Source organism: Sus scrofa, chromosome 16, assembly GCF_054392235.1.
Source record: "Sus scrofa isolate SSC_HxYL_T2T_F1_AM1 chromosome 16, Sscrofa_HxYL_maternal_Yorkshire_Landrace_v2.0, whole genome shotgun sequence".
Lineage (NCBI taxonomy): Eukaryota > Metazoa > Chordata > Mammalia > Artiodactyla > Suidae > Sus > Sus scrofa.
In genome coordinates this window covers 89899505-89971593 of record NC_139398.1, presented here as the reverse complement: position 1 = coordinate 89971593, position 72089 = coordinate 89899505, and the positions used below count along the sequence as shown (strand labels likewise).

Sequence of the window (72089 nt, the reverse complement as noted above, 5' to 3'; positions counted from 1 at the left end):
ACAAAGTAGGGTTGAGGTCAGACTGCAGAAGTGTTCAGAGGCATCTGGAGGAAACCCACCTCTATCCCAATTGGCGAGCACATGTTTCCATAGAACTTCTCACAGAGGTACAGCTTTAACCTAAACAAACTGGATCAATAGGAACAAGTGCTGAAGTACATCTAAGCATCTCTAAAGCAGAGCATGTGCCAAAAATGGTGGAACTTATGAGATGTTTTTTAAGGCTGACACATCCATGAAGCTACAAGGTAAACCCAGGCTATTTTCACTTTGAGATGGTAACTCAGCTTACTCATGGGTGAGTTATATTGCATCTTTAGTATCTGACTGAACTGTCATCTGCCCTTTGTCCCACAAACACCGTACAACTCTAAATGACTCCTGGGTCCAGGGTTTCAGGTCAAGTTAGCTCAGGGGTCCCCTATCTGTGCACAGGAAATGTTCGAATCACTTAATGAGTGGCTCTTTAGGCGGCTAGTTCCTTGACCCCTCAGAGTCCTCTCAGGGCATGGGGAAGAATATAAAGCCCAAGCACCTGGTTCTCAACAGGAGAGGACACAGAGCAGGAGCAGTTTGGTTTGGTTGCCAAGGCTACTGCCAGGAACCTGGAACCCAAAGTCCATGAGGACAAGTAGCACAGGTGGCTTTTCATGCCAGCCTAATTTTGCCTGTAGGACCCAAGGCCTTTGAATGCCACTCATAGGATATTTCTATGCCTTCTGGCACTTTCTCAAGTAATGGTAGCGGACTGGATGTCATTTCTTCCTACACAGACTATGCAAATGGGACCCAGGACCCAGATGTGTAGGCATCTGATTCCAGTGTTTATATTCTTGCTATTACATCAGAGCTGTCCATGTATTTCACCTACATATATGTTGGGACCCAGGATGCACATTTTATTCCAGTGCTTCATTCTACTTCAGTATCAGTTGACCAGGCATGGGAGATGTGCTGTGGGTTACCAGGGAGCAGGACCACGATGGGTCAGTATTATGGGGATACCTCCAAGTTCATGCTCTCCTGGGGCTCTGCACTTCTCATAGCAAGAAAAGGATTTGCTACTCATATGATGAACTCACAGATCAGCTCAGGATGATAAGTGCCTTGATGGACATAAGGACATTAAATACTGGATAGTCAAACTCTCAGCAGGGAACCTCAGGTTCACTCCATTTATTGCTTTGAGACTCTAGGCAAAGCTATTTAAGTTTTCTGTGCCTTGGTTCCCTCAGATGTAAATGGGAGTAATAATAGCACCCAGCTCAAGTTTGGTGTGAGTCTTAGTGCCAGGAACAAAATGAGTTCCTGTAAACATTACCTTGTGTCATGTCCTGCTGTTGATGACATAGAACATGTGAAAAAAAATGAAACAGGCTGTGTCATCATAGATGGGGGACAGGTAAAAAAGGAATCAGGAGAGCAATATAAGAGAAAGTAGTTCACTTAAAAAAATAAAATGTCTATCATGCAGACCCATTACATATTAATGAATAAGGGAAGAAGACAAGGCTGGTTTGATCCCAGGACAGCTTCTGAGGAGAGTCAAGCTGAGGAAGATCTTGAAGAATGGGAGGAGGGGTTCTCAGAAAGAAAAGAAACATTTCTTTTGAAAGCCAAGGCCATTTGATCCAAACTCCCAGATGGAAAACTGCCCTGTTAGAGGACAGGTGTCTGAAGCCAAAGATTTAATATGTGAATATTCTAAAAGATAGGTAAGTCTGTATTTTTTATCAATGATTGGTCTTCGTCCTGTGCACAAAGAGGAAGTGTTAGAGCAAGTGAGAACTATGACAAATGCCATAGGAAGAGGTCAGGTTAGCATCGTGTTTTACACAAACACCTTAGTTTAGCATGTGTGGAACTCCAGAGCCTAAAGAAGAATAAGAAGGCAGGTAGGAGAAAGTGAGATCGGGGCCAGGGACCACGTGAGAGGGGGTAAGACCTGAAATTGGGTAGCAGCAGTGGGAATAGAAAAGGAGGATTATTGCAATGACTGTGACAATAATGATAATGACATGGCAAAATCAAAGGACCACCCTGTGCAGGAATCATACAGCATACACCTCCCTCGCGTAATTGCATCCGATTCCAGCGTTTCTATTCTTGCTGTTACATCAGAGCTGCCCATGCCCCTCCCCTGCATGTATTACCTTCACGTCTCCTTCCCATAGCCCAGCATGCATGGCATTACTTCCACACTGTGTAATTGTCCACTTTTTGCAAAGAGTCTCTTAATAAAGTAAATAAATGGTTACGGAAATTCTGCAAAATTTAAAATTACTATCATTTACTCTAACCAATCGGCCACTGTGTGACATGATCTTTCCTTAGTGTTTCTCATCCCGGAACTCTGATGACAAACCTGATTCTCACATCCCACATCCAGAGATTCTGAGGTAGTAAGTCCGGCCTCTGACTCTGCATTTTCACAAGTTCTCAGGTTATTTTTATGCAGATTGAGGACCCCGATAAATGGCTCTGAACTTGACCTTCTGCGTCTTCTCTCTTGTCAGCAGCTCATTATGAGCACAGAGTAAAAGAACAGAAACAAATTGAGATAAAAAGGCAAATGAGCCTTTCTAATGCTTTGTTATTTGGGGCCTAGTCAGACACCTATTCATCCCTTCCATGTACTTTGAGGACCAACTCCCTGCATTTAAGGATGCTTCTCCAGCCATCTCTCCACCTTTGCATCTCTACAGAACAGAGGTTCGAGACACCTTTCTGTTCCCATAGGTCTCTGTGACCACCTCTGGACGTCCCTGGAATTTTGACTGCTTCATTTGAGTGTCATTGCTTTAAACACGAGATTGGCCAGCGTCTCATTTCACGATGCTGCAGAACGTGGGCTGATTTCCTTGGGTTAGCTGAGTGCGGCAGCCTGATTCAGCCATTGTGCATTTCTTTATTTTGCTGTCTTATGGAGGGCTCACCTGCTCCTGGGCCCATGGGCACTTCAGGATCTGCTCACCTGCAGGCTGGAGCACTGGAGGCCCATGTGACTCTAAATCATGCCTCACCTCCCTGCCTCTGGTGTGCAGGGGGCTTCTCAGATGCAGATGCCATGGCAAGGCTTCCCTGGGGTTGGGAACCGGCTCCAAGGGGAGACAGCAAAGGGAGGACCTTAGAAAGGAAGTGGAGTCCTTTGAAAACTGCAAGGGTCAGTTCAATAATTACCCAACTGAAGTGAGCCGTGGCCTGGGCCCCTGGGTTACCAAACCCATCACAGGCTCTTGAGTAATGACTTGGGGCTGCTGGCTGTTTCCCTAACACCTATGGCCACAGTCCCCGAGCCCTGCAATATGCCTGCCAATCCTGCAGGTTTATTAATAGGGACGAATCAATAAAGATAGACATGGGGCTTTAGTGCAGCCGGCAAGGTCAGCCAACTGCAAGGCAATCCCCAGCCTCTCGCTAAGCCCCTGATCTTTAATTGATGTCCCCTGCTCCAAAGGCGCAGCCTCTAAAGAGGTGACAAAGGCAGAGGGCAGCCCTGCAGTAAATCCTGCTGTTCTCCTGAGTTTATGGTAGAGGCCCAAAGAAGAGTCTTGGGAAGGAGGTAGGGCCGTTCTGGGAGGCCACTGAGCATCCGCCTTCTGGGACAGGTGGATTTCCTGGGGGGAGGGTGCCCTTGCTCTGACGATGTCATAGTTTTCCCATGCTTGTTCAGTTTCATCTACGGGGTCCCTGTCTCTCCCCTCCCTTCAGATACAGCTTAAAAGGGTCACAATGTGTATTTTTTTACAGTGAATTTAAAATGTGGTAATATGTATTCAATCATAAAATTATAATTGACATTCCTTCTTAACCTTTGTAATGCACACATCTCTCAAGCACATTTAAAACCGCAGTTGTTATGGAAGCCCCTACTTTTCTCTGATACAGGCTCCTGCACTTAAGTTTCTCTGTCCTGCACACTTGGATAGAGGCATTTTTCACTCTCACACCCAAGACCAAGACCGTGACTTCAACCAGGACGGCCAACTGCACCCCTGAGTCTTGTCTTAAGAAATGTCCCTTCAGTGAACTTGCAGGCTGAAACTGTGGACAAGCTAAAACGCTTGCTACATGCTGTCGAAATGCTCTAGGAAAATGTGTGCCTGATCGAAAATCCTGCAGAAACTCTGAGAGATGGCCCAGGGCATCCTGGACGGGACTCAGCGCCTCCAGCTGGATCTAGATGGACCAGGCAAAACTTGAATTTGCATTTTATCTGGGTGAAATAATGTTGGAGAATCATTTGCCAAAAAAAAAAAAAAATGGATTTGGACAAAAGATGGGTCTTTTTCTTCATATAGGCTGTTTTAACGGCAAAAACTTCCATTGCAATGGCGATTTCCAATGCGAAATATGCTTGAAATATCTCATTTCTCGTATCAGAAAAAGAAAACAAAGGTCATTTTGTAATTTCTTAATATACTTGAAGAATATTTTTCAAAGGGTGTAATTTGAGTTTCTGCCCTTTCTTTCCAAGTACTCACTTGGGGAGGTTATTTTCCGAATGTTGCCTCCCTCCTCATCCTGCTCATTGCAGTTTGGGCCACAGAGCAAGTACCAAACCAGAGGGTCAGCCTCAGGGAGCCTGTGCTATTTTCCTGACGGCCAGCTATGGGGCAAGTCCTGGTCAGTGACTCCTGTTGTGAGTGACAAGGTCCCCTCATCACTCTTTCTTAAAATTTTTTATTTTCCTTTTCTTTAGGGCCACACCGTGGCGTTTGGAAGTTCCCAGGCAGGGACCGAATCAGAGCTACAGCTGCCGGCCTACACCACAGCCACGGCAACGCCAGATCCGAGCCGGGTCTTTGACACCACAGCTCACGGCAACGCCGGATCCTTAACCCACTGAATGAGCCCCAGGATCAAGCCCACATCTTCACGGATACTAGTTGGGTTCCTATGCCAATGAGCCACGGTGGTAACTCACTCTTCTTTTAACCATTCTCTTGTTGACATGTGTTCTGTGCAGCTGACCTTTAGAACTTTCTGTGTCAAGATGAAAAGCCTTGGCTGGGACCGGCCTTAAATCTGGGCATGAGCGAGTGGGCGGCTCGTGTTTCTGCGACGCCTCCTCCGCTAAGAACCAGAGCAAGTGAGTTATAAGGCTCTTTGCACTTTTACTCGCTCCAGTGCTGCTGTCACCAGCTTCCAGAAGAGAAGCCGAGACAGAGCGTTTGGGCGATTTGCCTGGGTTTCACGATGTGCAGAGGCCGAGCTGACCTGAGGCTGGACAGTAAGAGGACACACCCCGGCCAGTCCCCCGAGCCACCATCAGCAAAGACTGATCCTCGCCTGGCCAGGTCTCTTCTGCCAGCAATGTTTTCCCACGGAACTCACACGTTTGAAGTGAGGGTACTTCTGAGTAGATTATATTTTTAAAACTTCAATAAATTATTTATAATTTCTCCCATGAAGTTCTCGGTCATATTTTCATGGATTTATTCCTAGAGATTTTGTTGTTGTTGCAAAAGGCGTATCTTCAAGTGTTTGCGTGTGTGGGTGTGGGTGTGCGTATAGGAAGTAAATACGGCTTTTTGATTTTATTGTCATTATACTGCTTTTAATCCTGAAATCCTGGTGAATTGTTTTACGGTGCACAAGAGTTTGTCGATTTTCTGGAATTTTCAGCAGAGAGAATCATGTTTTCTACAAACAAGTAAAAAGCGTCTCGTCCTTCCCAAGGCCTATTCATCAGAGTTCTTTTTTATATAATGTCTTTGCTGGAGACGGTAAAAAGGTTAGCTAGAGAGGGTGATAACAGGCAACCTTGACTTCCCCCTGATTTAATAAGACATTTTCAAAGCTGCCACGACTAAGAAAGAAGCGGCCTTTACTGGGTGACTTTGTCACAGTAATGTCTTCCTGGTTCTTTAAGACTTTTTCTTGAAAGAGTATTGAATTTTGTTTTTTCCTACCTCTAATGAAATTATGATTTTTTTCTCTTTTAATATATTAATTTGGGTCAATCAAAGGACAAAAAAAAGACAAAAAAATGATCTATTTAAAGCAAAACTAATAACAATGTCTCAAGGACTTACAACATGTATAGAAATAAAATATATGACAACAAATGGAAAAGCAGTGGTGTAAAATTGAGTTAAATTGCTCAGACGTTTAATGTCAAATCATCGTCACATTCAAAAGATAAACACTGCTTATTAATGACATACTATTTTTTACAATGTTCTTTGTAATAATTAAATATTAGATTATTTCATTTAATCTTCTCTATTAGATTTTTTTGTTTTATGTTTATTATCACTTTAAGTAATCAACACAAAAAAAATTTTAATGTATACTAATCACCACTCCCTTAAGTACTTTTATATATCCTAAACAGTGAAACATCTGAGCAATTTAACTCAATTTACACCACTGTTTTTCCACTTTTGTCATATATTTTATTTCTATACATGTTGTAAGCCCTTGAGACATTGTTATTAGTTTTGTTTCAAACAGATTTATTTTTGCCTTTTTTTTTTTTGTCTTTTTAGGGCCACCTGTGCCATATGGAGGTTCCCAGGCTAGGGGTCTAATCGGAGCTCTGGCCGCCAGCCTACACCACAGCCCACAGGAAATCGGGATTCGAACCGCGTTTGTGACCTACACCACAGCTCACGACAACACCTAATCCTTAACCCACTGAGTGAGGCCAGGGATCAAACCCATAACCTCATGGTTCCCAGTTGGATTTGTTAACCATTGAGCCATGACAGGAACTCCCAAGATAATATATTTTTTAAATTATAATTTTATTTTTCAATGATTCCCCCCCCCCCCAGTTGTCTGCTTTTTCCAGAATCATTTTCTTTGCTCCTGAAGAAAGTCTTTTCATATTTTCAATAGTGTGAAATCTGACGGAAACAAATACTCTCAGGTTTTCTTTGTCTAAAATGCTTTTATTTTCCTTTGATTTTGGAGGGATATTTTCACCAACAACAGAATTTCAGAGCTTCTGAGTTCCCGTCGTGGCTCAGCAGTTAACAAACCTGATTAACATCCATGAGGATACAGGTTCAATCCCTGACCTTGCTCAGTGGGTTAAGGATCCTGCATTGCCATGAGCTGTGATGTAGGTCGCAGACATGGCTCGGATCCTGCGTTGCTGTGGCTGCAGTGTAAGCCAGCAGCTATGGCTCCGATTGGACCCCTAGCCTGGGAACCTCCATATGCCACAGGTGCGGCCCTAAAAAGACAAAAAAAAAAAATTATTCAGAGTTTCAGGTGGTGGCCCTGCTCTTCCCCTGAAGCTAATGGATGACCACCCATGCTGTCAGTATTTACCATTTAGCTTTGATTGTAAACAGTCAGACAGCGATGTGATTAATTGTAGTTTTCTCTTCACTGTGCTTTGAGTTTTCTGAGTGTTTGTGAACTGTGAGGTGATGTCTCTCATCATCTAGAAAGTTCTGGGTAATTTTTCCCCACTATTGTGTCTGTTCATTCTCTCATTCACATTTTCACTCATATTTCTCTTCTCTTTGTTTTGTTGTTTCTACTCCCAAGCACAATGTTCCAAGTTCTTTTCAAGTTTACAAAGACTGCCTTCTGTATTAGCTTTAAAATTAACTCAACATACATTTTTTTAAAAAATTAGATATTGTAATTTGTAGTTCGAGAATGTTTATTTGATTCCATTTGCCTTGCTTTTGTTTGTCCATTTGTCCGTATTAGATACAGCTATTTTGATGTCTTTACCCACTAATAACAATATTTGATTTATCTCTGATCTGTTTGTACTGAATGTTTTATCTCTTGAGTCTTTGTCATATATGTATATACTTAAACATGTATGGGACTTAGTGGGTTATATTCTCTTCCTCTAAAGAGTGCTGAATTTTTCTTCTGGCTCTTTCCACTAAACTTGATTCTCTATCATTGTTATGTATATCCGTACATGCATGGTCATGGCACCACTGCAATGTACTCTTTAACTTGTGAATTGGAAATGGGTTGTTTGATGTTTGAATGGGTCAGGGTGGAGGCGTTTGTAGTTGGTAGCTTTTCATTTCATTCCACGCCTGTCATTATCCAAAGGAGGAAGCAGGCAGGCAGCAGCATCTGGTCTGTCTTTTTAAACACTCCTCCTTCTTCAAGGAGGTCCCTTCCCAGATGGCTGGCTTCTACTCATCTCCATGTCCTAACATCCTTTTCTTAAAAGGACATCAATGATACTGGATTACACCCACCCATATGACCTCATTTCACCTTAATTTATCTTTCTAAAGCTCCTGTCTCCAAATACGGTCATATCTGAGGTATCAGAATTTTGACTTCAATGTTTGTGTTTTGGGAAACATAGTTCAGTCCAGAATATAAACCAGTGGACAATTCTCTGATCTCAGCGTACCCGAGCTCTTAATAATACTTGATACATGTGATCAACTTCTCTTTTAAAAACATCTCCTTTGCTGGCTCTTGAAAATGACTCCTAACTCTTCTGCCTTACTGGATGTTTCTTTTACTTGTACTCCTTCGGTGATAACCCTTATCTGTCCTTTAAAAACTCCATCTATATGGAGATGATTCACAGGTTATAACAACAATCCAGACCTCTCTCCTGAGTGACAGTCCTGTAACTCCAGCTCCCTTCTCAGTATTTCCACTTAGATGTTCAAGAAGCATCTCCACCTTTAGGTCTTAAAAGTTCATTTTAAGCCCTGATGAAATCAAATTGTCTTTTCCCACCATTTTCCCCTTCCTGATAAATCATAACTATATTCTTCAGTTTGCTTTAACTAAGACCTCAGAGTCATAACTAAGATCTGTGTAACTCAAGAAAAAAATCCTGTCATTTCCACTCTTAAAACATATTCAGATTCCAGAGTTCCTGTTGTGGCTCAGTGGGTTAAGACACCAAAATAGTGTCCATGAGGATGTGGGTTTGATCCCTGGCCTCACTCAGTGGGTTAAGGATCAGGCATTCCTGCAAGCTGCCAATAGGTTGCAAATGCAGCTTGGATCCCGCATTGCTGTGGCTGTGGCATAGGCTGGCACCTGCAGCTCCAATTCAACTCCTAGCCCGGGAGCTTCCCTATGCTGCAGGTGTAGCCCTAAATAAATAAATAAATAAATAAAATATGTCCAGATTCCAACTACACCACATGATCCCATGGATAGGACTTCCCATCTCCCTGAGCAGGGAAGGCCACCCCCTCTTCCTCTCTGGCCTTATCACTGTTACCAGCCCTCACTCTGCTCCCTCAACGCCACCTCCTCCTCGTCCCTGAACTTCAGAGGATTCAAATAAGTGTACCTGCTCTCTGTCCACCTGGAGTTCTCCCTTAGCTGAAGCTGACGTGGTCCACGTGGTCCAGGCCACTACTCACCATCACCTTTCCTGTGGAGTCCTGCTTCTACCTCACCCAGCTTTTCCTCCATCATACACGCCCTATCCCCGGGGGGAACTGGGGACTGTGTGTGTGTGTGTGTATGTGTGTGTGTGTGTGTGTGTGTGCGCCCATCTCTCTCCACTGGAGTATGACCCCAGGAGGGCAGACATTTGTCTCAGCGACCTCTGTGTCTTCAGACTCTGGAGGAGAACTGACAATCATTCGTGCCAATAAACATCTTCCAAAGGCAGCAGGATGTGCGCTGTCGGGACCCTCGTGTCTTTGTTAGTTAATAAGTTGGAACAGTTTCCTCTTGAGTGGGTGACCTGCTTGTGTTCACGTCCTTCTTGGCCTCTTGATCTTTTTCTTTCACCCATGGCATATGGAAGCTCCCAAGGCCAGGGATTGACTTCGAGCCACAGCTGTGACCGAAGCTGCAGCTGCAGTAACACTGGATTCTTTGACACTTTGGCAGCCTGGGGATCCAACTCATTCCTCTACAGTGACCCAGGCTGCTGCAGTCGGATCCTTAACCCACTACACCACAGTGGGAACTCCTTTTTCTAATTTCAGGGCATCACTGTCAGCACTCTCACTTCACTCCATCCCACAAGAGTTAGGGTCTCCCGGCGGGTCCCCTGCTTCTGACAAGTGAGTCCAATGTGAAGCGGGGCAGGGCTGACGTCACACCAGAAGCAGTCTTATCCACACCCCTCTGTTGGCAGTTTCTTGGGCACAGAAAAATCGGCGTCAGCATTGAATCTGAGAAGCCTGCTAAATACCATGCCCTTTCGGTCAAGAGCAGAGGTGTCATAGCCGAGCCCCTAGTCCGGGAGCTGGGGTCACCCTGGGTGTGCTGTCTGTTTAGCAGCAGCAGATGCTAATAAAGCAACTCTTTCGGGGGGGGGGGTTGCACCTCAGCCCCCCCAGTGAGGTGTTTATGATTTGTTCCTGGGCATTAGCGAATCGTGCTCAGATGTGCACTGGACCATACGTGGGCACAGTTCATGAATAATTCAGAGTGGAAGCCAGACAGCTCACATGCAGGGATGTGCGTACGATTCTCATGCTAAAGACAATCACCCAGGTCTTGGGACTTCATCGGGAGCACAGGATGGTCCAACAGCAGCTCGTCCACGCTGGAAGCTGCCAGGAGATTTCAACTTACCTTTTAAAAAGATGATTTGGGAGTTCCTGCTGTGGCTCAGTGGTTAGTGAATCTGACTAGGAACTATGAGGTTTCGGGTTCAATCCCCAGCCTTGCTCAGTGGGTTAGGGATTCATGGTTGCCATGAGCTGTGGTGTGGGTTGCAGACACGGCTCTGATTAGACCCCTAGCTTGGGAACCTCCATATGCCGCAGGAGTGGCCCTAGAAAAGGCAAAAAGACAGAAACAAAATAGAATAAAATAAATTTTTTAAAAAAGGTGATTCGTCATTGTAAATCAACTCTATTTTAATACAAATTTACAAAAATAAAAAGGTGATTCATGAGGTCTATGTCCTTTAAGGCAGTGGATTTTAAGAAAAAGAAAAACCTTTACCACAGCCAATGACACTTTCACATGGTTTACACAAACCCCGAACACATCCTAACATTCCAGCATTTTCCATGTCCATTATCTGTTTTTACTTCTAAAGGCTACTGTGTTTCCCATTTGGATATTTACATGGAGAAATCCATTTTTTAAAGTGATCACTTTGACGGCTCGGCCAGGAAACACCTGGAAGCAGGGGTTGTGTCGTCCTGAGGACGTGGTTTCCCAGGAACCCGGCCCTAAATGTTTGTGGAGAAATTGTGAAGAGTGTGGCCCCTCTGGGCAAAACCTGTCCCCAGCCTCGGGGCCTTCCCAGTGGGCAGGTCTGCCCTCTCCGCTCCCCCAGGCCCCGCCCAGCAGCACCCCCTCCCGGCCGAGCCAGTCTCTGCCCCTGTTGTCATTCTCAACCTGACTCCTCCGTACAGCCTGCCTCTCACACCTTCCGTGTCCCCCTGCACCCCAAGAAGAGCCACCGTCCTGATGTGGTCTGGCGGGTCTGGTCTCGCCCACCTCCCTCGCTGGTGGCTCCCGGCCGGCCCGACTCCCTGGCTGCAAACACAGCCTGTCTGTGGCCCCCGACCTGCTCTCCCTCCATCTGGAACATTCCTGCTCAGAGGCCCTGGCTGTCCCCATCCTGTCCCCTGGCCTCCACCCAAAGCCACTGGCAGCAAGGCCTTCTCACCATCCTTGTTAAAGTGGCAGCGCCCCCACCCCTAAGTCGTGCCCCGACCTTGATCAGCCTCAGACCCACGGAGGCAGAGGCCACTGAGTTACGATCTGCCCCCAGGCACCTGGGTTGGCTCCAGGGGAGGAGGGTTTTCTTCTTTTTCTTCTTCTTTTTTTTTTTTAAGTTTATTTCATTATAACTCAGTTTTATATTAACTATATAGACATGTTGATTTAAAATCCTACACAAAAGAAAAAATAGTCATTCAAAATTAAACCTTTTGAGGGAGTTCCCATCATGGTGCAGCGGAAACGAATCGACTAGGAATCATGAGGTTGTGGGTTTGATCCCTGGCCTCGCTCAGTGGGTTCAGGATCCGCATTGCTGTGAGCCGTGGTGTAGGTTGCAGACACAGCTCAGATCTAATGTTGCTGTGGCCGTGGTGTAGGCCAGCAGCTGCAGCTCCGATTCAACCCCTAGCCTGGGAACCTTCATAGGCTGCAGTGTGGCCCTGAAAAGTCAAAAAGAGAAAAAAAAAATTTTGATTTCTAGAGATCTCATTAAACTTTTTTAACTATATCGTATTTTTTCACGAAGCATTAACAGTCTGTTAGGCCTTCCAGGAGAAAAACAAGAGCGCTGTCATCTGAATGTTTTTTAAAAGGTTTCTCCTGGAGTTCCCGTCGTGGCTCAGTGGTTAACGAATCCGACTAGGAACCATGAGATTTCAGGTTCAATCCCTGGCCTTGCTCAATAGGTTAAGGATCTGGGTTCAATCCCTGGCCTTGCTCAGTAGGTTAAGGATCCAGCGTTGCCGTGAGCTGTGGTGTAGGTTGCAGACGCGGCTCCGATCCCCAGTTGCTGTGGCTCTGGTGTAGGCCGGTGGCTACAGCTTCGATTCAACCCCTAGCCTGGGAACCTCCATATGCCGCGGGATCAGCCCTAGAAAAGGTAAAAAGACAAAAATAAATACTCAATTAATTAAATAAAAGGTTTTCCTACAGGAAGTAACACATGACGTAGAGGTGTCATACTAGTTTTGCCTTGATTTACGCTGGAAACCCGCCCCGGGGAGGCACGGTGCTGGTCAGCTGACCAGCTCCTCGAGCATAGATTTTGTTTTGTTTTCCTTTGTTTTTTTCCATTTAGGGTGCCGTCAACTTTATTTGGTGGTCGCAACTTTACCTGGGGATTCGATTATGATAATCGCAGGTTCTACTTAATTTAGGACTAAAGGATCCCAGAACTTTCTTTTTCTCTCTTTCTTTTTTTAGGAAAAATCTTTATTTTTTTTATCTTTTTCATTAATTAATTAATTAATTTAGTCTTTTTAGGGCCGCACCCATGGCAGATGGAGGTACCCAGGCTAGAGGTGGAATCCGAGCTGTAGCTGCAGGCCTACACCACAGCCAAGGCAACGCGGGATCCTTAACCCACCGAGCAGAGCCAAGGACAGTAGCCCAAGTTGGTGTTAGCCCTTCTGCTGATTCTTCTCTCAAACTTGCATCCCACTTTATCAGAAGAACTTCTTAGTGATGGCACCTGCTGCTCCGTGGCCTCAGCTCACCATCAGCGCAGCTTAAACCAGATCCCGGAGTTCCTTCTCCGCCCCAGATGCCCACACGCTGCGGGGGCAGAAAGGGAGGGCACGTGGCCTGGCCTGAGCCTGAGCTTCCTGACGGGCAGGTCTCAGGACAAGGGACCCCAGCGGAGCCCTCCTGGTGCTTTCCAGGCAAAATAGGCCCTGCCGAGCGTCCACTCCCAGGGGGGTGCCCTGCCAAGGACAAGGACCACAAGGCTGACTGTGCACCGTGAGCAGAGTCACCTCCTTAGCACCAGGATAGGGAAACTTCTAGAACAGTTTAGAGGTCTGCTTAAAAAAGAGTCACAGTGGATCCAGGGTGGACACCTGCCCTCTATCCTCAAAACACACTGTCATAAAGTGGCTGGAGTGTCAGCTACACGCTCTCAGGAGGCATGAACAGGGACGGCTAAAGGTGATAGGAAATGTCAAACCCTCCCAGCAATGAGTGGGGAGGCTGTTTGGCGCCAGGCATCTGACCAGCTGGCCTGTGGTCCACCTCTGATTGCTAAGGTTGGGGTGGCCAGAAGTCCTCGTGGGCAAAGTGACGTCGTGTGGGCTCTGGTGACTCTGCTTCATGAAATGCTTTCCCCTGAGCATCTGAGTGACTGACACGCAGCTGCCACAGGGCTGCAGCAAGGGCCTGTGGGGGCACCCAGGACCTCCCACCTACAAAAGCCCACCCAAGACTCAGGCCGGACAGAGATGGACACATACAGAGACTCCAGTTCCCTAAAACAAAACTACCCTTGATCTGTATTCTGAACATCGGACACACCAGCCTCTTCAAGGTTCCCAGAGAAACCAAAGCCCCTTCTTCTCAGAGGACAGCACTTCTGGAAGGAGGCCAGTGGAGGGATGACGGGAAGGATGGCCAGGTGGAGGAGGTGGAGGAGGAGCTGGGAGGAGGGCAGCTGAGCAAACGCCTGCTCCCTGAACACAGGGAGGAGCTGGTTCGGGAACCCAGTGATTGCCTGGAATTTCTCTAGGGTCTCCAAAAGTCTCAGGGAATCAGGAGAGTATCATTGAGGAGAAACTGAGATGCCGGAGATGTTGGCAACAGATGCAGGAGGTGGGGTCAGGGATGCAGGAGGTGGGGTGGGGGGATGCAGGAGGTGGGGTGGGGTAATGCCGGAGGTGGGGTGGGGTGATGCAGGAGGTGGGGTGGGGGGATGCAGGAGGTGGGGTGGGGGGATGCAGGAGGTGGGGTGGGGGGATGCAGGAGGTGGGGTGGAGGGGTGCAGGAGGTGGGGTGGAGGGGTGAAGGTGATGGGGTGGGGGGATGCAGGAGGTGGGGTGGGGGGATGCAGGAGGTGGGGTGGGGGGATGCAGGAGGTGGGGTGGGGGGATGCAGGAGGTGGGGTGGGGGGATGAAGGAGGTGGGGTGGGGGACGCAGGAGGTGGGGTGGAGGGGTGAAGGTGATGGGGTGGGGGATGCAGGAGGTGGGGTGGGGGGATGCAGGAGGTGGGGTGGGGGGATGCAGGAGGTGGGGTGGGGGGATGCAGGAGGTGGGGTGGGGGACGAAGGAGGTGGGGTGGGGGATGCAGGAGGTGGGTTGGAGGGTTGAAGGTGATGGGGTGGGGGATGCAGGAGGTGGGGTGGGGGGATGCAGGAGGTGGGGTGGGGGATGCAGGAGGTGGGGTGGGGGGATGCAGGAGGTGGGGTGGGGGATGCAAGAGGTGGGGTGGGGGATGCAGGAGGTGGGGTGGAGGGGTGAAGGTGATGGGGTGGGGGATGCAGGAGGTGGGGTGGGGGGATGAAGGTGATGGGGTGGGGGGATGCAGGAGGTGGGGTGGGGGGATGCAGGAGGTGGGGTGGGGGATGCAGGAGGTGGGGTGGGGGGGTGAAGGTGATAGGGTGGGGGGATGCAGGAGGTGGGGTGGGGGGATGAAGGTGATGGGGTGGGGGATGCAGGAGGTGGGGTGGGGGGATGAAGGTGATGGGGTGGGGGATGCAGGAGGTGGGGTGGGGGATGCAGGAGGTGGGGTGGGGGATGCAGGAGGTGGGGTGGGGGATGCAGGAGGTGGGGTGGGGGATGCAGGAGGTGGGGTGGGGGGATGCAGGAGGTGGGGTGGGGGGATGCAGGAGGTGGGGTGGGGGACGAAGGAGGTGGGGTGGGGGATGCAGGAGGTGGGTTGGAGGGTTGAAGGTGATGGGGTGGGGGATGCAGGAGGTGGGGTGGGGGGATGCAGGAGGTGGGGTGGGGGATGCAGGAGGTGGGGTGGGGGATGCAGGAGGTGGGGTGGGGGATGCAAGAGGTGGGGTGGGGGATGCAGGAGGTGGGGTGGGGGATGCAGGAGGTGGGGTGGGGGATGCAAGAGGTGGGGTGGGGGATGCAGGAGGTGGGGTGGGGGATGCAGGAGGTGGGGTGGAGGGGTGCAGGAGGTGGGGTGGAGGGGTGAAGGTGATGGGGTGGGGGATGCAGGAGGTGGGGTGGGGAGAGCCAGGATGAGGGCCATGGCTGCCGCCAGCCTCTCCTTGACGTCTGCATCTCCTCAGGAACCCAGCAGGGTCGGCCTTTGGCCAGAGCAATGGGAGGGGTTAGGCAGAGGGCAGTTGATGGGCTGGCACAGGGGGTGGTGCAGACAGCCCGGCCCGGGGCTGTGTGAGCTGCAGAGGAAAGAAGACATGTGTTTCCAGATTGCTCCAGCAGCTCCACCACCAGCTCTCCAGGGGCCCTTTAAGGCAGCAAGTGGTTGAAAACAACTCAGGATTTCTCGGGCAAGGATCTGGGGCTGGGCCAGGGGCCAGCCTGGTGCGCAGGAGAACCCTGCCATGCAGAGAGCCAGGCAAGCCCACCACGTGCTCAGAACAGCAGACAGATAAGGTGGCTTCTGGCCTCTTCTGCATGAAAGAGCCCCGCTCCTGGGCACACGGCTTAGCCGCCGGTTCTCTGCCACCACCGGCAGAGTGACCCCCAGCGAGTGGGGACCTGAGAATCACCTGTGCTGTTTGGGAAGTTAAGAAATGTGACCCGCAGGTGGGCTGAAAAGTGTGAAGTGATGTGAGGCCAAGTTTGTCCCCAGGTGGTTTCAGGGGCGCCCCTGCTGGTGAGGCCACGCAGCCTCTTTCACCCCCACCACTGAAGGTGTCACAGCTCCGTTAACCCCGCTGCCCACACCCCCCGCGGTTTGTCCCCGAGGCCGACCCAGCTGCAGCTATCGGGGGACAAACCAGCCTGAGGTCCTGCAGAACAGCGCCACAGCGTCCCCAAAGGGACTGTGCGGCGTGCAGGTGTTCTTTGTGCATAAGTGATTCAGGGGGGCGGCGGAGCGAGGGGAAGAAGAGGGAACTGAACGCCAGAAAAAAGGAAGAGGGGGACGGGGCTTGTTCCTGCAGGAGATTCAATATTTCCTTCTTCCCGTTTTAATAGTAAATAGAGCCAGCCTTCCTGACAGTTGTTCCTTTTAAAATGAAATTATTAGACTGCGAATTGCAGAGGCTGGAGAGCAAATCAAACAAACAAACAAAAGATTATTTCTATTTTCTTGCTCGACGGTCTGTCTAAACCAATGAATGCAATTTAAAGGCAGGGCCTGGGAAAGAAGAGTCCACATAATACACGCTGAGGCCCATTCCGCGCCGGTACAAAAGACTAAAAATAAGAGCGGAAGAGGGAAAATCTATAGAAAAGAGAGGATAATCTCGGCCCTGCGAGCACAGGGGAATTGCCTTTCCTGCAACGACCGGAGAAAATGGAGAAACAGCATCTTCGGGCGACACGGCGCAGGCAGAGGTGTCAAGAGCAATATCTCTGGGGTCCAGGCTGACGAGGCGCGGCCGGGCTCCCGGGCCCCCGCCGCCCGCGCCTCTCCCGCCGAGACCTTCCCGGGCCGGCCGCGCCTCTGCACCGCGTCTCCTTCCCTTCCGCTACCTGCCCGGCCTGTAATATGTTTGTTCTCAGCGTTGACTCTGTAACGATCCCTGTCTCCTACAAAGGCCACAGTGTAAATGAGATATGACACCGCTGCAGCGAGGCGGTGTTTAAATTGAAATATTATAGGAAGGGCAGCGCTCTGCGGACCTTTGATGTAACGGCCCCGTCTCGGAGGGGAGCTGTGGACACAGAAGCCATTGTCGGCTGCGCAGGGTTCATCGTCATTGCCAAGAGGGAGAGGAGGGGGCAGACAGAGTCAATAAAAATAATTCCACTTGGGTCGGCAGAGGGGGGGCTGCGAGCGCGCCCTGACGGCGCCTGGCTCCAGAAAATAACGCCGAGGGGCATCACTCCGCTCAGTAAAGTGGCTGAAAATCCGTTTCTGCGGGGTGGTCTCTTTGTTGTGGTTGTTAGAAAAGCCAGCACATAAACCCAAACCAGGGATACAATAAACCAGTAAATTAAACCAAAAAAAAAAAAATGTTGACAAGGACCTGCTACCATAAATGTGGGGGTGGAGGGGGGTCTCCAAGATGGTGAGTAATCTCCCCCACCAGATCCCACACGTGGTGGTTCTGTGTCCTTTGACTTTTTTTTCTTTTTTCTTTTTTTTTTTGGTCCCACTCATGGAATCCAGAAGTTCTGGGGCTGGGAACTGAACCGGTGCCACAGCTGAATCAAGAGCCAGAGCAGTGATAAGGCTGGATCCTTAACCCACTGAATGCTTTTACTTATTTTTCATCATATGCTGGAGGTGACTTTTGATAAATAACTGTAATTGTGCATAGTAACAGTCTTGCCCACAGATGACATGATTTTACATGGAGCAAACCCCAAAGATTCCACAAAAAGAAACGATCAGAACCAATAAATGAATCCAGTGAAGTTGCAGAATATAAAATCAACACACAAAATCAGCTGCAGTTCTATACACTGACGCCGAACAATCCAAAAGGGAAATGTTTTAAAATTCCATTTACAATAGTATCCAAGCAAATCAAATACTTAGGAATAAACCTAAAGGAGCAGACAAAAGATGTACATTGAAAACTACCAATCACTGCTGAAAGAAATTAAAGGCATGCTTTTTCATGGCTTAAAAGACTTACTATTAAGGTGTTAGTACTACTCAAAATGAGCTGCAGTTTCAGTACAATCCTGTCAAGATCTTAGCAGAATGAAAAAAAAAAACCTATTCTTAAATTTCAAACAGAATTTCAAGGGACCCTCAGCAGCCAAAACAATCTTGAAAAACAAGAACAAAATTGGATGTCTCACACATTCGGATTTCAAAAATTATTACAAAGCTATAGTAATCAAAACAGTGTGGCATCAACACAGGCATATAGATCAACATAACAGAATAGAGAGCCCAGAAATAAGCCCTCGTGTATAAAGTCAAATGATTTTCAACAAGGATGTCAAAGTATTCAATTAGAAAGTAACCGTATTTTCAAGGAATGGTGTTGGGAAAACTGGATATCCACATGCAGAGGATGAATGAAATTAGAACTTTATCTTACACCAGACACAAAAATTAACTCATAGCAAATCAGAGACTGCAATGCAAGGCAACAACTATAACATTCTTAAGAGAAAAGTTAGGGGAAAAGTTTCATAATATTAGACTTGGCAGTGATTTCTTGGGTATGACACCAGAAGTACAAGTAACAGAAGAAAAAAATAAATAAATTAGACTTCTCTCGGTGTTGCAACAAGTTACCCCCAACTTAGTGCCTTAACTTAACAACATGAATTTATTATCTTGCAGTTCAGCAGGTTTGAAATCAAGCACAGGTCTCAGCGGGTATGATGCAAGGCACCGGTAGGACTGTACTCTCCCCTAGAAGATCTGGGGAAAAATCCATCTCCTCGTCTTGCCTTTTTCAGCTCAAGTATCATCCACATTCCTTGGCTCCCGGCCTCTTCTTCTGTGGTCTAAGCCAGCAATGGCCAGCCAAGGCCTCCCATGATGTCACTCTAACTTGCTTGTCAGCACATCTTTTTTCTGCCTTCTCTTCCACTTTGAAGGACTCCTGTGATTATGTTGGACCCACCTGGATAATTCAGAATAATCCCCACCTCAGGGTCATCTGATGAACAAAACCTTCATTCCATCTGCAGGCTTTACTCTCCTTTACCATGTACCAAATATATTTGTGGGTCCCAATATTAGGATGTACCCCTTTTCCGGTGGGCCATACTTCTTACCACAGTCTTGGCAGCATGTGCAAAACTTACTGGGTAGGTGAGTTTGAAGTTGAGGAAAGTCAGAGAGAATCCATAGGTTTCATCAAATTTTCAAAGGAGTTAGTGGCTCAAAGCCAAGGTTAGAACCACTGTTTGAACAACTGTCCACACACCGGCAGCATCAGAGTCTCTACAACTTTTTGTATTCATCATCAAACACTTATCATCCATCAAATATCACTTGCCAATGTGGATCAGTGTCTGACTTTTTCCCATCTTCCAGTGGCACAGACAAGGCTTCATTTTTTCCCAGATGAAGGATCATTGTCATTGTACCACCTACCTCATGTTTTTTTAGAACTTTCAGTAATTACTAAGATTAAAAACAAAATAAAACAAACACACAAAAACCCACTATACATATCGGGTTTTACTTGGCTTTGAAACCAGAAACTTGTTGACTGAGGAGCAATCCTTGCCCTGTTTTTACATCGTCACTGTGTGCTTGTCATGAGCTGTCCATACACCCTAGACTTATTTATAAAATGCAGAATGCTTGCCTCGAGACAGCCATGGGGAGTAATTGGGAATGGAACATGCTAGTTTTGACGATTCTCTGGGTAAATCCTGCAGTGGGCAGAAACAATAGAATGCTATTTTTCACCTCACCGTCAATCTTCCATCAACATCTTATCGACTCAAAGATAAGACAAATCGCATAAAAGTTGAATGCATTAAGAATTTCTTGACTAAAAGGCTATTGTATTATCTACATCAGGTGACCTGCACAAAGCCTATTTAATGGAGAAGTTACGGATAGAAGTGGCATTGTATTGGGCAGATGCGAAATTTTGCCCAAAATACTACTCAGTGCCAAAACCCTCACTCACAGACTCAGACTAGTGGAAACAGGAGGAAGTTTAGAGATGAACAAAGTGGGTGCCCTCACAGTTTATGACTGTGCAGGTTGAGCCACAGAGAGCCCAACAATTGTCCCAGACTCAAAGGAAATGACACGTCTTGGTCCTTTCAGGTCGACAGTCTTGGCGTTTAGCTTCGTCTACGTCCCTGTCGTGAGGATTTTATCAGTAACTTCCTTTCAGCATCTCGACTTATCTGGTTTTGTTGTTAGCCACATATGCCACATTCAAGTCAATGGAGGTGGGGGAAGTCAGAAAAAAATGGCCCCATTGAAGATGTACTTTGGGGGAGCCTGGATCTTAGAGTCTCATTCATGACATTGGTGCATAACCTCGTTCTTCATTCCCATTGATAACTCAGGTTAAGGGAAGGAAAGGGAATCAGCGCCCCCCCCCCCCCCCCCGCCACGAGGCAGGATACAAATATCCAACCGTGATGGGACCCATGAGCCCTGCAATTGGGAAAACAAAGCCGTCGTTGGTCATTATAGCCAAAGATGATGAGCAAGAAGGCTATTGTTGGGCTTTTGAAGTTTTAGGGGGAACGTTTACGTGCTTAAGATAATCAGCCTCTGCCTCTGCAGCCCTTGGTGGTTCTCCTCCCGCCATCAAAGGAGACCCCCGGGACCGATGGTTGGCCGCCCCCATAATGAGGCCCTTCATCCAAGAGCAGCTGTCGCCTCACCTGTTTCCCAGCCCATGGAAGGCTGGAGAAATTCTCCAATTTAGCAGGCAAACTTAAGTCATTATTAGAAATGACAGGGAAACCTGATGAAATTGTCCCTTCAATTGGAAAACAAAATTGCAATCAGACGGACATGGTTTCCTCGTGGTCGGACCATGCCGATGCCAGCCGAGACACGGGCAAATGTATTTAAAAGTCATAACGGAGCATTACCATGCGATCTCCTTTCACGGGCCCTTATTAATATAAAACTTCAATTTGCATGTAAATGTGGTCAACTTTCATATCATCAAAATACATGAGGCCTGGGAAAGTAATGAATTGAAGTTGGATGCAGCAATTACTGACGTTTATAAAGAATTTTAAAGAGGTCAGTCTCGCCTTGGCTGAGAAAATGAGGAAATCAACAGGGAATATTGTCAATATAGCAACCGGGGGCGTCGGAGCCAGTCCCAGGTGCTGGGAGCAGAATGATGATGAATAGAGAAGGATGACAGCGCCTCTCACCCCGAAGGGCTGGGCCAGGCCCCGGCCAGCGCGCTGCCGCGTGAAAGCTCCTTGCTGGGTCCTCTCCCGAGCCGCCTTGCGGGGTGATCCTGGGGATAAAGCAGCACGTGTGGACGCGGGAGAGCCGCGTGGAGGGCTTAATTGGGCTCGCTCTCCTTTCAGCTCTCTTCGGGAGCTGATGTGGGGTTTAACCTTACTCCCCACCGCCGACACTCCAGGGCTGCGGGAATTTTAATAAGGCCCTCGTGTGATGGCTCCACTAAGCATTGACTTAGTGGCTAAATTGACTGAACTGCCTTAGTGTGCAATTTAGACGTTGCCTGATTTAAAAAGAAAAAAGAAAAGCAAAGAAACAGGGAATAGTTGGCTGGGCTGCCCCTTTTGTACATCCATAACCATGTGCAGGGATTTGGGGACTTTTCCTTGCCTGTTGGTATAAACAAGTTTATAGGCATCACGCTTTTATTTTTTATTTTTAATTTTTTTGCTTTTTAGGGCTGCACCCGAGGCATATGGAGGTTCCCAGGGTAGGGGTCCAAGTGGAGCCACAGCCGTAGCAACGCCAGGTCCAAGTCACATCTGCGACCTACACCACAGCTCACGGCAACGCCAGATTCTTAACCCACTGAGTGAGGCCAGGGATCGAACCCTCATCCTCATAGATTCTAGTCAGATTTGGTAGCTGCTGAGCTATAGTGGGAGCTCCCAGGCAACATACTTTTTTTTTTCATTTTTTTAATTACTCAAATGAATTTATCACATCTGTAGTTGTATAATGATCATAATAATCTGATTTCACAGGATTTCCATCCCATAGCCCAAGCACATCCCCCCAAAGACAGACATATAGATCAGTGGAACAGGATAGAAAGCCCAGAATTAAACCCATGCACTTACAGCCAACTCATCTATGACAAAGGAAGCAAGACTACACAATGGAGAAAGGACAGCTTGTTCAATAAGTGGTGCTGGGAAAACTGGACAGCCACATGGAAAAGAATGAAATTAGAACACTCCTAACACCATACACAAAAAGAAACTCCAAATGGATGAAAGACCTAGATATAAGACCAGACACTATAAAACTCCTAGAGGAAAACATAGGCCAAACACTCTCTGACATAAACCACAGCAACATCTTCTCAGATCCACCTATCAGAGTATTGACAATAAAAACAAAAATAAACAAATGGGACTTAATCAAACTTCAAAGTTTCTGCACAGCAAAGGAAACCCTAAACAACACAAAAAGACAACCCACAGAATGGGAGGAAATCTTTGCAAATGAATCGACTGACAAGGGATTAATCTCCAAAATTTATAAACACCTTCTGCAGCTCCATACAAAAAAAAACAACCCCATCCAAAAATGGGCAGAAGATCTAAACAGACAGTTCTCCAAAGAAGACATACAGATGGCCAAAAAACACATGAAAAGATGTTCAGCGTCATTCATTATTAGAGAGATGCAGATCAAAACCTCTCTGAGGTAGCACCTTATACAAGCCAGAATGGCCATCATCCAAAAGTCTACAAACAATAAGGGTGTGGAGAAAAAGGAACCCTAGGACACTGTTGGTGGGATTGTAAATTGGTGCAACCACTGTGGAAAGCAGTATGGAGATTCCTCAGAAAACTAAACATAGAACTGCCATTGGATCCAGCAATCCCACTCCTGGACATCTATCCAGAGAAAACCACGACTCGCAAAGACACATGTACTCCAATGTTCATTGCAGCACTATTTGCAATAGCGAAGACATGGAAACAACCTAAATGTTCATAGACAGAGGAGTGGATCCAGAAGATGTGGTACATATACACAATGGAATATTACTCAGTCATCAAAAAAAAAAAAAAAACGAAATACCAGCATTTTTAGCAACATGGATGGACCTAGAAACTATCATGCTAAGTGAAGTCAGCCATACAATGAGACACCAACATCAAATGCTTTCACTGACATGTGGAATCTGAAAAAAGGACAGACAGAACTTCTTTGCAGAACAGATGCTGACTCACAGACAATGAAAAACTTATGGTCTCCAGAGGAGACAGTTTGCCAGGCAACATACTTTTAAACACACCTAGAAAAATCAATGCCAAGAAAGCCTAGCCCTCTAATTTTGGAGTGTTTTATTGCACGTAAAGCAGGGCTGGGGTATCTCCTTGGCAGGTGCCAGCCCTATGTATGCAGTGTGACAGGACTGATCAGAGCCTCTCAAGGTTTCCAAGAAGGACAGAGATCATGTGGCCTCTTTCAGAGCAGAGGCAGGCGCGGGCACCTGGTGGATACACGGTTTTGGTGGGCGCACAGAGGCAGTGGTGTCGCAGCCCTTCACCTGTTCTTGGCAGAGCTCACTTTGCAGATCTTCTCTGTTCTACAATTGAAGAGGCATCTACACACCCATGGTCGAGGCAGACTGCACAGATCTTTAGGAAATCAGTGTGTGTACCGGATGCCTTTACAACGCTTGGCTCAAGGGAACTCCTGTGTCCAGCCCATCCTACGCTCAGTTTGCTGGTCTCCCATTGGGCAGGCATGGTCTCTCTTGCATCAAACTCCTCACTTGATAGGAGTTGTCTCCATGCCATTTGTTAAAATTTTGGGTTTTTATTATCTCTTCCTTCCTGAGAGTGTAAGTAGGACGCCCAGCTGCCCTTAGAGCTGCACATTTACACACATTTGTACGACGTGTGCATCTGCCATCACTGAAACCTAGAGTCCAGATACAATTGCCACCAACGTTAGGAGCTGGCAAGCCTGTGAATACACGTGCCCATTTATCATGACCAAATAACCCCCGTTTACCCCTTTAACCATGGGTAGTACCTTAAATCCTTAGAAGAAGGCTCTTTCCTTCCAGTTTATAGGTGAAGTTCCTCTCTCCCAAGAGCGTCCGCAAATGGATGAAGTCAGGGATTGACGCCTTTCGATGCATGTGTCCCTAAGAACGAGCATTTCCCTAAGGCTTTAACATTAAATATATATGCTTTCCACAGTGTTATCTCACTTACGAGCTATAGCTTAATGCATTTTATGTTATTTATTTTTACAGACGTATAAGTGATGCCTAACTGTCTAAGTTTAAGGTGTGCAGTGTGTTGGTTTCATATGTTTATATGTTGCAGTATAATTACCGCTGCGTGTTTGCTAACACCTCCACCATGTCGCGTAATTATCCTTTCTTTTTTGTGGTGAGAACAATTGCAATCTGGCCTCTTGGCTGCTTTGAAGTTTCTAATGCAGTGCCGTTGAATGTAATCACTACGTTGTGCATTAGCTCTCTAGAAGTAGCTGAGAGTTTATATCCTGAAATATTACCTTCCCACTTTCCCCAGCCTCTGGTAACCACCATTCTATGGGTTTAGCTCTTTTGGATTCCAACTATTAGTGAAATCATACAGTATTTGTCTGTCTTTATCTGAATTATCGCTGGGTGTAATACCCTCAAGGCCAATCTATACTTTTGCAGATGGCGAAATTTCATTCTTTTTTATAGCTGAGTAGTAGTCCTGTGTGTGTGTGTGTGTGTGTGTGTGTGTGGTAGTTCTATTTTTAGTTTTTTTTGTATTGTTATTTTTATTAATAGAACATTAGTGTTGAGCAATGAGTAATCAATACAAATTGAGAATAAATTAGCATGTATTTATATGATAAAATACTGCAGTCATTGAAAAAATTCTACTCTTTGAGACTAAAAGTATAAAGGGAAGAGAACATGCGGCAAGGCATATGTTAAGTAATTAAGCAAGACATGAAATTTTTATATTATATAATTACAATTTGGTAAGTTTTTGTAGGGAATTCCTGAAAGGAAATATCTCTAGTTGGTTACAAGATAATCAATTCTCTTCCTTATTTTCAGTATTTTCAAATGTTATATGTTGAACATATATTACTTTACAATCAAGAAAAAAATAAATAACAAGGATGAATCTCAATACTGTTTTCCATAGTGGCGGCACCAGTTTAAATTCCCACCAAGAGTGGGTTATTAATTTATTTTTTGTATTTTGAGTCTTATGATCTGTTTGGATATTAACTCCATTGTCTGTCATATCATTTGCAAATATTTTGTCCCCTTCAGTGAGTTGTCCTTTCATTTTGTTGATGTTTTTCTTTGCTGTACAAAAGCTTTTAAGTTTAATTAGGTCCCATTTGTTTATTTTTGCTTTTGTTTCCTTTGCCTTAGGCAACAGATCCCCCCCAAAAAAAAATTGCTAGAAATTATATCAGAGTGTTTTGCCTATGTTTTCGTCTAAGAGTTTTAATGTTTCCAGTCTTACATTTAAGTCTTTAGTCCCTTTTGAATTTTTTGGTTGGTGTATGATGTGAGAAAACATTCTAATTTTGTCTTTTACATGCAGCTGTCCAGTTTTCCCAGCACCACGTACTGAAGACATTGTCTTCTCTCCATTTTATATTCTTTCCTCCTTCATCACAGATTAATTGTCCACAAGTGTGTAGGCTTAATTCTGGGCTTGCTGTCTTGTTCCATTTATCTATGTGTCTGCTTTTGTGCCAGTACCATACTGTTCTGATGACTATAACTTTGTAATGTAATCCAAAGTCAGGGGGCATGATTCCTCCAGCTCTCTTCTTTCTCAAAGATTATCTTGATTATTCAGGGTCTTTTTTGTGTTTTCATACAAATTTTAAAATTCTTTGTTCTAGTTCTGTGAAAAATGACATGACATTTTGATGGGTATTGTATTGAGTCCATAGATTGCCTGGGATAGTGTGGTCATTTAAACAATAATAATTCTTCCAATCCATGATCATTGTATAGCTTTCCATCTGTTTGTGTTGTCTTCAGTTTCTCTCATCAGTGTCTTATAGATATCTGAGTATAGGTCTTTTACTTCCTGAGGTAGGTTTATTTCTAGGGATTTTATTCTTTTCGATGCACTTGTAAATGGGATTATTTCCTTAATGTCTCTTTCTTATAGTTTCTGATAATTTGTTGTTAATGTATAGAAATGCAACACATTTTTGTATATTAATTTTGTATCCTTCAACTTCATTAAATTTATTGATGTGCTCTTTTTTGGTAGTATCTTTGGGATTTTCTATGTTTAGAATCAGGTCATCTGTAAACAATAACATTTTCACTCTTTCCTTTCCAATTTGGATTCCTTTTATTTATTTTACTTCTCTGATTGTTGTGGCTAGAACTTCCAATAATACCTTGAATAAATGTCACAAGAGTAGGAAAACTTGTCTTATTCCTGATCTTACTTTTTTTTTTCCTTTGGCTGTGCTTGCAGCATGCAGGTGTAGTGCTGGCTAACTGGTGGGTGGAGTAGGGTTTCAAAAGGTCCTGGGACTGGTTCCTGTCCACCAGTGGCTGAAGTCACTGGGTCTAGTGCTGGTCCACTGATGAGTAGAGATATATCCTGGGGTCTTGCTTGAGGGACCAAGGGTCCCAGACCTGGGTTGGACCACTCATGGATGGTATCAGTTCCAGGCACAGCTGTCTATAGGATCCAGGGTGTCCCAAAGTTTGTGTTGGCCTGCTGGTGGGTAGGACAGGTCCTGCCACCACAGACGCTGGGACTATGGCTATGCTGGGCTATTGTCTGCCCACTGGTGGGTGAGCCTGGTCCACAGGCCAGAGCAGACTGGCTGGTGGGCAGCACTGGGTCTCGGGTCTCTGGCTACAAGGCCCTGGGTTTCCCAGGTCTAGTGCCTGTGCACTGTGTGGGTCCAGGTCCTGGGTCCTCTTGTGGGCAGGGCTCAGGGGGTCGTAGGGCAGCCTGTCTGCTGGTGGGTGGGGCTGTGTCAGTTAGCTGCTTGGCCAGGCTGGTGTACACAGGCTGGGCTGGACCCTGAGGCTAATAAGCTGGGGGAAGAATTCCACCATGGCCCTTGCTAGCACCAGTATCCATGTGGTAAAATAAGCTCCTGAGATGAGCTGACACTGGTATCTGTGCCCTGGGGTCAGCCCCAGTGGCCTCCTGCCTCTCTCAGGAAAGGCTCCACAATCAGCATGTGGGTCCAACCCAGGATTCTATCAAATTAATGCTTCTTCCCTGGGTCTCAGAGCAGGCGAGATTTTTTGGGCACTCTTTAAGAGTAGCATCTCTATTTCCTACAACCCTGTGGGTCTCCCCAAAATAAGCCACAATGGCCTTCAAAGCCAATGTTCTTGGGGCTTCTCCTTGCAAGACCACCAGGCTGGGGAGCCTGATGTGGGGCTCAGACCCCTGCTCCTTGGGGAGACACTCTGCAATGCAATTATTCTCCATTAGTGGGTACCCCTCAAAGGGGGTGTGGGTCTCTCGGGACTCCACCCCTCATGGTTCCTTCTTTATATCTTTGGTTGTAGAAGGAAGGTATTTCCTGGCAGGTTCTAGTATTTTTCATCAAGACTTATTCTGTAGATAGTTGTCATTTTGATGTGGGCGGAGGCGAGCTCAGGGTCTTTCTACTCTGCCGTCCTGGAATGCTCTCTTCTTGTCTTCTTCGTAATAGTCATCTAGCAGTGGAGACCACATAAGCGCCTCACTGTTCTTGCTCATCTCCCTGCCCCTGCCCAACCCGGCCCCACCTCAGATTTTCTGACAGTCAGAAATCCATCCCTTGCTTGAATACAATAAATTTAATTTTAAAATGTAGAAACTTCAATTAAACATAAATTTAAAAGTTTAAAACCATAGAAAATGCCTTCCTTCCTTAAGCTGTGTGATGTTTTCTGCTTCTTTTTTTTTTCTTTTTAGAGCAGCACCTGCAGCATATTGAAAGTTCCCAGGCTAGGGGTCTAATTAGAGCTGCAGCTTCCAGCCTACACCACAGGCACAGCAACACCAGATCCAAGCCGTATCTGCAGCCTACAGTGTAGCTTGTGGCAACACCAGACCCTTAGCCCACTGAGCAAGGCCAGGGATCAAACCCACATCCTCATGGGTACTAGTTGGGTTCTTAACCTGCTGAGCCACATTGGGAACTTCTACTGCTTTTCTTGTTTGGCCAACTTATCCCTGCTGAGAGCCAGAGTGTATGATTCAGGAGTCATAAGATCATTTTTGCACCACAGAAGAATTCATGCCTGATATTTAAAGCTCAATCAGGAGAGAAAATACAGGAAAATCTAATCATTGGGAGAATCAGATTGATCTGGAAGATCACTGGGTTTCTGTAATTCTTTGTGTTTTTTTTTTGCTTTTCTAAAAAACTCAATTGTTAGTACTACCAACTCAAATAAATCACTCGCTCAGCTGTACTGTTATAAGAAAGTGAAAAATCTATTCTGCTTAAAATCATTCCTTACATTTTTGAATCATGCACAGTTCCACTTTAAAACATTGTCTCTGTCACCTAGTATTTCACCTTTTATTTCTTAATGGTGTCTCTAGGCTCCAGTGCTTCTATGGCACAGAAAGCACTGTGTTTTCCATGTACCAGGAAGAAGCCAGCCTCTTTCAGTTTATAGCTGTTTCACAGCAGGAGATGAAGACGCCACAGCTGGATATTTTTTGATGTTTCTGTTAGGTACACAGCACAAACTATACCCTGAAACTGGTTAAAATGTCTTGCTCCTAACTCTATATTAATCAGGTCAGCAAGTTCTGCCTCACGTGCAGACCTCATGCCGCCCAAAGAGCCCCCTTGCTCTGGGACCTCTAGGAAATAACCAAGGCTGTGCCCAGTCCTTGAAAAAAATAAGTGTAAACTCAACTCTTATTTTTTATTGAGTGGCTAAATCACCAAAATTTGTTTCAAGCCAAACTGAGCTTTGGCACATAATCTGCCACTGGATTCTAGAGCTGAGGATGGGAAATAAGACGTTTCACCCATTGTTTTTCAGGACTTCATCATTCAAGTCCATGTAAATACACGGTTGAAGAATCGTGTCTGCTCTAGGACAGTCCCTGGAAATACTTGCTGCATCGCCTACTGGGACTTGAGTAACTGAGGTTTTATTGTGATCATCGTCCTACACCAATTTCCTGGTTTCTTCTCCTTCTACCTCCTTTATCACAAATGTATGTTAGTTCTTATTCCGTGAGGGTCAAGGGTCAGCAGACCTGCCCTGAGTTCTAGCTTCAAGGATGAGACCCCCAATGAGTAGGTGAAACAGAAAGCTAAGTCTGTTGCAGAAGCAGGTGCGCCAGGCCACTGGGGCACATGGCCCCTAAGCAAAGCGGACTGTTGTCTTCATAGTGTGGGGCTCAGAGGTTGGTGCATTAACAGAGGCTGCAGGAAGGGGCTCCTTCAGCGATGTAACTGGCGCTCAGAAGTGAGTTTACTGGAGGGAGGCTCTTCTGGTGGACTGACTTCCACGAGTAAGAAGGTGCTACTGGTGGTTTGGCTTTTGGAAGCAAATGTACTGGTACCAATGCATCAGTGCCTGATGACAGGGGTTTAATGAGAGTCTGGGGAACGTTAGTGGGACTGTGTATCCGGGGTTGCCGGCCCTCTGTTCAATGCACTACAAAGGCACATCTTTTCCCTGGACGTGTATCTTTAGCCTCTCTTTTCCCTCAGCCAACACTACAGGAGAGTCTATCAACAAAATGTCTGGGAGTTCCCGTCGTGGCTCAGCAAAAACAAATCTGACGAGCATCCGTGAGGATGTGGGTTCAATCCCTGGCCTTGCTCAGTGGGTTAAGGAGCTGGCATTGCCATGAGCTGTGGTGTAGGTTGCAGAAACAGCTCAGATCCCATGGTGCTGTGGCTGTGGTGTAGTCTGGCACCTGCAGCTCACCACTAGCCTGGGAACTTCCATATGCCTCAGGTACGGCCCTAAAAAGACAAAAAAAAAAAAAAAAAAAAAAAAAAGAAAAAAGAAAGAAAGAAAGAAAGAAAAGAAAAGAAAAAGAAAGAAATGTCCAAATCTCCCCCGTTTTTTTTTTTTTTTCTTGAAGATGATATTCCATTTGAAATAGTGTAGGTTTCAGTTTATGCGCCCATCAGCCTAATTTTACTGTTTTGGTCTTTGAATCATCTGTGGAATTATCTGTTAGAACAGTAGCTATGCCAAAGTATTCATGAGACATTAAAATACTGCAAGTATTGTAATGAAAGTGAGGAGTTTCCATTGTGGCTCAGTGGTTAATGAACCCCACTAGCATCCATGAGGTCGCAGGTTCCATCGCTGGCCTTGCTCAGTGGGTTCAGGACCCGACGTTGCCTTGAGCTGTGCTGTAGGTCGCAGAGGCGGCTCAGATCTTGAGTTGCTGTGGCTGTGGTGTAGGCCGACAGCTACAGCTCCAATTCGACCGTGAGCCTAGAAACTACCATATGCCATGGGTGCCATCCTAAAAGGACAAAAGTTAAAAAAAAGTAGTTAAAGGAAGAGGAAGTTTTGGTGTTAATCCTGGTACAGCATGAAGGGGTAGCAATGGCTTAAATTACACTTGGCCAAGAGAAAGTCCAAGACTGACCTATTATCCGTGACTACTTGGGCTGAAGAGCGTAACGCAGTTTGCTGAGCCGGCATGAAAGGTGCGTTTCTGAGGACCATCTGGCGCTGTGCCTCTCTTAGCGGTAGGGCCATTCTGCCCAGGGCCGGTCCTCTGATCACACACCCAGGTCGTCTCTACACTCAGGGTCTCCTGCATCTCTAGATACTCTGTGTAGGGAGACAAAGTCCACTGAGGGTATCAGAGAGCCTTACACTTGCACAGATCCATTAGCCCCACAGACAATGTCCAAGATTTCTCTCTGTTGTGCTGGCAGGTGCCAGAAAGTCGGGGGGTAGAGTGAGGTGGTGCCTCTCCTATAAAGGCTAAATCTAAGCAGCTTATTGACAGTTGTCAGGGGCACATGAGAGGTTAGAACAGAAGCAAATGTACCTGTTAAAGATGAAAAAAGTAGCCCCCAAATGCAGAAAAGATTGTGCAAAGGGGGGTAAGATCACCAGTGATTTCCAGAGACTCTGGGCACTGTCATTGCCACGGTCTTGGAAGGAAAGGCCATGGGAGACCAGCCACCTCCTGTTTCTATTTCCGCTGTAGCGGCCACAAACTTGGTGCCTTACAGCAGCGTTGACGTTATTCTCTTAGCGTTCTGGAGTCGGAAGCGCAAGGTGAAACTCTAGGCATCGGCTGGGCTGCTTTCCTTTCCGGAGGCTGTTTCTTTTCCAACTTGCAGACGTGCCCACTGTCTTCGTCAGCTCGGGCAGCTACAGCCACACACCACAGATGGGGTGGCTTATAAACTGCAGCACTGTATTGCCCACACTCCTGGGGGCTGGAGTCCAGGGTCAGGATGCCAGCAGGGCCGGGAGAGGGTCGTCTGGGTTGCAGACTTCTTGTCTTTCACCTGGTAGAAGGGGCAGGGGGGCTCTGTGGGGTCTTGTTTGTAAGAGCTCTCATCCCATTCATGGAGGGAGTCATCTCCTAACCTAACACCTCCCAAAGCCCCGCCTCCCAACTCCATCCCCCTTGGGACTTAGGATTTCTACATATAAGTGGGGGGGGGGTACCCATGTTCAGACCACAGCCACGTTCCTTGGCTCAAGGCCACTTCCATCTTCAAAGGCAGCAAGTCCATCGTTCCAGCCTCCCCTTGTGTCCCATCTCCTCTGAACTGACTCTCCCGCCTCCCTCTTTCACCCGCAAGGACCCCTGTGACTATGCAGCCCACTCAGATACCCTGGGTACCAGGGGGGTGGATGAGCAACCTTAATCCCTCTTCCCTCATGACACAACACAGTCACATTTCCAGGGGGCCTATGCAGACGTCTTTGGGGGCCGGTGTTCCGCCTACCATCCAGTGAGGTGGACTCCCACTTCCTAACTGACCGACCTCTACATCTGCAGGGGTCAGAGAGATAAAGGCCTCAAAGACATCCCAGTTCACTGCTGTGAAGAAGGCTGAGGTCTTTGGGACCATTCTATGGAATCGTAGGGATTTTTGTTAGTAAGGTAAAGGAAAATGTGAACGTGAGGTTATTACACATTATCGATATCTTAATTGCACTTTGGTTTCAGAATCATCCCTTTACCTCTAGGCTAGGCACCCATCTCCACGCATAAGACAAAGCAGCTGCTAAGCCGGATAAGTGGGTATCGCCATGACCATGAGGGAGCGGGGCAGGGGTGGCTCTAAGACTCCACAAGACCCAGCAGGGACAGAATCACTGTCCTAGATCACCGGGGACCCCTCTGTCTAGTACAGGGCTCGGCACATGGCAGGAGCTCAGCATATCGGTTGACTAAACCAAGGTGCGTCAGCTGGGGCAGCGTGACGGATTCGATACTAACTCTGTGACTACAGGCAAGTTATTGGCCTCTCTGGGCCGGTTTCTCATCTAAAAACTGGGAATAATGAGTGAGTATTTGTACCTGTAATGAGCTACCCAGGCAAAGTTCTTGGTGTGATGGGAACAGCCAGGGCCGTGTGTTCTAACTGTCCTCCGTGTAGACGTCAGACCCTGGAGGACAGTTGGGGGGGATGTTTTCAGTCCCTGCTCCAGCCTCAGCCTCGAGGCCAATGTCAATACATTGTACACAACCCACAGACACTCGTGGGAGGACTAGCGCTGCAGATGATTGAGACATGCTCATTTCTCTAGGATTAAAGAATTCCCCAACCGATGTCCTCATTTACAAAGAGCCCCATTTTTCAAGGGGAAAGCTAGGTTTATCCTCTACAAATCTGAGACCTCATTATTTGCTCAATAAAAATAATGTTGGCCTCATTTTGCCTTATGCGCCTCGTAGCGTCTATAAAGGCGGTGGATATTGTCCCTGAAATAAGGTTGTATTTTACAAATGAAAACTAGCACATGCTCCTATGCCTTCTATTCCTACAATGTGGATTTGCACCACAACGGTTAGCTGTGTCTTCAGAATATTAGTTTATTTGCAGCCCTTCCCTAATGACCGGACTTCATCTCTCGAACACTCATTATTCCACAAACAGAAGAGTGTTAACGACCAGCGTGGTCCAGACCCTGCGGCTGGTTAACATCTGGGGTGATGCTACCTGGGCCTCCAGATGCGTGGCAGTAAAGCTGCAGACATGGCCATGAAGAGCCTCCTTACGACCGGGCTGTGCTCAGGCCAGTTAATGTTGTCAGGTTAACTTCCTAGCCCTTCCTTCGTGCTATTTCTCTCTGTGTCTAGAACATTGCAGAAACTTGCTCACTGTGGTCCAGGTCCAGCGCTCCCTAAACCGAGACATGGTCACGCGATGCACGAAGAACGCAAAGACAGCTCCCTGGAAGACACTCATTAAGGAGACGGGGATTCCTGTGCCTCCTGGGGCGACCAGGCATCTGTGGGTGTCTGCGGCCACAGGCGCGTCATGTGCGTTTCCTTGCTGTGGCGGGCCGTTAACAGGGCTTGACCACACCGGCTGGTTGTGATCAGGGTGAGCGTGCTGAGAAGGTGCTGTTTTTGTTCAACATGTAGTAACTAGTGAGACTTCAAGCTTTTGAGCACAGCTTATAAGATCAGGGGTTCTGTCTTTGTTGCGATGAGTCATTAGTCATTGTAATTGTGTGCATTCAGTTTTTGAAATCATTCTTTTAGTAAAGAGCCATTAATTACCCAGGTTCCAGCGGCTGTGCAAGTAATCGAATATTTGGTAGTAACGCAACAGGCAGACGCTGCCCCCAGGAAATTTGGATTCTAGTGAGAGAGACGGAGAACTGGCCTATGAAGCAGCCAGCCCAGATAGAGAGATGAGCTTTGTGATGAGCGTGGAGGACGACACGGCCAGGGTGGAAGACAGTCCAGGAGAGCAGCTCCAGGGCTAGGCTGGGGCTCGCTGCCCAGCTGGAGAAGGGGTGAAAGAGGGAGGTGGTGGTGGTGGACACGGCAGGAGGATGCTGCGGTGGGCCAGGGGCACAGGGGATCGCAGTGGAAACTGCAGAGGTGGGCCAGGGCCACTCCCCCAGGGCTCTGCTGGGCACAGCAGAGAGCTGGACTTCAGCAAAAATGCACAGGGCAGTCCAGCTTCTCCCCGCCCTGGCCCGCCTCCTCCCTGCTCACGGATGCAGCCCCAGCTCATCCTGCTTCACCCCCACGACTCCACCAGCCCGCGTCCCAAGGATGCTTATGACTTGTGGGCATCTCTAGCGTCACCGTTTCCCCTCTTCCTAGATGAGGACCACTCCTAAACAGGTGATTCTCACGCCTCCGCAGCTTCAGGCACGGGGCGCAGAGCAGGTGTGCGACGCCGCAGTCCTCATCCCCCATCTCGCATCCACACTCTCAGCGTGTTCCTGGGGAGCCCCCCGGCGCTCACCCGGATTAAACCCGCAGGTGAGGGGCGCACGTCCATGCAGGGAGAGCACTTCCCATGAACTCGGGCACAGCTCACAAAGGCCACACTGAGAGGAAGCATGTTCCCTCGGACCAGTGGCCTCCGGGTTCTGGCCGCCGGCCTGCAGACAACGTTCAGCTTCCCGGTGGATGACGAGGGTGGCTCGGGACGGGGTCGGGTAGACCATTTAGCTAAGACTGGGAGCTAATGAGACCGGGATACAAACCCCGGCCCCTGTGGCCAATTAACTCTGAGCAAAGAGGAAAACTCTATTCCCTGGTCGAAAGCTCCCCTGTTCAACGCAGTTAGCTGTTCAGCAACTGTGCGCTATTGACCCCAACGGGATCGGAGGGAAGAAGAGCAGGGAGATTCAGTGCCTGACAACGTCTCTGCTCGGGAGAGCGGCTGACAGCACAGGAGCCCTGTCTGTCGCTGTTTCCAATAACAGATGGCAATCTCCCCACCTGGTGATAAATACCTTGGTCCTTTTGGTCCAGGTATGTCCGTGAGAAGTGGCTTTGGAGACGGTGTTTCTAAACCTTTGGTTTTGTCGAGCCCCAGATGGCACGGCTTTGCCAGCACCCCACCATGTAGATGGGGGCTTTGGGATGAAACCTCACTTTTACCCACCTGTCATTGAGCAGAATCACGTTACTCTTGGCTTTGGAAGGAACCCCAAGGGTCACACCCCTCCACGAACCCGTCCAAGCTTAATTCGCCTGGAAGAGGCAGGTGCCCTACCTGTTGCGGGACCAGGGAGTCTCTCCCATCCCGGGGAGACTGGTTAGAAAGCTCTGCCTGATGTCAGGAATGAACACATCACGGATGCGTGGGTGTCCTTTGGATCCATCTACAAATGGAAACAAATTTTCATTTCATAAAAGCCGCCCTAGGATGCCTCTACAGCGCCCTTTTCCCAGGTCACAAGCTTTCCAAAACCCCATGTCCCCCCACTTCCAGAAACACACCAGACACAGAAGAACACAGTCCTTGGTTCTGAGGGGGTCCGTATTTTCTTCCCACAGAGGCAGTCTACAGAGAGTCTCCGTGCAGGTGGACCCCGTGGGAGGGCTGCAGAGCCCTCTCGGGTACCGCGCTTCTGTCTGAGTGTGTAATCACCATACACAGGGCACGAATCATGATAGGATTCCCAGTGATGCAAAAGTGGGGCTCATGACCTAACTCCCCAGCACCCCCCAGACATCCAGGAACATGCCTGAGGTTTTCACCGCATAGTGACCACAGGTCAGCTTGGGGTTAATCGCTCCTGGGACTCAAGCTTCAAGACATGTTTTCCATGAAAATTCACACGACGGTTGAATGTTCTAAACCAGCAGATTTACAACCATGTGTGTTCGTGAGTATATATGCTTTATAGCCACCTATACAATTTTCAGTAAATTTTGCTAATATATTGATAATAGTCCACAAATTTAAAGCAAGCAAATTACCCCTAAGATTTTAAGGGGCATAAGAATTACTAGGAGGACTTGTTAGAATTCAGTATTTCCTAGTACCAGCCCTACAGATTTTATTTATTAATTCTAGGGCAGGGACTAGAAATCAGAATGTGTAGCCAGGTCATTATTTGAATCTGTACTTAGTTGTCTTGCAAACCAGCTTTCACAGGGGGCTCCACGATTCAGGTTCATGCTTTTTTTTTTTTTTTTTCCTAATTGCTAAAAATTTTGCTCAATCATCAGCTTTAAAAAATTAACAGACCAACCTAGTCTCCATGAAGAGGCGGGTTCAATCCCTGGCCTTGCTCAGTGGGTTAAGGATCCAGCATTGCCACATGCTGAAGTGTAGGTTGCAGGTGCGGCTGAGATCCTGCATTGCTGTGGCTGTGGCTGTGGCGTAGGCCTCAGTTGCAGCTCTGGTTCAATCCCTAGCCCAGGAACTTCCATAATGCTCTAAAAAGAAAAACGCAATTAACAGACTGGATCAAGAAATCCTAAAATGATTGTGTTTCCCCCAAATGTTCCCAAATTCTGCATCTCAGGATGGAAACTAAGTCATAATTTCTGGTATAAGAAACTGAGGTAGGTACGCTTTCTTGGGTGTCCTGAGAACTGCCAGCTGTGTATGGAGACCCCCTGGGTTTCCAGGTTAGCTGCGTGGTATTCGGTAAGGACCAGTTCCCCACCTGAGACTTGAATTAGAGCTGAGTGGTCTTGAAGCAAAGAGCCAGGCTCGGTCACCGTGATGGGCATCCTGCAGAGAGATCGGCCAGAGTCCCAAGTCCCTGCAGACCTCAGAGCCACTCCAGCCAGACCAGGCTCAGTCCACCCAGAGAGATGTGGGGTCAGGGGTCTCTCCTTCTGCTGAGCATTTTGTCTACAACACACACACCCACGTAGACCTGGGAAGGATCAGGGCCCCAGCGTCCCTTTCTGGTGCTGGAAGCCTGCCAGACCTCCCTGTACCCATCCCTCCTGCTTACCCGTCCGAAGCCCCCTTCCTGCAGAGCCCCGCACCTCCAAAGGTACGTCTTCCTAAGCCAGACACAAGCTGCACCATGCTTCCCTTTCTCAAGAAAAAGGACGACCTCTGCCTCCTTTCACAACCGACGGAGGCCACTGCAGTGTCTCACAAGGACACCTTGTTGCAAGGTGTTTTGTGGTCCCCAAACCCACCCAGAGAAGCCACACACCTTGAAGATGCCCCTCCCTAAAACGGGCACAGCGGCACATGCGTCCTCTCTGTCCAGACTCTGAAACTTTGGAAGACACACCATAAGCATTGTCATCACTCGGCCCCAATTCTTGGCAAAATATGGAGCTTTCCATAAATATCTTTGGATGGACTGAGCAATAGGCCATCCCTCACTTTCTCATGGAAGCCTATAAAATTACACGAGATGCAGACGTAATAATCACAGCCCCTGTCCCGGCCCCACCTGTGCCACGTCTGTCAACCCCCTCTGGCCCTTGACTCCTCTCCCAGGATTTTCCCGGACACTCCCCAGAGGGACTGAGAGTTCCTCAGAGAAAGATACATTTCTCTCTTCCTCTTAGGTCAGCACATTTCCCCCCCGCATGGGGCGCGGCACGCTTATCCCCTCCTAAGACCTTAAGATGTACTGGTGTCCCCATCCCTCTGGAATGGATCTTCAGTGCCAGACATTCAAACGAGAAGCAAGAGTCAACTGATCTCGGGCCAAGAATTTATCCTTCATGAATAGGGAGAAATAAGGCAAACAATTATGGAATTAGTTAGAAAGGGACTTATTTTTATAATAAAGGCACTCAAGTTGCAGGTATTCTTAGCTGTGACGGAGTAAGCCCAGGATTTGCCGTTTCCTCGCTGGCAGTGAATGGACACAGAGTGACGGTCCCCTGCAGCTCACAGAAAGGATGTCATCTGACCCTGTCCACCCTCTCCCTGTGTGTCGGGGTGGGGGGGGCACCATCGGTGGAGCAGAATAGATGGCGTTGCCGTAGAAGCTGGAAGACCTAGACTTTGTGAACAGTAGCTATTTACTGAATGAACAAATAAAAACGTTTAAGCTACATAAATACCACTTCAAATCCTCTTCGTTTGTTCATACCAATCATTCAAAATAAAGTATTTGGCATTTGTCCAAGTCACTTCAAAGCATTGCTTTTTTAACAGACTAAAATATGAAAGTGTTTATGCTAATTCTGGAGATGCACACATCAATCTATTTCTCGGGACTCCGGGATACAGAACATTAAATGATCACACCTGGGTCTCGCACAAAGGTGGATCTGTACAATAATTTTCTTTCAGCTTGCACTAGATACGCAATAAATAAAGCTCACTTTGTGCTTTTAAAAAAAAATTAAGAGCCGCAGGAAGTCTTACCAAGCAAGAACTTGGTGGAATTTGAATCGAGCTTCCAAGAGCCACCTACATAATCCCGCTTCTGTGTTTCCATCAATATCCTTCTCTGGGGACAGTCTTGCCTTTGGGGGGATGAATGGGCCGTAAGGCGAGAGAGGGCCCACAGCCACGCCGGGACAGCTGGTCTACCTCCGACTTGATGAACCACCGCTAGGACATCCCCGATACGCGGCCCCAGCGTACTCATATGTTTGCTAACCTGATCAATAAGAAGATTGATAAGTCCTCTACTTGGTTAAGTTAATCTTCTTATTGATCCGCCCAGCCGGCATATTGCTTTTGTTGGGCAGCGTCCCTCTCCTGCTTCCCCCGGCACCTGGCCGCCCCGGTTGTCTGGTGCCGTCAAGAAGAGAAATAGAGCCATACTTCCTACGTTAAATGCTTCCATTACATCAGGATCATCTTTGCCTGCAACAAATATCTCCTAGGGTAGAGGATTGATGACTGGCAGGTGCCTGACTAATTTTTCTGTGGGTGTTAGAATATTGATAATGATTTGGGCTGTTCCCTGCGCGTAGATTTTAAATGAATAAAAGTTACAATGGAAGGGAGTTTAAGTGTCTCTCAGTTATAGGGCCCGGAGCAAAGACCTTAAAGAGCAAGGCACAGGCCCAGCCTACTCCTGTTTTGTTCTTTTTCTGGGTAAAGATGGATGAAAGGCAGGGCAGGTGGAAAGTGATCTTATCGGACAGGAGGGAGCCAGACGCAGGTGAGGGGGTAACGGTGAGAACCCACAACGAGAGCATCTCATCCGAACCAGCGGACCAGGGGCACTCAGCGTCCACACTCCCACCAGGTGGTTGGGGGCAAGTCCCTCACCTCCCATCACCTTGGCAGGTCCCTCTGCGACCTTGGGCAATCTCAGTGACCCGTGCCCCTGGATGTTTTGAGAATGAATGACAACAGGCTTCCAAATGGCTCCATACCCAAGAAAAGCTGAAACTAGAGACAGAAGGCACTGCTTTGGGGGGAAGAAGGGTGCTTTAATGCCTGGCAGTGCCAGGGCCTAGAAAGGGGGGGTCACCTGCTGGCCTCAGGTGTGACGGGGACTGGCAGCCAGGGGTCCTGAGGCCTCCGTGGAATCGCAAGGAAGCGGTTGGGAAAGAGCCTTGGAGGAGAAGTCTCAAAGGCTTTGAAACGCAGGCAGCAAAGTGGAATGTGATGTTTTACCTAGAGAATCCACAGTGGACGACACAAGGCCGCAGAGTAGCCTTGGGTGGCTGGGCCAGGGGAGTGACGCGGACCAAGTCATCTCTGGTGGGTGGGTGGGTGCGTTAAAAGCCCCCTGGAGGGAATGCAGGACTTAGGGGAGAGGAACACGTGTGGGGGAAGATCATTGTCCTCCATGTATAAAAAGCCGACCATTGGAGTTCCCGTCGTGGCGCAGTGGTTAGCGAATCCAACTAGGACCCATGAGGTTGTGGGTTCGACCCCTGGCCTTGCTCAGTGGGTTAAGGATCCAGCGTTGCCGTGAGCTGTGGGGTAGGTCGCAGACAGACACGGCTTGCATCCCGTGTTGCTGTGGCTGTAGTGTAGGCCAGCAGCTACAGCTCCGATTCGACCCCTAGCCTGGGAAACTCCATATGCTGCGGGAGTGGCTCAAGAAATGGCAAAAAGACAAAAAATAAAAAGGCGACCTTTCAAGGGAATCAGGGTCTCCTTCCCCACTGAGACCCAAGAAGGCACTGTCAGGAGCATCGGCTGCTCAGATAAGTGGGGGCTGAGCTGTCAGGCTTGGGGGCAGGGGTCCAAAGTTGATGGAGGAGGAAGAGCACAGCAGAATTTCAACAGCTGCTTCTGGGGCAGCAGGTGTGCAGGGACCCCTTGCTGGTCATGTGCACCTGCCTCTTGTCCAGGGCGTATCAGTGGGGCCCCTGGGAAAGCACCCCCACGGCCCATGGCCAGGATTTGCCCCTCTGAATGCCTGTGATGCCAGGAAGGTGGCCAAGCTCCCACTTGCTCAGGGCGAGCCCTCTTTGGGGCAGGGCCTTGGCTGAACACGGCATCCTGTGGGTTTAAGCGCTTTGGGGAAGACCCTTAGTGGGCAAATGAGAGTGGGTTTGATCTTACCTCCTCCATCAGCCCTCCCTGACACCGCCAACCCCAACTCCTCGCCTCAACAGCTCAGTCCTCCCTTTTCAGCCCCCCGGCCAGCCGGCTTTGTCCACCGCAGCCCTGCTGGGAGATGGCCACGTTAACCACACGGGAGCTCCCCAGCCACCTCTGAGCACCTCTCGAACAAGGCTCTGCAGCTTTATGTCCCCCCTCCCGCCCGCTTTCAAGGACAGGTAGTGGTCATCAGTCATACTTGCTAAAAGATATTTTTACTGTTATTAACACGCAGTTGATTTTACAGTGTCTCTTCCGTTTCTGTTGTACAATAAAGTGACCCAATCATGCACAATTCCTTGTGCTATAGAGAAGGGCACCATTGTTCATCTGTTCGAAATGCAAAATGAAATTTGAAGAGATGAGCCAGGCTCCACCCAGAAACACCTGCCCTTCTCCCCCCCCCCGCCCCCGCAACAAGCACTGGGAGGCCAACTTGAGCTCAGCTTCCCGGATTTGCTTTTCCGAAGTCTAATCTCAATGTATGGGTATTGATTGACAGCTGATGCTGTAGAGGCTGCTGTGGCTCAGGGCTGCCTTTCATATTTTCTGCCAGGACATGCTCCTGATTTGGTCACTATTACGACACACCTGTGTGAAGAAGGCCACCACCCACCTCGGGCCTCAGGGGGCAAAGGCACAGAGTGTGTTCTCCCATGGGGCTCCAGACCCTGGGGGAGCTCAGATCTTGCCCGGTGCCCAGCAAGAACCCACACTGTCCCTTGGGGCTGCAGCTCCCGGTTAGAATGTCAGTGCATCGGGGACAAAACCAGAACTGCACATCAGGAAGTTTCCAGGACAGCAGAACTATGGCTGGTGCACAGGTTCCACTCCTGCCGGAGGTGGGGTGGGGGGGGGGTGCGAGGCTTTACCCTGTGGCTTCTAACCCAACAAGGAGGCTTGGTTAGAAATTCTCTCTACCACTCAGACCACATAACTAACGTTCCAAAGTGGGAGAAGTAGAATCAGGGCATTTGATGAACCTGAGATGTTCGCTCAGCTCTGGGTTGTTCTTTCTAAGGGACGAATACAGCTTTCTTTAAGTAGGAGGAGGCTTTACATTATCAGTTAGGATGGAGGCCAAAAGCAGAGGCTGGGAGACAGCGCTGCTGGGAACCATGGTCTGAAGATGGAAAGATTGGGCTGTTTTAGGACCCTCACTGCTCTGGAGCTCAGGAAGCTCCAAAATCCTCAGAACTTCATTCCATCTTGCTCAGCCCGGATCTGCAATGATCTTATTCTCACCGCAGGACCTGAACAAGCACGGCTCTGAGAACACCTTTTCTGCCACCCTCATCAGATGAAAAGAAAAGCAGAATCAAGGGCAGAAGCCTGAGGCCCTGTGAGGCCCGCATGGGTCCAGGCTCCGTGCGCCCAGTCCCAGAGCCAGCAGAGCCCTGTCCTGCGCTGGCGACCACTGAAGACTGGGGGAGCGCCTCCTTTTAGGGGAACAGGGCTCAGCAGAGAGAGTTATTTAAAACCGGTTCTGGTGATAGATCCCTGATTTCTTTGCAAGTGTTTTTGAGTGACAGGCAGGTCCCTATATCCCTTTTATTTCTGCAAGTTAACTGAGGTTTCTGCACTTTTTGCTGAAAAGAAAAGAAAAATGCCCTCTTCTTGGCACTCTGGGAAATCTTTCTGCACAACATTTGCAGCCGAGAGCTTGAGCGTTAGTCCTTTTTACTTGTCTTTTGTGAAATATCAATACTTTCTTCTGAATCTGAGAAATCCCTGGTGGACCAAAAGTGGGAAAAAAAATTAAAAAGGAAGAGAAAGGAAAAAAAAACCCTCCCTCTACTGTCAAGAGAAAAAGAATTCGAAATCTTTCCAGGGCAAATGTTGGATGTGATCCTCTTATTTCACCTTTGGATAAATTCTCACTTCAAGCAAAACTATTTTCCTTTGAAACTGCTATTATGCAGACACATACCAAAATCACTCAAAAGGAATGTTTTGCATGGGAATAATGTGATGCAGCTAATGTATTCTGACAGTCATCAACACGCTGGACTTCAAATTCCTTTCATTTCTACGTGTTCTTCTTTCCATAGGTTGGCCTAGGACACCTGTCCCTAATTAGTGCCCAATCTTAGATCAGTGGTTCTCTATCAGGGAAGACTTTGCCACCCCCTGGGCACATGTGGCAATATCTGGTGACACTTGGGTTTGTCACACTGGGGAGAAGGAAGCAGAGGCCAGGTATGCCACTCAGCATCCTGCACAGGACAGTCCCCCCCAAAGAATGAATTGTTTGCCCCCAAGGCCAGTTGGGCCAAAGATGAGACATCTCCTTAGACCATCGTGGCACCCTGGCCAGAGAGCCTACCAGACATCCCATGTGATTCAACCGAGAGTGTCCACTTTGAACAATGCAATAAGTGCCTATATCTGCACACCACATATTGCGCTTGCTAACTTATTCATCCAGATTACAGCTATACTGGGTCCACTCTTCATGAGGGTGCTCCTGAGAGCCATCCAGAGGGGCAAGACAAGGACAGGTGACCACCACTAAACTGATCGATGTCCCCACAGACGATCCCTCAGAGGGGGCCAGGGAGCAGCCTGAAGAATATCCATAGGTAGTTCTAAATTAACAGGAGGCAGAACACAGGGGAGCTAAACTTGGAAACCAAGAACTGAAGACTCTGACATGCCTGCGGACAGGACAGAAAACCATTACCAAATCCTTCTCCAAAACAAACACAATGGTGAAAGGAGCTGGGAATTCTGCTCCTGAAAAAGATGAAGAGAGAAGGGGTCCATCGTGAAGAACCCAGACCTAAAAAGACGGGTTAGAAAAATAAGCAATGAAAGGACACTGAAAAATGGAAAACACACCCCACTGGAAGTTGAATGATGGTTAAGTTTGATGATCTAGAAAAAACAAAAGTATAGCTAACTATATTTTGCTTTCCAGTCTAGAGTTAGTGTTAGTAAAAAAACACAGACTTCAGTGTGTGTGATTTGAATACATAAACCACGCCCACAAAGAGGCATAAATCAGAGGCCAGCAGAGGCGTCTGTGAAGTACATGATGCTATCTAGTCTGGTGTTTAGGAATGAGTCACTTAACACGAGGCTGGAGAGTTCATACACAGCATAAGCAAACAAATTCCATTTCTCACAAACACACGACATATATGAACCCAATGCACAGAGTTTTCCATAAACTGTGGCCCCTACCACATGCTTGAGGTACAAGTTCACAGTGATTACCACGTGAGAGCCTGTGGAAACGTCTTGTTTCTTCTCCAGCTCTGCAACAAAGACAGACCCTGAAGAGATGTGAAGACACACTCATTATCAGTGCCTTTTATCATTTGGTTGTGGGAGCCATAAAACTGGTGATATTCTTTATCTTGGTGTTACTATTTTCCTACAACTCAGGGAACTCCAGAGGAAGCTTAAAGACCTTTGGAAGGATTTCATTATAGTGATTGAGTCTGTTGTGTGTGTTCTCAGCTCCAAAAGGGAAAAATGATTGTTAGTTGTGTTTTCAGAATAAAAAGGGAAAGATCATTCTGTGTAGGGTGGTTGAATGTACAGGGGCTGGCATCCACTCACAGTGTGCAGAGACCTTCATGGAGAAGGGGTCATGTGGTGGGATCGATGGTGAGAACTCCCGTGGGAAGAGATGGGAGAAGGGGCCTTCCAGGCTGGAGTGGACACACGGATGCAAACCCAAGGAGGAAGAAGAGTTGAGAAAGGCTGGGAAGTGAGCATGATCTTGAGTAGCTGAAGCTTTGGCGACTCGGGCAGAAATAACAGGAAGTATGTTTGCAGTCTCTGGGGATCTTGACGGGAGGTACTTTGCACACTTGAGCTAAGACGTCCACAGAGCGGACTGGGAACCTGCCTCAACTGCCCCACATCCTCCCCTGCCCCCAGCCCGTGGACCTGTGGGGTTGGGGGCCTTCCTCTGTGTCCCCACGCCAGCTTCTTCTTACTCGGACCTGGCTGGGGTCCTCAACTCTGCTCTCCCTGAAGCAGGAAATTATCGAGACTGGGAACCTTACCTCAGTCCTTTCTGTTTCCCCAGAAGCCAGGCTCTGGGGTGAGTTAAGCTCATTTCATTTAACCAGGTCCCCTCCGCTCAGTGTCACCCCCAGAGGTGAACAGGCAAAGAGCTTCATGGACACTTGATTTCACTATTATTGCTGTTATACCCACAGCAATCTAAGGAGTTGCCTTATGAAGTTGCAGACTATTTAGACCTACAGAAACATTTCTCCAAACCTAATTATGAATGGATATCTAGCACACAAGACAGAAATACAGCTGCTTTTGCTGCCATGTAGAAGAAAGCTCTCAAATTCTCAGAGACCTCCCTTGGGTCACCTCCAAGGAAACTCAGGGCTCTGCAAACCATGGACCACCCACCCCCGCCACCTCACTGAGGCTAATCTTCTCCTACAAATGAGAAAGCAAGGTTCACTAGATGCCAACAAAATTCTCTACAGATTCGGGTCTCTAGCTATTTCCCCATCCAGACCTTGGCAAATATGTGCATCTCATAAACACATACGAAAAAAAATTCTTCAATTAGTTTCATTCACAGACAACTGACAGGAGAAAAGGATGTGACTCACAGAACTTTATATCTATTACACAACTTGGCTGCAGCACAGCACATGTATTATCATATTGACTGACACCAACTAATAAACAGTATTACAGAAATAATGCAACCATAATAAATGAGATTGGGTCCAAACCAAGAGACTTTGGAAATGAATACTTTGTTAATTATGACCCTATCTATAAACATAATGAACAAGGTAGAGAAGCAATTTCTAATTTATGATATTGCCATGATTTATACATAAAATTGCAAACAATAAATCCAAGGAAATTATATAAACAATGAAGTCTTGCTCACAATATGGTGTTAGTCTTACATTAAAACATTATAAAAATAAATTATGTAACTTTTCAGGGGGGAAAACAGGAACAATAGGTAAAGCAGGGCACAGTTCTTAGTGAATTATACATACATAATGAGGTATTGGAAAAGGCAGTTGGTGCAACTAAAAGGCAATTACATTATTCTCCTTACCACTCCAGTTAAATAAAACTGGAATTATGACTTGTCCTCCGGAGGATTCAAACTCCAGCACCTTCGGCTAACGTCAAAGGTGGGTTTCCAGGTGAGCCCTTCAGTCACGGCTGGTGTCAGAAGGTGGTAGAGAGGCTTTGGGCCCTGCCGATATACTCACTTCAGGAACCCACTAAAGCGCTTTGGGGATTAAGACCCTACCATATCTGCGTCCACAAGGGCTCAACCACCCCTGACAAGAACACCCACGAGGATGAAGAAATCAAGAGCTCTTACAGGATAAGATGGGACGATGGCTTGGCTCATGTCTGCCCTGATCTAAGTAACAGGATTCGGATGGCCTGTGATGGCCAAGATAAAGCTGGCCAGTCTCCTGAGTCTCCTGGGAACCACACATCCAATCCTCAATCTCCAGTGAGGCCCACACTCTCTTACTTAAGCCTGTAGTTCAAAAGGTGAGCTATGCACCCAGTCACGTGTCTGTCTGTCAACCAAGCATCTCCAACTGGGTCCCATACCATGACACTTCCCACACAACACTCTACCCTTCATTGCACACAAATGTCCCCAACGCAATGAGTAGAAGGAATTTTAGGGCATCACATGCTTATATTAGAAAATAAAAATTCTCAGAGATCCCATTGTGGCTCAGCAGAAACAAATCTGACTAGCATCCACAAGGATGCAGGTTCAATCCCTGGCATCACCCAGTGGGTTAAGGATGTGGCGTTGCTGAGGCTGTGGTGTAGGCCAGCAGCTACAGCTCCAATCTGACCCCTAGCCTTGGAACTTCCATATGCCATGGGTGCAGCTCTAAAAATACCAAAAAAAAAAAAAAAAAGAAAGAAGGAAAGAAAGAAAAGAAAAGAGAAATTCTCTAAAATTAATGACCTGAGCTTTCACCCTAAAGATCTTAAAAAAAATAAAACCCAAAGTAAACAGAATAAAGAAAATATTAAAAATAAGAGCAGACATCAATGAAGTAGATAGAAAACATAAGTAAATAGAAGAAACTCAATGGGATAAAATTTAATTTTTTAAATGAATAGAAGTTTGATAACGTATTGGCAAATCTGAAAGGAACAAAATGAGATTATAAATTAGCAATATCAGAAATGAAAGAGAGGATATCCTTACAGATCCAACAGAAAAATAAAAGAATATTAGGGAATATTAGGAACAAATTTTCACCTGTAAATTTGACAATCAGAAGTGGAGAAATGTCTTGAAAAACATAAAATACCAAAAAATCACTGAAAAGAAACAGATTACAGCAATAGTACCATGATGATTTAACAAACTGAATCTGAATGCTATTTAAAAACCTTCCCATAAAGAAAATCCATGTGCAGGTGGCTACAGTAGTGAATGACCTCAAATATTAAAAGGAAAAAATAATACTAATCCTGCACAAACTCCTCTGGAAAATAAAACAGTCTTGATTACTTCCCAGCTCATTTTATGAAGCTAGTCTGAGCAATTCACCAAACACGGCAAAGAAAATAAAACCACAGACTAAAATTAATATCAAAGCTTTTAGCTGATTGATTCCAGAAGTCAATTAAAAAGATAATAATAAAGAAGGGTTTATTTCAGGGAGGTCACTTTTTGTTTTTAACATTTGGATGTCAATTAATGTAACTGACTATATAGCAGGCTAAAAAAATAAAATAAAATATGATCACCTCAAGACATGCAGAACAAATTTGAAAAGATTCAACATCCATATATGATTTTTTAAAAGAAAGAAGCCCACAGAAAATAGAAACAAAAGAGAACTTCCTCGTACTTTTTTAAATCAAAAACAAAACAAAACAAAAAATCCCAAAAAACCTCACAGCAAACTAGGAATAGAGGGAAACCTCCTGAGCCCATAAAACACATTAAGAAAACCTACAACAAACATCATATTTTCGGGCAAAACATGTTTTTCATCCATAGGTGAGACAAGATAAAAATTTTTGCTCTCATTCTCATTCAGTATTGATGATTCTAGCCAAAGCAACAAGGCAAGAAAAAGAAATAAAGTCATATAGATTGGAAAAAAAGAAATGAAACTGTCTTGATTCACAGACACTATACTCATTTCTGTAAAAATCCTAAGTAATCTACAAAATCAACTTCTAGAATTAGTATGTAAGTATATCAAGGTTAGGATAAAAGTTCAATATTTTTAAATCAGTTGTATTTTTAAAAAAGTACTATTTACAAAAATATAAAAATATTAAGTCTTTGAGTAGAATTTAATAAAAAAAGTGCAAGATTCAATATTGCCAATATATTAATTCTTGACATATTGATTTATATATAAATATATGTTTATATATAAACAAATTTGTATGAATATACATAGAAATATATAAAATATATTTAAATATTTATATATGTATATATATTTAAGATATATTTACATATAAGTCAATCAAAATCCTAGCAAATTCTGTAGAAATCAACAAGCTGATTTTAAAATTTATGTAGAAAGCTGATGATCTAGAATAGCCAAATCAAAATTTAAGATTAAGAAAAAAGGTGTAGGACTTATAATACACAATTTCAAGCATTAGTACAAAGTAACTAATTAAGACAGTCCAATAATGACATAGGGAAACAAAGTAATGAAATATAATAAAGAATTCAGAAATATATCTACATATATTTGCTCAATTTTTGACAAAGATGCCAAGGTAATCCAAGAGGGAAATGACATCTCTATAAGAGATGATCTTAGAAAAACTGGATAACCATGTGGGAAAAAAAAATAAGCATCTCCCCACAATAGTCACAAAATTAATTAGAAATAATAATGTACCTAATTGTAAAAGCTAAACAATGAAGTTCTAAACAAAAGTTCTAGAAATAAACATAGCAAAAATTCTTTATGACTTTGAGTTTGGCAAACATAAATCATAAAGGAAAAAAGATCCACAGAATTATATACACACACACACACACACAGAGGAATTTCAGCCATAAAACAGAATGAAATCTTGCCATTTGTGATGACATAACCCTGAAGGCATCAGGATAAATGAAATAAGTCAGACAGAAAGACAAATACTGTACATTTTCACTTATAAGTGGAACCAATAAAAACAAATGAACAAAGATAACAAAATAGAAACAGAGTCATAAGATACAGAGAACAAACAGGGAGTAGATGGTGGGAGGAAAGAAACAGGTAAGGGAGAGTAAGAAGGACAAATGTCCAGTTGCAAAATAAAAGAGTCTGGAGTATGAAATATACAGTGTGGAGATACAGTCAGTAACTATGAATATCTTTGTATATGACACATTGTAACTAGACTTATTGTGGTGATTGTTCTGAAATGTATAGAGATATTGAATCTATATGTTACCAAATAAGAACTAATAGAGTGTAGCAGGTGAATTTACCTAACAAACAAACAAATGCAAAGAAAAGGGGATCAAATGTGCAGTTCCCAGAAGCAGGGGGCGATGGGAGAGGGAATTAGATGAGAGCAGTCAAAAGGTACAAACTACCATATGCAAGTAGTAAGCATGTAATGTAAAACATCACCAGTTATAGCTAATGCTCCTGTATGCTACCCATGACTGTTAACAGACTAAATCCTAAGAGTTCTCATCACAAGGGTACTACTTTAATTTTGGGTCTAATGCTCCTGTATGCTACCCATGACTGTTAACAGACTAAATCCTAAGAGTTCTCATCACAAGGGTACTACTTTAATTTTGGGTCTAATGCTCCTGTATGCTACCCATGACTGTTAACAGACTAAATCCTAAGAGTTCTCATCACAAGGGTAACCTTTTCTTTCCACTTTAATTTTGGGTCTGTATGAGGTGACAGATGTTCACTAAATTTTTTGCGATAATCACTTCATGCTGTATGAAAGTCAAACCATTATGCTATACATTTTACACCTGACACAGTGCTCAATGTTAAGTTTATCTCAATGAGACTGGAAGAAAAATAAACAAATAAAAATAAAACAAACAAAAACACAATTAAAAAATTAAAACAGGAGTTCTCATCATGGCCCAGCAGTTAGCAAACCTAACTAGCATCCATGAGGATGTGGGTTGGATCCCTGGCCTTGCTCAGTGGGTTAAGGATCTGGCATTGCTGTGAGCTGTGCCATAGGTTGCAGATGAGGCTTGGATCCCACGTTGCTGTGACTCTGGTGTGGGCCAGCGACTACAGTACCAATTGGACACTTAGTCTGGGAACCTCCATGTGCCATGGGTGCAGTCCTAAAAAAAGACAAAAAGACCAAAAAAATAAAAATAAAATTAAAACAAAATTAGGAAAAGCATAGTCCTATACCTGTTTCTTCATCTGACCACCTATTTCTAAAATTCCCAGAGAAAATGCTATAAGCTCAGATGTTCTCATTGCTAAACTCTTTTACTTATTTAAGAAGGAAATAATATCTCATTTTTATAACCGTGTTTGGAAAATAAAGAGAAAACATTATGCGGCTTGTTTTGTGAGGCCAGCAGAAGCCTGACATTAAAACTTGTCAAAGACACTATAGGAAAGAAAATTAGAAGCCATTGTCTCTCATGAGCACAGATATAATAATGCTAAACAGTAGTAAATTAGTTTCAACGATATAATGGATAATGCGTCATGACCAAGTGAAGCTTATTCCAAGAATGCAAGGTTGGTTTGACATTTGAACTTCAAACAACGTAATTTGTCTTGTTAGCAAGAAGGGGAAAACAAAAAGCACATGATCAACTGAATATATTCAAAAAAACTACTAGAATTCAACACTCATTCACTAAAGATGAAAAAAAAATTTTAAATAAAATGAAAATATCTCACCAAACTTAGAACAGAACTTCCTCAGCTTCATAAGAAGAATCTGTAAAACATAAACAGATAGCATAACCCTAATGGTAAATTATTAAACACCTTTTCTCTGAGGTCAGATACTATCACCCTCATATTTCACAGGATACTGGAGCTCTCATTGAGATCAGGAATAAAAGGAAATAAAATTAAAATGTATAAAGGTGGGGAGGAATAAGTAAAAGTGCCATTTTTATAGGTGGCTTGATTGTATATATCAAAAAATACAAGGATCCACAAACAAATTATTGAAATTAGAAGGCAAATTTTAGCAGGTTGCTGCATATGGAGTTCATGTATAAAACCCAATTGTATTTTTATATACTGGTGACAAATAATTGGAAACTAAAATAAAATACAAAAAATATTCAAGTGTCTATGAATAAGCCTAACAAAATATCGCAAGACCACTATATGTATATAATATAAAGCCCTGCCGAGATGTTAAAGAACATTTAAATCAATGAAGAGCTATTCCATGATCTTAGATTAGAAGTCCCACTTGCGTTCAGAGGCCAATTCTTCCTAAAATAATGAAATCCAATACATTCAATACAATCACAATCAAAATCTCAGCAGGCATGTTTAAGAAAATTGATGAGCTGATTCTGAAATTTATACACAAATATAAAGACTCTCAAATCCAATATAACCTGAAAGGACAAAAATGCATTTACACTAACAGAGATTGAGGTTACTATAAAGCTATGGAGATCAAGAGAGCAGGATTGTCAAGGGATAGACAAATAGATCGTTAACACAGAGTGGATATTATAGAAATCGACACACACATATGCAAATCGCCTGATTTATGAGAGAAGTATCAATGCATTTCCCTCGGGAAAGGATATCCTAGTCACTAAATAGCGTTGAAGCCATTATATATCAACCAGGGAAAAAATGATCATTGGGCCCTCACTGGCACAATACACAATATGATTTTATAAAAATGATAGGACAAATTATAAGGGTAAAATATTAAAATCTCATGAAGAAAACATGAGAGATTAACTTTAGGTCCTTGGGGCAGATCAAGGCTTCTTAAATAGAACACACACACACACAGAGACTCACACACACAATGATAAAATAAATAGTGATCGCTCAAATGTCATTAAAATGAAAAAAACAAAACAAAGCAGAACAAAACAAAAACTTTCATCGAATACTCCCTTAAGGACAATGAAAAGACATGTCACAGACCGGAATAAGGCACTGGCAATACAGCAAAAGATTCTTATCCAGAATGTATAAAAACCACCTGCAAATCAGCAAACCCCCAAAACCAAATTTTTTAATTGACAAAACACATGAACTGTCATCACTTCACAAAAGAGAATATTCTACAGCAAATGTGCTATGAAAATCTCAATGCAATTATGTATCAGTTATATGTAAATTAAAGCACATTGAGAGAGTAACCGACGCACACCCAGAACAGCAACAACAAAATGAAGACCAAGGGGGCCGGGTGCTGGTGCGAGTGGAGGAACACCTGGGCCCCTTGGACAATCCTGGTTTGAGGGGAAACTTCCCAACTTTGGTTTGGCTCCATCTCCCAAAGATAAACACGTACCTACCCCAAAACAACTCCTAGACACACCCAGGAGAAATGAGTACAATTGTGCACCCAAACCTGATACGACCACACTCCTCACACCCCAGCTGCATTTATAACGGCCCAACACGGAAGTAACTCAGTGGTCACCAGCAGGAGGATAAAGAAGTTCTCTTTGTCGTACGTAGAGAGGAAATACAAAAAGAATGAACTATGACTCCCAGAATCAACACACATTGGCCAAAAGACAGACATGAAGAAATGCACATTCTAAGAGTCCATTTATAGGAAGTTCCAAGGACCATACGTGATGGGATGGAGATACCTAGGGGGTGGGGAACGTTGTTTTATTCGCTAGAAATTCTCCTGAGATTCCAGAAAAGTTGAAACTCTTGATTTGGATTTTGTATAAAACCCACTGAATTGTACAATTAAGACTTGTGTATTCTGGAGTTCCCGTCATGGTGCAGTGGTTAACGAATCCGACTAGGAACCATGAGGTTGCGAGTTCGGTCCCTGCCCTTGCTCAGTGGGTTAACGATCCGGCGTTGCCGTGAGCTGTGGTGTAGGTTGCAGACGCGGCTCGGATCCCGCGTTGCTGTGGCTCTGGCGTAGGCCAGTGGCTACAGCTCCGATTCAACCCCTAGCCTGGGAACCTCCATATGCCGTGGGAGCGGCCCAAGAAATAGCAACAACAACAACAACAAAAAGACAAAAAAAAAAAAAAAAAAAAAAGACTTGTGTATTCTACAACACATCCATGCATATGTGTGTGCCTGTGTGTGTGTGGCATGCGTAAGGATGTGGATTTGCATGTGTGTAGGGTCACTCAAAATTTTTGGCAGAAATACCTGTTTCTGAACGTGTATTATTTAGATGGAAGGCAACTCCTTCCATGCATTCCTGGGACTGTCTCCCCTCTCGGCTCCGTGGGGAAGCCCAGGGCTCTCACTTCCACTAGGACTGGAAGTGGTCCTGTGGTCCTGGGTGGTTAAAGGGGTGGTGGACTTGCTCAGCAACCCCCACGGCCTGGAGGGCAGCCGGCTTCGCCTGTCCTCACCTTGCTTTTGCCCCAGCTCCCACCAGAGCTTGAATGCCTACCAGGAGGGTTTCCTACCTCCCACGCCCCCAGACTCACATCTGAGGGGTGCCCTGTCCTCACGCTCCACCCACCCAACCGGCTGAATCACAGAGTTTAGAGAACAAGGGCAGAGCGAGGCTGGAGATGCCTTCAGGAAACGGCTGCTTCCACAGTGAAATGCAAACAGGTGACACAAGGACCGCCAGGCTTACGGCCTCATTTCTTTTTTTGCGAATCAGAGTGGGAATAATACAATAACAAACAAAATCAAAGGACCCCGTACCTTCTCTCCCTCCGGTGGGAACCTGCTTCTAGCCACCTGGGCTGCCACTGCTGTTCTGTACCCTCTGTGGACGTGCTGCCCCACGCACAGCACCACGCGGAGGGCACCTTCCATGGACAGCGTGGTGCTCCAGTCCCAGATGCTCCCTGGCTACTCTGAGGCACCTTGTCACTCCCCGCTGTACCCCATTCTTCCTCTAGAAACAAGTGAGGTTTGGTTCATGGAGCTTTCTGGAATGGCAGAGGCCCTGGAGGTTTGCATGCACCTGTGCGCCCGGGTCCCCTTCTCCCAGGAACTGTTTAGGAAAGCACTCGTTCCTTCTTTTCCTACCTACATGGCATTGAAAACACTTTGCCTCTGTAAGCCTCGAATCCACCTGCAAAACAGGAGTGATTATACACACGTGTGTCAAGATGAACGGCAAGTGTGTAAAGTGCATGGGGGTTCCCACCCCCGGTGACCATGTGTGCACGGCAGCTGCTGTGGCCTCTCCTGTGACTCGTTTTCCTGGAGCGGAAGCCATTCCCCAGAGTCAGTGCGGAGTGGGGTCGGACAGACCCCTGTTCAGAAAAGCCTCTGTGTCCTGGAAAAAGGGAAGCTTTCCCGTGGGAAATGACTTCTCCCTGCCAGAGGGCCCTTCTCCTCTATTCCTGGAACTCCAGCGGCCCCTGCCAGGGGGCTCACTGCCATGTCCACACAGTCCTGGGCCTCTCATCTGAATGTCTTGTCAATGTCTCATCCCCCTTCCTCCCATCAAATGCCCCCCGCCCCACACTAAAACAGATAAACCCAAACTATGGGCAAGTCCTCCCGGGAGCATCCTTCTCACGTTCCCATTTATTTCATGGGAGGTGTCCTGGTGCAAATTTTGAACACGTGGTACCACCCATGCCTTTTCCCCTCCCAAACCCAGACTTCCTTGTCTACTGGTCAATCTATCCAAGTTCGTCTGTGCTCCCTGATCTGTGGGTCACCCTTCTGCTCCAGGCGCCCCTCACCTGGGCTGGACGTCTTGTCTTCAGCTTTTCTACCCCAGCCCTTCCATCTGATGCACAACATGCTTCTGCCCGGTGAGAAGTACCTGGCTCCATGCGCTCAGCCTGGGCCAGACCCTCCCTCCCTCTCCAGCTCTCGTACTTATCCTTGAACCTCACCTCCCAGCACGACTGTGCTCAGCCTGGCACACCCCTTTCCGCCTCCTGTAAGACATCTGCATCCTGCCCCACAGCTTTGTGTAAACTGCTCCTTATATTCAAATGGGGATGCCAGCCTGATGCAAGCATATTCTTGGGTGTAAATTAACCATCAGGCAGGAAAAAAAAATCCATTTAATCAGAATAAATTCAATAGGAGAAATGTCTCTAAGGGCCCAACCTTCTGATTTCAGGTAGCTGGTATTGACAAACCAGTGGACAGGTGTCAGCTAAAAGGGGCTACACTGCATTCGTAGGGCAGGCACCAGGGAAGCCAAGTTCATACAGCACTGTAAGGTGGAAAGTCCCCTCCAGAGCGGGACATCTCTCTTCCTTCCTCCCTGATGCACTGGGAAGAGAGGCAGTGTGCTTAGCTATGCTCAGCCACTGGCTCCTCGTCTATTTAAATAAAGATGTTGGCTAGAATTCATCTCTGAGGGGGTTTCCATTCACCTATTACCAATCAACAACTTGGGGGCTATAATTCTGCCTCCTAGAACCCAGGAGGTGCCTGCAAGGACATGCCATGTTTATTGTGGCTAAATGTATTCATTCCACATTAAATAATAGAGAAGGATTTTCCTGGGAAAGCCATACAGGACCCCTACGTTGGTGACCAGGTACCAACCCTAGACTGCCTCTCCCCCCCACTGGTGGCACTGTTCTCCTATCAGACCACAGCTGTCTTTTCTGGACGCAGGGAGGTGAGAATGAGCTTGCTGGTGCCTCGTCCTGTGTTCCCACCCAGAGGAGCAGGTGGCAAGACACTGGTTCTGCTGGTCCAATGAGGCTCAGGAAAGAAGTGCTACTTGGAGGTGTATTTACATAATGAGCTCTCCCCCAAGGTACAGTTGCATGAAGCTGTCAGGTGCAGTTCCCAGCGTGCAGGTCAAAGTTCATCTGCAGGTGAGGCTGACCCTTCATGGAAGCCCCAGGTCCATCTCTAGCAGCTGCAGGTACTTTTGGTCACAATGTCCCCAAATCTGACCATCTCTGTTGGGGCTACAGTGATGAAACACCAAAGATTCAAGGGCTTAATTTATTTTTTTAATGGTTCTGGAGGCTGGAAGCCCAGGGTCAAGGTTATGGCAGGTGTGGTTCCTGGTGAGACCTCTCTTCCTGGCTTGCACATCTCCTCGCTGCATCCTCACGTGGTGGGGGGAGTTCCCCTTCCTCCTACAGAGGACACTAATCCTACAGGACCAAGGCTCCACTCTATAACATTATTTAGGCTTAAGGACCTCTTTAAAGACCTTATTTCCATGAGATGTTAGGGCTTAAACATGCATCGGAGGGATGACATAATTCAGTCCACAGCAATGTCCTCAAAGGATGCTTAAGTTCACCTCTCAATCTTCCTGCCCAATCCTTGGCCTTTCTGCACTGTTCTTCATTTCCACTCTTATGGGTTAAGAGTCACTTTAGGAGTTCCCATTGGGGCCCAGAGGGTTAAGAACCTGACTAGTATCCATGAGGATGCAGGTTCAATCCCTGGGTTTGCTCAGTGGGTTAAGGATCCAGCATTGCTGTGGCTGTGGTATAGGCTAGCAGCTGCAGCTCCGATCTGACCCCTAGCCAGGGAATTTCCATACACTGCACATGTTCACACACACAGATGCATGCACACGCATGCGCACACACACTCACAGATGTCGCCCTGCACCCTCCTCCCGCAGCCCCTCCTCCCGTGCTGTGTGTGGCCCTCGGGTCCTCTTGCTCTTCGATTTCAATCAGAGCCTGAATTGGAGAATGACATGTAATAAAACGAGACCATCCTGAAGGTAGGGCCAGGTCTCCCCTTGGAATTTTCAAGTGAAAAACTTCGTAAAATGATGAAATCATCCTTGATAAAACCAATAGGAAAGAGAGGCTAAAATAAGAAGACTTGGGAGTTCCCGCCGTGGCTCAGCAGAAACGAATCCGACTAGGATCCATGAGGACGAAAGATCCCTGTCTTCAATCAGTGGGTTAAGGATCTGATGTTGCCGTGAGCTGTGGTGTAGGTCACCGACACGGCTCGGATCTGGCATTGCTGTGGCTGTGGCTCTGGCGTAGGCCAGCGGCTACAGCTCCAATTCGACCCCTAGCCTGGGAATCTCCATGTGCCATGGGTGCAGCCCTAAAAAAAAGGCAAAAGACCAAAAAAAAAAGATTTGGATACCCTTCAGCTATTTTGAATTTCATGGAATCTACAAGTCATTATTCCATGGTGGCAAGTTACAAAAAAAATTGTGGTTAAAGCATGGATTCTTCCCCAGAAGAATCTTGACAAGTCTGAGAGTTCTTATTCAGATTGACAGCAACCATTTCAGAGACACCCCCTCCCCTTGCTTTCCTTCTTTCTAGACTGTCTGTGCCCAGGCAGTCTATCTTCAGCCACCGTGTAAAATCACACACATGGGACGGCCACTGGGGAAACACGTCCCCACACGTGCTTTCATACGTGTAGGTCTGTGTATGTCCCTTGTGTGCTGAGAGGATGTGAGGTTTCCACAGGAAAGCCATAATCCTTGAAGGACGACCTCTAGACTTTTGTTTTTCCTTTTTTAAGATTCTATGTGTGTGTGTGTGTGTGTGTGTGTATAACTGAATCACTTTGCTGTACACTTGAAGCTACATTGCAAATGAATTATACTGCAGTAAAAAAAAGAAAAGAAAAATCCTCAAAAAAAAAAGGCCAAAACACAAACAAAAAAACCTAGTCCTAAAAAAAAAAAAAAAAAAAAAAAAAAAAAAAAACAAGATTCCCTAAAATGGAAGGAAAAAAGCTAACCCTATATTTTAGGTGAATTTTCTTTTCTTATAAAACTGAATCCAAAATTTGAACAAAACATCCCATTTACCTGGCTGTCATTATTCTGCTCATCCCCGAGTTTGCCTTAGTTCCTGCAGTGGCCTGAGACCGACCGCGTGTACAGGTAAGTGGGCTTTGACTGCAGCTCAAGCTCTTTCAAGAAAGAAGGTCCCGGTATCACTTTGTGACGAGTGTTGGTTGTGTCTCAGATGCGGGTGATTTATGCACGCTTATGTGCTCATGCCTTCAGCCAGCAGGTGTTTGCGGATAACTCATTCTAGGCCAGCCCCGCCCTCGGGGGCGGAGGAAGTATCCGGAGCTTCTACTGACCAAAAGCATCTGCATCCCAGTGACAACACTCAGGACAGTTTGGGACGACTCTGCCCACGAGAGGCTTCCGAAAGTCCTGCCATGATTGAGTACACTGTTCTTTCATGGTGCAGACACACACGCACACACATTCACATGTGCACACACACACACACACACCTTGCATCCTGCTGCTCCTTCTTCCCTTTCATCCATCTTCAATCAGAAAGTTTTGTCCCTGGTCAAAAAATATTCTCCAAAGAGAAATACTTGCCCCAACGACACGCAGTGGGATGAAATTATAAGCAATCCCAAGAGGGCAGCTGGAAACCCTTCCGAACCTCACTTCAGAAACTCTGCTGGACCTCCGTCGGGCCCCGCACCCAGAGCAAAGCAGGACCCGTCCACGGAGATGGCTGGCTTGTGTTTGGAGTTGGAGATTCAGTTGTGGGTTAGAAATCAGCCTTGAGACAGTGTCATCACACCTCGTATGCTGCTCGTCGCTTTCTTTTTATGCATAGAAACGCCGGCCTTGCTCGCAGTGGGGCAGAGCCTTGAAACAGCAGGCTCCCTCCATTGGCTGTGAGAGCAACGTCTCATGTGATGGGACAGCAAAGCACCACAGTTGAATCTTCAGCATGAAAGTTTAAATTCTACAGACACCAGTTAAAATCTAATCATAGCACGAGAAATTACATTGGCCGGAGTTGCAATTTTTATGATAAACAGCGGTATGATTCCATCCTTGGAGGGGAAGTAGGATCAGCTAAATAAACCATAGCACAGAGTACTTCAGATGGTGGGAAATTTTTAAAGGACCGAGGAAGCACAGTGCGATGGGGGGAAGCCATCCCAGAGGCCACAAGGACGCCACTGTGCTCCCAACTGGTAAGTCGTGCCTCCTGACCTCCGGGCATGCGGCTTTGGATGCATAATTTAACTGTGAATTCAGACCGAACGGCTATACCAGAGGGCCTTGCAAATTGACATGACATCCAGGCTGTACCAAAAATTCAAACATAATGCGAAGGATTCATATTCGAGGACAAACCTGTTTCATTTCAAAAGTGTAAACAACCATCCTTTCTGGGCATGTGTTTAAAACTTGGGACTCTTCAGATTGAAGGCATCTTTAAATTATCATCGTCTCAACAGTGAGTATGCCTGCTGTGATGTTTCTGGGGGCTCCACATTCCGGTAGGATCTCAGACATGGCTTCGGCATCCTCTAGAGATGCACCTGCCATAACTAGTCCAACCACAACACCATCCTCGTCACACTACTTCTATAACCTTTCCATGAACAGGTGGTGTGTAAGCCACTGCCCAAACAACTATTTTCTCAGGCCTCCAGGACCCCAATCATGGAATTGAATCCTACAGCAAACCGGAGAGCCTTCCCCTAGTTAAATATTGCTGATACCAAATAAGGCAAGGAGCTATTGCCCACTCAGCATCCAGGCAGCGCCAGTAGGTAGGATCTTCCACTGACCTGGAAGCATCAGGAGACTCACTGGGGCAAGTCTGTCCAAATTAAGAGCTGGCAAAACATTAGTCTCTCAATATTACATTCCAGGTTCCTCAACATTTAAACATAGAATGATAACATGGCCCAGGACTTAAATGGCTAGGTGTACACCAAAAAGAACTGAAAATATACCCTCAAATATTTGTACACAGAACTGTTTGCAGCAGCCCTATTTACAACAGCCAACATGCAGAAGCAGCAGAAAGGTCTATCACAAAACATAGCCCATCCACCCAGTGGAATATTACTCGGCCATAAAAAGGCACACCACACTGATACATGCTCCAAAGTGGATGAACTTCAAAACCATGATGCTAAGTGAAAGTAGCCAGACACAAAGGAGCACAGGTCACAGGACTGCATTTATGTGAAATGTCCCGTATAGGTTAATCCATGGAAACAGAAAGCAGATTTGTGGTTGCCAGGGGGTTGGAGGAGGGGGAAATGAAGAGAAACTGCTTGATGGGTGTGGGGTTTTATTTGGGGATGATGATAAATGCTCTGGAACTTGATGTAGATGGTGATTTGCAGCATCTTATACAGCTGCCTCTGACTGTACATATTAAGTGGTTAGTTTTATGGTGTGTGCATTTCACCTCCATTAAAAAAGAAATCTGTTTCAAGGGTATGGATCCTCCACCTCCGAGGCTGGTAGAGTCACAGAGGACGCCTCTCAGTCTTGGCCACCAAATGCTGGCTCTGGAGTTGGACCCATCGTGGTCCTGTCCTGCCAGAGTGTTTTGCTGTTGTTGCCATCGCGGTTTTGTTGGTTGGTTGGTTTATGTCTTTGCCTTTGTTTTACAGAATCTCATACAGCTCACACCGTCCCCGGACAGCTTGCCTTTGCTCCTGAAGCCAAGTCACGCACAGCAGTTTGCTGCCAGCGTGAACCAGAACCTAGCTTCTCAAAAGTCTACGGACGCGGAAGCAGAGGATGGAAACAGTATTTCCAAAGCAAGGGTCCTTGAAGACCTGCAGGGACCACCACAAGAAGAATGAGCCAAGGACACAACAGGACGGCGCCCACCCCCGGATGCATGGAGCTGCAGCTGTGAAGGCACAGCGGAGGAGACAGCTGGACAAGTGCTCAGCCCTGCATGACTGCTTCTTGCAAAGAGGTCACATGGACACCAAGAAGCTGCCGAAACTTGAACTTGACTCTGCAAAGAGTCACCTGGACAGACAGTCATCCTAACGCCCAGAGTGAATGCCAGGGTGCCTCGTCGCTCTTGGGGCCGGAGTCAGGGACAGTGACAGCCTGTCCTACAATGTTAGGACACAGTCCTCAAATCCAGGAAAAGCCTCTCCATGAGGATGACTGTGGACTTGCTCAGAATGACAAGGGACTCCCAGCCGGGACTTTCAGCAGGGCCCCACCTTCCCTGGACAGGAGCGCAGAGGTGACACCCAAGGAGAAACAGCGCAGGTAGGACACATGGCCAAGGGTAGGAGGTGGAGTCCTGGATCCCCCACCCCCGCCCCCGCCAGCAGTCCTTGCCCCTCATCTGTGACTGTGACAGTGGGCGGCAGCCACAGAGCTTCTCCACTCCCCACAGCACATGCCGCATGTGCCAGCAGCCACCACGGGCCCGTGCCCACTGCCACTGTCCTTCTCTTCCTGCAGAACCAGGCGCGGTCACACCTGCCTGGGCTCTGCTTCCTCTGCAGGTGGTTTCCTCTTTCTGTCCCAGCTGGAGTTTGCTGCTCTGCTGTCGCCCACTCCCCTCCCGCCTTTACTGGCATTATTATTATTACGATTATTGAAGTGGAGCTGGTTACAATGTTGTTAGTTTCAGTCCTGGGACGAAGTGATGCAGCAGTACATCCGCATGTGTGTACATACATTGCCTTCTATAGTTGTCACTGTTGCTTTATCACAGGAGAGCGAATACAGTCCCTTGTGCTACACAGTAGGTCTGTTTTATACACAGCACGGGCATCCGTTAACCCCAAACGTCTCCCCTATCCCTCCCCCTCCCCCTCTGGCAACCACGCGTTTGTCTTCTGTGTCCGTGAGTCTGTCTCTGTAAATAAGTTCATTTGTGTTGTTTTTAAATGCACATGTAAGTGATATCAAATTGTCACCAGCCCACTCCCAGTGATGACCAGCGGCTTTGGGCAGCGACAGACGTGGGCCGGTGCCCCCCACCGCCCCCTCCCGTGCACCGAGCCAGTCGCTTCCTGCATTATCTCCCCAGGCCTCCAGCCCATCGAAGGCGTGATCAATACGTTTGCTCCTGGGGGAGGGGGAGCCCCAAGGAGGCCTGCCCAGCGGAAGCCTCGCAAGCAGGCACTTAAGGTGAAGACTGTATAATTAAGTGGAAACTTGCTCCCAGCTCCCAGGGCGTGGGCGGTGTGAGCACCCGGGCCTCTCATTAGCGGTAAAGAGCGCCCTGGCTGGCCGCTGCGGTCAGGCCTCTGGTGGCCCCTTTGTCGCCGCTCTGCAAGGGATGCACTCTTGGTCGGAGCCGGCTTTGCCAAATGTGATCATTTTAAAAGCCGTGAAAGAGAGGGAGCTGGCCTAGGGGTATACACAGCCCCATATGCCGCGACAGTGATACAAGTGTAATTCTAGACTATTGGAGTGACACATAAGATCATTTCTGCCCCAGAACATGAGACAGCTGAGGGGATTATGCAGGACAGGCTGTCACGCAATGAAATTTTCAGAAATCTGTTAACCCCAGCTCAGACCCAGTGAATATTTAACACTGGGGGGAAAAGGGATATTTATTAACTATAGAAAGATAGACTCAAGAAGCCGGGCAGAGGAAGGTGAGAGGGGCATACAGGCTTGATGCCCCCAGGAAAAATCAGGCAGGGTTGTGGACAGAATGGACGGGAGGCTGAGCCCGGGGGAAGCTCACACTTGGGGGTGGAAAACCGCAGGGGGCCAGGCGTCTAGGGAGCCCTCTCAGGAGGGCCCCCAGGGTCCCCTGCATCATTAAGGGACACTCAGTGGGGGACATCGCCGGTGTCTTGGGCTGGGAAAGCCCGGTGCTTCTGAGATGGAGGGAGACAGACTTTTCCTACAAATGTTTTCTTTGTGCAACAGAAAGCCATGCTGATTGCAGGACTTGGACCATTTTTAACCGTGATGGAAAATAATGACAGTTCTGACTTTGGGGGGACACAAAGCTCAGAGTCACAGACGGTGAGACAGAGCAGAAAGCACCGGCTGCTGGCCGGGCCTGGCGACCACAGGAGGACCGGGAGTGTCGGTCACCGCCCGGCCCCGGGTTACAAGAGCGCAGGTCCCTCACCCACTGGGCATTTGGGGTCAGTTCAGTAGAGACATCACATTGGGCACTGGGCGTGCCTTCCCCTCTCGTGGAGGAGGAAGGGTGGCAGAGAGAGTGTGCCTGGCAGGGGCTGGTCATGGCTGGCTTCCCGGGGCCAGGAGGGAAGTGGGGTACATACGGGGGTTGCCCTATTTGATGCTTCAGGAAGGATGGGGGGACAAGACAGGGGGTCCCCCTCAGCCACACCGTGGACCCCCGGGGGCTCCCTTAGACAAACCTGCCCCTCCCGCATCACCTTCTGGCGCCCTTGTCCAGGGAAACTCAGTCCAGAGGGAGGGAGGACCTCAGCCCGAGGGTTTATAATCTGAGCTAGCTCCTGTCCAGAACCTGTCCAGGCTACAAGGGCCGCCCCTCCAAGACCCATGGAGACTAAACCACCTCAGGCAGCATTCAATGGAACAAACTGTTTCACCCAATAAATCCCTTTCCACATCGATTCAACCCCTGCCTCGTCCTAGTTAAGGTGACTGATTAAAAAAAATGAATAAATAAAAAAACTTGAGACCAGATATATAGGGACACAAAACTCAAATATGTGGCCTTCCCACCCGGCCCCACCCCAGCCCCAGGACACACACACACACACACACACACACACACACACAGCAGCAGCAGCAGCAGCAGAGAAAGGAAGCTTTGGCCAGCTTCTTAGCAAATCGCTGAGATGATTGAGATAACGTTTTGCCCAAGAGTGTCACAAGGTCATGGAAAAAATATGCTTCTCCAACCCACCCCATCTGAGCACCGGCTCCCAGCGTAAGCAGAGCCCAGGGCGCGCGCAGCAGAACAAAAGCAGCCCTCTGCTAATTGACTGAAAAATCAGCCAGGTCCCCCCTGGGAGGCGCAGGGGGCTGCAGCAGATGGAGGCTGCCCAGGCGCCCTGCTCAGAAAGCTACTCCAAACCTGCCGGGGTCTGCCGCAATTATGGGTCAAGCACCGCTGTCCCCAGAACCCCCGCCGGGCGGCCGAGAAACCCTGCACCCGGAGAGACCCTCCACGCTGCCCCCCAGCTCCCGGGGTGCGCGCGGTCGGAGCTGGGGGTAGGCTGGTGTGCGGGTTGGTACCGTTCTATTTTTCAGACTTAGCCTCTGGACCAAACAGATGCTTTTCTCTGCTTTCTTTGCTTCCGCTGATCTGAATTAATTTGATTTGTGCGTCCCAGGCCCCAGCTCTGGATCTGGTAAGTGGGCGACAGAAGTGGCCCAGCATTTGCTCATTGCAGACATGCAGTGCGCCCGTGCGCATGTGTGCACCTGAGTCCATGCTCGCGCGTGTGCACCCAGGGCCCCCCACCCACCCATCCAGACACACACACACACACACACACACACACACCTCTCCGAGGATAACTTACCCACACTGACCAGGATGATTTATTTGGAGAAGAAGTAAACCCCTGTGGCCACCACTGGTTTTGCGACTTGGACGTTCTAATCACAGCTCTGCCCGGACTCGCCAGTGCACCTGACTAGGTCTAACCAAGCCCTCTCCTGAAGCCTTGGAGGCCTGGCACTCTGGGCTGTTTGAGACACTGTGTAAACCAAATTGAGAAATAAACGACCGAAAGCAGAGTCATTCTCCTTTGTCTTTCATCAGAAAGAAAAAAATCCAGCAAATAAACAAAGCGTTTTATTTCAACCCCTAATTTGAAAAAAAAAAAAAAATTTGCGTTTGTCACATAATCCTCAGAGTTGAAAAGACTTCAGTTTCACCTGATATTGTTAATTTTACAACATTAAAAGTACACATCACAAAATTACTGATTGAGACACAGTATCTCACATGGAGCGAATCCCTTCCTTCTGGTTCCGAGTTCCCAGAGAAGGCGCTTCGTGGGGAAATTCTCAGCTCCACTGCTGTGATGTCAAACCAGTCAGAAAATCCACCCCGGAGGGAAAATGAAGACATGCAGGCCAGTCTCCATGCAGCTGCTGATTTTATTTTTCAAATATAGGACACACTTTGTATCTTTAGGCCTTTCCCTATGATTTTTATGTATTCCTGCAATAACAGCAAAATTTAATAATTTACGTTGTCCAATAAAAATTAGATACCTTATAGCAATTCTAGAGAAACTAACATGAGAGAAAATCACCCACAGTTTTGCAAAACATTTTTGTCACTTTGTCTATTCCTTTTTATTTATTTTTATTTATTTTGGGGGGTCTTTTTTGTCTTTTTAGGGCCACATGCATGGCATATGGAGGTTCCCAGGCTAGGGGTTCAATCAGAGCTGTGGCCACTGGCCTACACCACAGCCACAGCCATGCAGGATCCAAGCAGCGTCTGCGACTGACACCACAGCTCACGGCAACGCCAGATCCCTAACCCACTGAGCAAGGCCAGGATCAAGCTGGCCTCCTCATGGATGCTCGTCAGATTCGTTTCCACTGAGCCGTGACGGGAACTTCCATCTTTCTTTTTTAAATTGAAGTGTAGTGTAGTTGATTGACTATGTTGTGTTAGCTTCAGGTATACAGCAAAGTGATTCAGTTATACATACATACATACATACATACATACATATATATTCTCTTCAGGTTCTTTTCTCTCAAATATTCCTTTTTCGTGGAAATCGGCAATGAACGTCCTAGTTGTTCCACATCTTGCCCAGCACTTGAAATTGTCATGACTTTTGCTCCATCCGTGTTAAGTGTGGAGCAGGATCTCATCACAGTTTTATTTTGCGTCCCTAATGGCTAATGATAGTGTGTATCTGTTCAAGTGCTATTGGCTTCCTCACGGGGAAATATCTGTCCAAATAATTTGCCCAATTTTAACTGGGTTATTTTTACAATTTAGTTTAGAAGGTACATGTATTTTCCTATATTTTCAAAATACAAATGTGTATAAATGTGCATACATGTACATATAGATATATATTCTGGATACAGGTCCATTTTCTGCTATGTGATTTATAAATTAATTCTCTCAACGTATAATTTATATGTGATTCTCTTAACCTTGTCTTTCAGAGAGCAAAGTTTTAAATTTTGATGAAGTCACTTCTATCATTTGTTTTAGTAAGTAGGCTCTATCTGGTAAGTTGTTGATATTTTTAGTTAGAGTTGTTTGTGGGGTTCCCCTGTTACTCTTTTAATCTTGTGAGGTGATGGCACCTCCTTCATTCTCAATATTGATAATTTGCATCTTTTTTTCTTTTTGGTCAATCTAGCTAGAAGCTTATCAATTTTATCGATCATTTCAAAGAAGCAGCTTTCGTGGGTTTTTTTTTTTTTCCATTTTCTCTGTGCTTTTTTTCTGTTTTGAATTTCATGGATTTCTGTTTTATTTTCTTATCCTGGTGTTTATTTTGCTGTTCTCTTTCTGGCTTCCCAAAAAGAGAAGCTTGGATCTTCGATTTGAAACTTGTAGTTTCTCACACACACTTCTAACGCTGTAAATTCCCCTCCAAGCACTGTTTCAGGTACATCCCACAGACTTGATACGGCACATTTTCATTTTACTTTTATTCCAAATGTTTATAGTGTCTGTTGATATTATTCATCCCATGGGTTATTTAGAAGCATGTTGATTAACTTCTAAGTGTTTGGAGATTTTCTTGATATCTTTCCCTTACTGGTTTCCAGTTTAATTCTATTATGATCTGAAAACACACTTGGTACGATTCAATTTCCCTGAATTAGTTAAGGTTTGTTTTATGATTAGCAACTGGACAGTCTCGGTGAATGTTACGTGTGCATTTGAAATGTGTGTTATCTGTTGGCTGGGATGTCCTTTAAATCTTGATTAGGTCCAGGTGGCCGATGGCGCCGTTCAGTTCTTCCATATTCCTGCTGAATATCTGTATACAGACTGTGTCTGTTACAGAGAGGAGAATTTGAAGTCTCCACCTATAACTATGTGTTTGTCCACTTCTCCTTTCGGTCTGTCAGGTTTTGCTTCATGTTGTTTGGTGCATACATAATTAGTATTGCTATGTCTTCCTGGGGAATGAATTCATGTTTCATTCTATTATGTCCCCTTAGCCTTGGCCATTGTCTCTGCTCTAAAGTTTATTTGTCCGATATTAATATAGCCTCTGCAGCTTTCTTTTTATTAGTGTTTTCAAAGTGTGTCATTCTCTATCCTTTTACTTTAAATTACCTATATCATACTTTAAGCATAGAGTTGAGTCATCTTGTAATCCATTGTGATAATCTCTATATTTTTGACTGATGTATCTGGGCCAGTTACATTTGAGGTAATTATTAACATATTTGCATTTAGGTCTGCCATTTTCTTTTCCTTCCTTTTGTTTTTGTCCCTCAGTTTTCCATGTTCTGCTTTGTTGAGTTATTCACATTTTTATTATTCCATTTTAGTTCATCTACTGCAAACTGACCCTCTCTATCTGTATCCATATCTCTATCTAGCTATCTACCTGTTTATCTATAGATAGATATAGAGTGTGTGTGAGTGTAACTTTTAGAGGTTTTCTAGGGATTAGAATATCCATACTTAACTTTTCACAGCTTATTTTACTTTACAAATATATAGACCGCCTTTCTCTCTGTGTGTTATGCTTGTCTTATATTACACCAGTGTATATTGAATACTGCATCAGAAGATGTTATAAACTTTCCTTTTAAGCATCCAACATAATTTAAAGATCTTAAAAGGAGAAGATCTATTACATTTACCCAGACATTCAGCATTTCTGTTGTTCTTTCTTCATCCTTATATTCAGATATTCCTTCAAGTATCTTTTCTCTTTTCTTGAGAACTTTCCTAGTAATTCTCTTAGAATAGGTCTTTTGGCACCAAATTCTCTTATGGTTTCTTCATCTGAGAAAGTCTTTATTTGGCCTTCATTGCTGATGGATGTTTTCACTGGATATAGAATTTAGGGTTGACTGTTCTTCAGGTTTACCAAATGCAAGTCAGTGTGCCCAATACACAGTATGACCAAACAAACCAAAATGTCAGAATTGGGAGCAGAAGAAGGTTTCTTGCAAGGTCACACATGGGTCTGGGTGGCTCATGCCCTGGTGTCCCCAAAGGGTTTAAGCAAGGCATTTTTCAATGCAGAGTGAGAGAGGGGCATGGTTGGTCATTGCATACTTTTTGGTGTCAGAATTCTTTGTTCTTGCAGCTGTCCCCATAAGCAGAGTCACAATGTTTCTGTAAACTTCCAACAAGACAAGTGTTATTCTCTGTTTTGCAACTTAATATCTCTACACAAATGGAAAAGTATTATAGACTTAAAGATCAGAGCCTTGAGAATGGGATCTCCTGTATATTTCAGGCTATAGGCAACATTCTTAAAGAAAAAGCAATGGAACACAAAGGTTGAAGCAAAATATACAGATCTAATATGGAGTCAGAGTTATTCTTCCCTGTAACATTTAGAAATGTCTTACATCTTCCTCCTGCCTTCACTGTTTCTGATAAAAACAACAACAACAAAAACTACAGTCCTTCTAACCTTCCCCCTACCTAAAATGTTTCATTTTCAACTGGTGCTTACAACATTTGTTTTTATTTTTATTTATTTTTATTTTTTGTCTTTTTAGGGCTGCACCCACGGCATATGGCAGTTCCCGGGCTAGGGGTCGAATCGGAGCTGTAGCTGCCAGCCTACACCAGAGCCACAGCAACCTGGGATCTGAGCCACATCTTCGACCTACACCACAGCCACAGCAATACAGGATCCAAGCCATGTCTGTGACCTACCCCACAGCTCACAGCAGTGCCAAATCCTTAATCCACTGAGTAAGACCAGGGATTGAACCTGCGTCCTCATGGATGCTAGTCAGATTCTTTTCCACTGAGACATGATGGGAACTCCAAAATATATTTTTTTAAATGCTAGCTTTCTGCATTTTTATTATGATGTGTCTCAGAATGGGTTCATTTTGCTTTATCCTGTTAAGATGTCTCCTAGATTCTTCAATCTACAGATTTATATTTTTAACCAAACTTGGGAATTTTTCAGCTATTATTTCTTAAAAAAAAAATTTAGCACCAAACTCCCTCTCTTCTTCCCTAGGACTCTGAGTACATAAATGTTGGAGCTTTTGTTACTGTTCCATAGGTCTTTGAGTCACAGATTTTTTTTTCCATCAGATTACTCTTTTAAGTTTCTGTTTTTATACTTTTCAGTTTTAAAATTTCCATTTGGTTCTCTTTACAGCTTTCACTTCTCTGTGCAAATTCTCTATTTCCTCATTTGTTTCAAAAGTAAGCATGGTCATTTGTTGGAGCATGGTTATAATGGTTGTTTAAAGTTTTTGTCAGATAATTGCAACATCTGTATCATCTTGGTATTGGCATCTGTGGAATTTATTTACATATGAGAGTTGAATTCTCTGGCTCTTTCTACCCCAAGTAAATTTGCATTGTGCCCTGGATACATATTTTGGATATTATGAAATTCTGTATAACACTTAAAGCCTATGAATAATGTTAACAATTTTGTTTTATCCAGCAACCCAGTTAGGTGTGGGCTACAAGTTTCAATATACCCAAATTAAATAACCAGAAAAAAATATATATATGGGGAAAAAAACATTTGTGCACTGGACAGTAAGAACTTATAGCAAATCTTTGGGAGGGAAAGTAGAGCAAATGAGATGATACTTATTATTACCTCAGCTTTATAGATTGAGAAATATTTTGGGCTAAAAAGTAGAAAGGGATCCCTAGTTACACAGGAAAAAATACAGAAATCCACACTAAGACTCCCTTGAGCTTTGCTGAATACGAAGACATGAATTACATGAGTAGGATGAAACACCACAGTGTGGCAAAGATGAACAAGAACTGGGACCCAGGCTCAGATGCCATGCAATTTCTTCTTAGCAGAAAGGAGAGTCTTTGCTGATCACTCAGAGTACACACCAGTGTCCAAAGAAGACCCTTTGAGAAGATCGGTGACCCTCCAGCAAGAAAACCGTATACAAAGTCACGATACGATAAATCATAATAAAATATATGACATCCTGCAAGAAAGAGAAAACCCTAAAATCGGACAGTATAAAGACTCTCTAGGTGTAGAAGAGAACCCGTTACTATTAGAGCAGACTTTTCATGGAAAATCGTCCAAGCCAGGAGGGAATGAAGTAGGATGCTTAAAACGCTACATTGTCCAAGTAGAATTCTAAAGCCAGCAGAAATAACTTTTAAACGGAAAGAAACAAAATGAAAAGATGAGTTGAAGTAACGGACACCTAAGCTTCGTTCCCGGGGGTGGAGGTCTTTCTAGATGATGCCGTCTGTTGTTCTCGGGATGGCACAGCTGCTCAGAGATTGTTGAAAACTTTAAAGCACTGATCTGTTGGGGTGTTTTTCGGTACTCTGACTTTGTGTTAGGGGGAATACGATCTGAGTTGCTTTAGAAAATTCCAGAAATCCCAGAACCAACTGTCAAATTATATAACTCGTGGGTGCGAGGAAGCCCTCGGTAAAACACACACAGCCCTATCCGTTCATAGGGAAACAGCTGCTCTCTGTGTCCTCATCACTCAACAAAAGTGTGAAAAGTTTCCAAAGTTGACACTGCACGTGCACGCGCGTGCTCTCTCTCTCTCTCTCACACACACACATTGTGTGTATACACAGAGCAATAGCAGAATAAGGTTTTGTGTGTTCTCTTGTCTCTACCTCTTAGTGGGATGCTGGCAAGCCTAACTTTGAAAACAAGAACAAGATGCTAATTTTCTTTCTCTAAAGGTTTTGTGCTATTTAAGTGGAATTGTTGAAGCAAAATATAAAAGATGAGTTGTCTGAAGTAAAATGCAAAGGTCGGGAGCCCAGAGAGAAAGCCCGAGAATCTGGGCTGGGCATCACAAGGTCCTGAGCCAAATGCCCATTATTCCTGCCTGGGCCCAGCGCTCCTGGAGATGATGATCTCTTCCCCACTTTGTCACCCGTTTGGGTTACCTTGTGGCCGCCACAATGTGCGTCACTTGAAAAATACTGTGTGCTCAGAGGAAGCTTAGATCCCAGAAACCGATGCTGGAGAGTAAGAGGTAAGGCCAGGCATTGGAGGAAAACCTCGAACACTGTTTATTCCCACACGTGTGTCCCACTGATGGGAGACCCGTGGACCTGCGGGATTCCGAGCCCTTCCAGGTAATACAACTGGCTCCTGACCCAGCCGGTCCCTGCAGACTCCTGTCCATGGACTGCTCTGCCACTGGCCCTCGGAGGCCACTTGGGTCTGAGAGCAGATGGCACTGTGAAAGGGAGTGCTGTGGACCCTCTCAGCCTCGTCCCATCTAAACATCAACCAAGAGCACCCAGGAGTTCCCCAGTGGCATTGTTTCTGCTGGTGCAGGTTCCATCCGTGGTCCAGGAACTTCCAATGAGTAAATAAATAAACAAGAGCGGGTATCTTCTGGCCTGTGCATGCGGGCGCGCACGCGCGCGCACACACACACACACACACACGCACACACCATTTGGAGCCCGCTGCTTCTCCTTTTCTTCACAGCCAAACTTTTGGTTAAAAAAAAAAGAACAACTCTTTGTATCTGTATTCATATCTTCTAAAGATACAACCACAGTCCTTCCAGTCCCCAGAAACTGCGCTCTTGTCACCAGTCGCACGGCAGGGCACACGCTACCCGGGACCTACCGTTGCCTTTGAGTGGCCACCTCTTGCTGTCGCTGTGGCCCTGCTCTTCGCTCTTTTTCCCTCATGACCTTTGCCAGCAGCTCCTCCCTGTCCCGCCTTAGATGCTGATGTCGCTCAGAGCCCGGCCCGCCCCTCACACCTTCTGACCCATGACCCCAGGCACCTCATCCACTCCCTGACTTCAGCCCTGGCCCTCACCCGACACTGGGCTGCCTCTGGTCCATGCCTTCCCGGTGCTGAACAGGTGCTTGGAAACATCTTCCCGCTTGATAGCGTGTACTGGCCGCCCCATTAGACCTCGGGCTACTGGGTATCGCACAACAAATTCACCTGGCTTCTCTCTCAAAGGGCTTCCTGCCTGGCCCCGTCCAGAGCCCCTGCTCTAGGAAATGAGGCTGCACCTGCTCACGCATGCACACCAGAACCCAGAGTCTCTCCACGTGGTCCAAGCCCCGCAGAGAGGCAGGGCCGAGGGTGGGGCCCAGCCTGGAGAGGTCCCCAGGGGTGGGGTCCACTTTCTATCTGGTACAGTCCTATAATAGGGTCACTTTTCTGATAAATCAGCCATTCCCAGCACAGGCCTGGCACCGTGCTGGCATGTCATAATTACCTGTGGGGTGGCAGGGGACACGGAAAGCCCTCTAGAAATATGCGGATGAAAGCAGAGCTCCAAGTGTTCAATGCGATTCAGGCCTTGCATGCGCGATCTCTCTATGTACATAGACACGCACACACATACATATGTGTGTATATATATATGTGATATACATGTGTGTGAGGGAAGATACATGTGTGAAATATAAATATATAGAGAAATATTGATATGTGCGTGTACCTATAGAATTCAAGTGTATTCATTCAACACGCATCTATTCATCAACCGTTTAGCAAATGGTCACTCACACTAGATACAAATGAATTAGAAACATGTCGATATTGTAATTCTCTCTAGAATTTAACATTCCATGGTATCCAACCTAGAGTGCCTATACTTTTGATGACAAGAGCAATTTTGCCTTTAGGTGAGTGGGTTAGACTTTAACCTGACAGTCCAGCTAGTAATACACCT

At 46.3% G+C, this 72089-nt stretch overlaps 1 long non-coding RNA gene across 1 annotated transcript; it reads right to left on the bottom strand.

The window, feature by feature from the left end:
- Nucleotides 1-17704: 17704 nt before the first annotated feature.
- LOC146395715 (uncharacterized) lies at nucleotides 17705-63931 on the bottom strand. Its single transcript, XR_014830833.1, has 6 exons — nucleotides 63794-63931; nucleotides 50366-50405; nucleotides 35262-35370; nucleotides 30689-30876; nucleotides 24132-24246; nucleotides 17705-19813 (listed from the first exon to the last, which is right to left on the bottom strand). It is a non-coding gene; the product is annotated as an uncharacterized LOC146395715 (long non-coding RNA).
- Between the last annotated feature and the right edge of the window lie 8158 nt (nucleotides 63932-72089).